General features: G+C 35.8%; 1 protein-coding gene across 2 annotated transcripts; it reads right to left on the bottom strand.

Moving 5' to 3' along the window:
- Positions 1-26,668: 26,668 nt before the first annotated feature.
- Mlc1 (Myosin light chain alkali) lies at positions 26,669-57,261 on the bottom strand. 2 transcript variants are annotated; one of them, XM_089106526.1, is made up of 7 exons: positions 57,141-57,261; positions 46,649-46,676; positions 38,306-38,446; positions 35,159-35,326; positions 33,471-33,557; positions 30,874-30,920; positions 26,669-26,950 (listed from the first exon to the last, which is right to left on the bottom strand). In XM_089106526.1, the coding sequence occupies exons 1-6, from the start codon at positions 57,141-57,143 to the stop codon at positions 30,877-30,879; spliced, it is 471 nt and encodes a 156-aa protein (XP_088962652.1). In that variant the 5' UTR covers positions 57,144-57,261; the 3' UTR covers positions 26,669-26,950; positions 30,874-30,876. The 2 variants fall into 2 exon arrangements, with proteins under 2 accessions (XP_088962652.1, XP_088962651.1); XM_089106525.1 differs by lacking the exon at positions 30,874-30,920.
- Positions 57,262-72,089: the final 14,828 nt, after the last annotated feature.

Raw genomic sequence — 72,089 nt, 5'->3', positions numbered from 1 at the left:
AGTTGTGACATTTTCAGTTGTGAAAAATATGCACTCTAGTTAAAGTAGTGGATTACTGACACTCTAAGTTTAAGCCACTCTAAGAAAGCTCCTGCCCCACCAACTCAATACACCACTGCTGTATATCCGATGCAAAACATCTAGTTCTTACTTCATGGCTGCGGGGCCTGTAGTGCGGGATCACTTTGACGACTTCTGGTTTAGTGCGGAACACATGTGGATGATGCTAAAGCAATAAGAAAAGGTGAACTGGAGCATATGAGAGCAAAAATTAAAAGATATATGCATTGAAAGTAACTTAACAGTGCTAACAGTCCCGGGAAGAAAACTATTTTTTCTATTTTTTGGGATTGTATCTTTTGTTTTTTTTTTATTTCCGCTAGGTTTTTTTGTTTGTTAGTTTTGTATCTAAACGATGATTTTGTGATGTTTTTTGTTATGGTGATAAAAGCTAGGCACAGGTTATAGCATAAGATGTGTTCGTGAGATCAAGTTACTTATTGTTGTATTTGAGACAGGACTTTGTTTAGTTTTTGTTTGTTTTCTCTTGTTTTGTTTGTGTTTAAATATGCTCTTTAGTGTTTGTGGAAAAATCAAAGAATAGAAATTATTTTAATTATGTTTACGGCCTTTAGAAGTTGTAATTTAAAGGTCCTGTTGCCACGGATTGCGATGAGAAAGTGTAGTTATTGCTTCTTTTGCTCAGCTCCCAGACTTTCCCAAAGGAATGGATGAAGAAGAAGTTGATTCAATTGGCGGAGAAATATAGTGACGATTTCGGGTTGCACAGTGTGGTGAATGATGATTGAGTATTAGAAAACTTGAAGTATTGTTTCCCATACATTCACAAGACCAGTGCAATGGGAAAAAGAAGGTTTTTGTACTTTTTTTTTTCATTACATTGCCATTGATTAAATTCGACTTCCAAATTTGTATCTGAGTTGCCTAACAAATTTCTTTTTCAGGTTTTGACTTTAGCTGAAACGTGGCTGACCCCAACCAATAATTCATTATTGGAGATACCTGATTGAATCTTTCTGTCGAAGCCTATTAGGGAAATGACTTTTGAAAGTTTTTCTATTGAATTATTGAATGGGAACTCTAGTATATTGATGTCACGATGTTATAAACCAGAGTAATTAACATTTAGAGAATTTCACGAATGTTTGTTGTCACTGATGGATCGATTCCCAATTAGTACAAGCTTATGTTTCCTTGCTAGAGATACTAATTTTGATTTAATGGGGTTTGACATTGGTGACCCGCAAGTTGCAAGTTTTGTGAGTAGCCTAAGGTCTTTTTGCTGTTTCTATCAATTAAAATATCTAAGCGTCTCGCTAGAACTAGATTATTCCATATGGAAAATGTTTTATTTCTAATCATCAAGCTGACGAATGCCCTGATGAAGACTGACTGATTGACTGGGTATAAAATGTTGGAACTGTTTCGGTGTTGTAAGATAGTTTGGGGTCCTCCTTCTATCATAAGCTCCTTCCTCCGTCCAATCCCAGAAAGAGAAATCTTGCTTGCGTTACCTGATAGCGGCGTCAGTAGAGAGGGAGGTGCTACTCCCATCCCTCACCCCTGCTGCCACCTACAACTTGTTTTGCACCCCAAATATGGGCATCGCCTCCCTAGGGAGAATGATTACGTAATCGGTCAATGACCTCTTTTTCCAAGGTCGATTTATTTGTTGTTTCTATGTGTAAGAACTCCGGGACGAAGGTTACACCTGCACATTGAATTCTAACGGGAACAATGTTTTTGATCTATGACTCGTGGGGGAGGTGAATTTCCGAGAACTTGATTGCGTAATCGTTCGTGAATGTCATGGTGTCCAGAAATAGTATTTGTTGTTGTTGCTCTAGGCGATGTTAAGAGTTTCCCGGAAACAGTTAGATCACGTGTTTCCTTCTCAGCCAATCAGCGAGTCGGATACATCCTCCTTCTCAGCCAATCAGAGACCTGCTTACATATGATTTCCCCGTTACATAACAATTCACCCTTGAGATTTCGTATATAACGGACATGCAATGTGATTAAATTATCAGAAAGTATTGTGACACAATGGATAGAACACATGAAATTATTGATGAACTTGAAGCCTTGGCAACTTCAATTTACCATGTAAGTTCTGTTTTCATTATTTTTATTTTCAAAATAAAATTGTTTTCCGTGGTCACCCTCTACTATATTCGATTAAACCCCCCCCCCCCACATACAATACAAACATCACTTTACAATCTTTATACTCACTACGAAAACATAAAATATATTCTTTTACCGTCAAAACCTAACCCCCTCCCCCATTCTTTTATAACCAAAATTCTTGCAAAAAAGAAATAATTTTCTTTGGACAAATTATAGACTTTCTCTATTGTGATATAACGTGTCTACTGACTTCCGTCAATGTTGTTATTAACCCGCTCTGGTTTTGACACAAGGCTCTCCGACACGAGGCATATAATTAGCTCTGACCCTTTTTCCTATGTGTTTACGAGCGCGGCAGCCAAAGTCAAAAGGAACTGTTTCTCCGTCAAAATTAAATACATAAAATATTTTCTTTTACCCTCAAAACCTAACCCCCCCCCCACCATTGTTTTACAATCAAATTCTCGCAAAAAGAAATAACATTTCGTTAAATTCCTTCCTTCTATATTTCCACCTCAATCCTCCCCCCCACCATTTTTTTACAATCAAATTCTCGCAAAAATAAATACCAGTTCGTTAAATACCATCCTTCAATATTTCCAGCTAAAGCGATCACTGACTTCTGTCAATTTTTAATGAAAATATCGCTCTGGTTTTGACATAATGCTCCAGCGGGATGCCTAAAATTAGCTGTCACCCTTTTTAAAGCACTTCCTGTAAAAGGTTTCTCAGATCAAAATGGGATGTTTTTCTCCTGTCAAATTAAAACGGTTTCATGCAGACAATTAAGCTAGGCCTATGCAACCTGTAAAGAAGTAGAGAAACAAGTTATTTTCGAATTAGGGTCTAACACTATGGGCCGCCCGCCCCCATTGGCGTAAAACCCCCAATTATATCAAAAAGGAATACCAATTGGATAAATTACGTCCCTCTAAATTTCCAGCTAACACCCCCCCCCCACCACTCTAATACAAACATCACTTTGCAATGAAAACGAAAATATATTCTTTTACCATCGAAAGCTAACCACCGCAAAAAGAAATACATTTTCTCGAATTTATTCTTTCTCTGTGACACCCGTCGCTATTAAGCCGCTAACTTGACAATACATTTCCGCAAGCATATAATTACTTTGTCACCCTTTTTCCAGTTTTGTTTACAAACGCGGTCAAGTCAATGGAACTATTCTTCTGTCAAATTAAATAGTTTTAAGCAAAAAGAGATTGCAGTATATTAACCTAGTATTTGTCAGAGAACCGGCGAAATCTCGTTATTTTCAAATTAAGATCTAACAATATATTTAGGACATTGGCGAAAGGGGGAGGGGGCCATGCCTCAATTCTATCGCCATCATTTTAAAATGAAAACAAACTGTTTCTTCGCATGAGAAGTAAGAGGGGTGATTCGTTGTGTAGATATGTATATCCTTTGACAAGAAAACTAATGTGTAAATATATGCGTTGCGTCTATAGGCATGTTTTTAATTTTTTTCAGGCTTTCTTTCGATAAAGTTTCTTTTATATTCCCGGGAGGGGAGCGTGAATCCAGGATTTTTTGCTGTGGAGGGGGTTAGCACTTTTAATAGTGACAAAATAGAAAAGATAATTGTTTCTTACCTTAATTGCTTCTTCATCATTTAGTGATTTTAGCTATAACATTTGAATAAAGGGTAGTAAGATATAGCTTTCGCTTGAATAAAACACATGATTAACTCAATGAGAGGGTAGACTTAGGGTGGGTTAATTTTCCTAAATTTAAGAGGGGAGAATATGGGTTTTTTGCTTTACTAAAATGCGATACTTTTCTAAACAAAATTGTAGTTAATAACTTTCTTTCTGTAAAAAAAAGGGGCAAATTATTTTGATACTAATTTTTCTCTTCTTTTTAAGTCCAATTATGAAGAATGCGTGCCCCCTCCTTCCAAGAAAGCCAGAGAGGGTGAGGCAGCCCCATCAGTGCCAGCCCCAATGCAGCCTGGCAGAAAGTTAAAGAGAGAGTGGGCGGCTTCTTATAATATGGTGAACCCTGCCGAAGCTATGCAAGATCGTGAAATAGCCGGCCCAGTCGCGCAAGAACATAGCGACGCCGCCCCGTCCACCCTCCAACACGCGATACCCGGGCCATCTGGCACCCAAGTGCAGCCGGGATATAAAAATGTAAGCATTTTTCCTACCTTTCTATTTCTTCCAATTTTTAGTCCTTTTCAATCCCAATATAAACTTATCTCTGTGAGATATTAACCCAATATTACATATCTAAATATAATTTTTTGCAAAGAAACCACTCTTTTCTAATCTTTACTATCGCTTTGATATCTCATAAGCGAATATTTTTAGGTAATTTCAATTAATAATCACTACTTTTGAAACTCAAAATGCTATTTTTTCTTATATTTGCTATTTTCTATGCATTCAGCCCCTATCCCATCGCTGCTACCTCATAAGCGAATATTTTTCATGGGATAATTTCTAGTCAATTAATGCTCACCATTTGAAACTCAAAATCCCCTATTTTTCACAATTGATTATCACAAAGTTTCAAGAGAAGGAACTGCGAGATTATTCCCATTTATCTATCTGTCACACATGGATCCCGTAATTTGTGCACGGATATTTTAAAATAGCCTTCAATCTTACAACGCCTTGCCAATATTTTAGTGATGGGGAAACATTGTTGACGATATACTGAGTTAATGGTTTACAGCATTTAAGTGTACTGTTTTCTCGTCTGTAGTTCAGGCCTGGAAATCGGAACACTAGCGCGGTGGCTTACAATAATTGTGAGCTAATGAGGAGTTCACCAAACCTGTAGAACGGAATTAGAGAGAAACTTGGACTTATGCAGTCTAACAATACGGTTTTTGGCGGACATTGTGTAAAGGAGGGCCGGGATGCATGTGGGGGGGCCGAGGACGCGAGGTGGGAAGCGCCGGGGGATGTGCCACGGGTCACGGGTGCGCCACGGGCCCGAGAAGCATCGCGGGAAGCGATGCGGGCCCCGAGAAGCGCCACGGGGATGCGCTGTGGCTCCGAAAAGCACTTCGATGGGTCTGGGGAGCGCCGGGGGGGGCAAGGTTAGGGAAGCACCGGGGGATGTGCCAAGGGTGATAGGAGCGCCACAGGGAAGCGCCAAGAGCCCGGGACGCGTTGAGAGACGTGCCGTGGGTCAGAGAAGCGACAAGGGCCGGAGAAGCCTTGCAGGACGCAATGTGGGGCCCGAGAAGCGCCACAGGGATGCGCCACGGGCCAGGGAAGCGTCACAGGGATGCGCCACGGGCCAGGGAAGCGTCACAGAGCTGCGCCACGGGCTAGGGAAGTGCCACAGAGAATGTGCCATGGGCCAGGGAAGCGCCACAGGATGCACCACGGGCCAGGGAAACGCCACGGGGAGCGCTGCGAGAAGCGCTGTGGGGAAGTGCCACGAAAAAAAAAAAAAAAAAAAAAAAAAATTGAACACACTGAAAATAAACGAACAAATTTTCGCTGTCTATGTCATATCTTAGATTATCTTCAGTTGAATTAACCAAATGTTATTAAGCAATAATAATCCAAATTTTAACAATAGGGATGATTTGAACACTTTGAAAATAAGCTATTTTTTCATTTATAGATTGGATTGGTCCCCTACTCTCCGTCCAGTGAAGAAGAGGAAGAACCAATTCTAACACCGCCAGTGGAGATTCAAGACAATGACTGGCACAGTATCATTGAAGTACCTAATAATATTGATGAGTTTTTTGCTGATTTTTTTAAAGTAGATAGTAGCACAGTTGAGCTGGTAGACTTGAGTCCGAACACTTTACAAATTTTAAATGATTTTACATGGAACCCTCCTCTCACTGATTACCCACTTCAAACAACTGAAGTGGAACAGAGTCCAAATATTGTTGAACAACTGGGGGAGGGGGTACATCTTTCCCCGATTTTCAATTATCCAACACAATATTAAATAATATAGTTGTTTTCACTGCAATGTTTGGGGATCCATTTAATACACTTATGGGGGGAAATTTTGTTTAGGACCCTGTAGAAAGTGTGCATGCAGATTTAGATAAAATTCGTGCACGACTGGAGAACCAAAATCAGGGGTGGGGGGTAGGGATTCAATTAAGGTCTCCATTGTTTTAAAGGTTTTTTATTTGAATGAGGGGAAAAGTGAGGTTTACTATCATTTTAGACATTGTGAGATGCGCGTAATGTATTCAAATTTAGAAAATTTTGAGGGAGTTTTTTTGTGAGTGGGTAGGACAAATTATAACGCATCTTGAGAACTATAATGAAAATGGGAGTGGCTCAGTAGTTTTATTTGTTTAAAATATAAGCGTTAATATATGTAAATTTAAGAAAGATTTTATTTTAAGCGGTGGGGCAGGTGGGGGATATGAAAGGGATACAGTTTTAAATTATAATCCTGATCTAGAGGGTTGTCGTGGTGTCCAGAAGATCTGTTTTGAAACAGGTCAAATGTGTTTTAAGTATGCTTTCCTCATATCAGCATTCGAGCCTCTAGATCGGGACGTTACTAAGAAGAATTTAGATCATTGGGCTGCACATGGGAAGGATGGGTCTGATTTCCCAGTTGTAGAATTTTCTTGCTTAGAGGGGAAATACCCAGTAACGCTACAATCCATTGATAATTTTGAAAAGACTAATGCTCATTTAAATATCGGCATTACTGTGGTACAATACAAAACTGAATTTAAAAATGGAGCTTGTTCAAAAAAGAAGGGGGTGGTATTCCCAGTCAGAAGCCCGTCAGTTGAGTTGGTCAGACATTGGGTTTGGTTGCTATACACACCACCTAGTCAACCGAATGCAATCGGTCATTTTAACCCTATCACTGACATTAGTAGAGTTCTGGGGGGTGGTAAGCATAGGGGGACCCGTTTCTACTGTCCAACATGCTTGTCACAATTCCGTAGTGATATGAAACTACGGGATCATATGAAGCATTGTAGACGGCATGGATACCAGACAGTGGAAACGGTTTCAGGGGATAGGTCCATTCTACGATTCAAAAATTTCCAAAACACCCTTCTCCAGTGCGACAAAATATCTTTAGACTGTGAAGCTAAGCTGGTGGAGATGAACGACCCCCAATTTCCAAACCGAGTCAAAGAACATCAGGCTATTGCAGTGTCCCATGCCCATGCACAAAGAGACAATTCTAATACCATGCACTTGTTAGAAGCAGTTGAGATATGTGAGAAGGGGCCCGAATTCAGGGAGATGGCGCTTAATCATCTGCGTTGCAAGGATACTTATGCTAGTTCTAGCGTGCTAAATACCAATTATAAAAGATGGCGGTCCTCAGGCGAGCGGACTACAGTTAAATAAAACAAAAGAGAGGTATTAGGTAAGGGAGAGTGTGCCGCGGGGAATAAGAGTGATAACTGCGACCGAGGGGGGAGGGGGAAAGTTAGAGCCCCTGTCCATTTAGGTCCGGAAAGCTCCGCGGGAGGTATAACTTGGCGAGTAGGACCACATCCAGCATGTCATTTAATTAGTAGCCAACAGTTTTTATCCCAGTTTTTATTTATAACTCCAAGTCTGATTTGAAATTTATTTTACCAGCACTGGCACGTATGCACAGGGAGGGAGGGGGAGTAGATTGTCCGTGGGTAAATAGTTCATTTATCTACAACATCATTCCCAAATCAGCTGAGAAGTTATTGCTTCTCGAACTGAAATGGCAATGGTAGTGGATAATGAGCGTATGTGCTGGAATAAAATCAGGTTTTTAGACTCCTTTAGTTTTTTCCCCAAGGCATTGAGTCAATTGATTCAAGTGCAAAAAGCGACAATTTTGATAGCTTTCCCTTGCTTAAACAGCACTTTCCAGACAGTGAAATGTATGACCTGTTGACCTGCAAAGGTATATACGCATACGATTATTATTGCTCTGATGCACGCTTAAGCGAGGAGAAACTACCTCCAATTGAAGCTTTTTACAATTCACTGACCAACAGTGAATGCACAGCCGAGGAGTATGAGTTTGCCAAGAAGGTGTGTTACTAGTGGGATTGTAATAATGGGTGGGAGTTTTGTAGAATGTACTTGTCCAGTGAAGTTCTAACTCTGTTGGATATAGTAAGTAAGAACACAGACCAGATCTATTCAGAGTTCGGGTTAAATATAGGCTATTATTTTTCCACACCCCATTTAGTAATGGATTTAATTTTAAAAATTAGCAGGGAGGAAAAAGGCTTAATCATCGATGCAGATCAGCACCTTTTTGTAGAGCGTTTAATGCGGGGAGGGTATGTTTTTCATGGGGACCGTGTCTTATCAACCGATCCGAGCGGACAAAGCACTGGTGCAAAGTCAAATGCAGTGTTCTTGGACATGAACTCAGTGTACCCCTCGGCAAGATCCAACTACTCTTTGCCTTGTGGAAACTATAAATGGCTAGAAAGTCCATTTGAGGTCCCTAACATTAACAGCGTCAAGGACAACGGTCGACAAGAATGGTTCTTTCAAATAGACAGTCACATTCCATTGGTGCTTCACGACTCAGTCAAAGATTTTTTCTTTCCTTTTATCAATCGGCCCGTGAGCAGGGACTCTCTGAGCCCCTACAATCGTTCATTGGTTGAGGATATGGGGATGCACTGGACTCCCTCTAAACAGAAACTGATTGCTGATTTGGACCCTAAGGAGAATATCGTTGTTCACCATGTGCTTTTGCACTGGATGGTGAGAAATGGTTTCAAAATCACCAAAACGCATAGGGTCCTGCAGTTCAATCAGCGACCCTACTTGAAAACGTTTATTGACACCTTTGTCGACAAACGCTCTAAGGCAAATTCAAAGGTGGAGAAGGAAATGTATAAGCTCATTCTAAAGTCAGCGTTTGGAAAAATGTGTGAAAGCGTTCGCAATAGATCTCGCTGCGACGTTGTGACTGACCCTCTAGAGTGGGCACGAATTATTGTCGACCCCAATTTTATATCATTGACGAGCATAGATATCTGCATGGTTCTGCTACACAGGAGAAAGTGAAATGTAGTACTGAACAAGAATATTGCAGGCGGCAGTTCAGTACTAGAAATTTCAAAAAAGCTCATGTTGTCGTTCTTTTACAATGTGTGCAAGGTGCAATGGCCACGGGAGGGGAGGTTCAAGTTTACTATGGTGATACAGATTCTCTGCTGTTAAAGGTAAATGGGAGTGATTTGGATTCATTGGCTGATTTGCAAGAGGGGGAACACATCAGCTCGCGGATGGATTTCACCAACTGGAATCCATCTCTCTACCCCGAGCTGGTGAAACGTCAAGCCCCCAACCAACTATTAAAATTAAAATCAGAGACGGGGAGTGAATTGATATCCCGGGGGGTGGTCCTGGGCCACAAAGTCTATTGCGTGGAAAATCATAGTGGGGAAGAAAAGAAGACGTTTAAAGGGGTGCCTACAGACTTTGTAAAGAGTAATTTTAACAGGAGTGTGTATAGAGAGTGTGTCGAAAGTAGCCTAGTGCCAAGAGCACAAGTGCTTGCAATTCGCTCTCTACAGTATAGAAATTATACTGTGAGAGTTGAAAAGAATGCAATGTCGTGTATATCCGACAATGTCTATGTGCTCGAGAATGGTGTGAGTGTCCTACCCCACGGCCACTACCGTATTTCGGATCGAGTTGAATGCATAGACTATCGCAATCAACTTGGTCTGGATAAATTAACCTAATCTGACTAACCTCCACCCCCAACCTGTTCATAAATTAACTAATCCCAATCTCACTAGCTTAACCCATCCACTAACCTGCAGTGACGATAACTATTCTTTTTCCACCGCCGCTCCCGGGGGGGAGGGGGGGACCCTTCCCGCGGCCGCCCAGGGGGGTGGGGGGGTCCCGCCCGTGGCCGGCCGGCCTTCGGCCCCGCGGTCCCGGGGGGTGGGGGTACCCACACCTTTAAATTCACCGTAATCAAGTTCAACTGTGCTGCTGCTAGTTCCCTGAGTGTGTATTTTCTGTTGTACAAAAAAGTGTTGTATAGAAAAGTGTTTAAGTTGGCAAAAAGTGTTGTACAGAAAAGTGTTGTTGATGATGGACAAAAAGTGTTTTTATTGTACATAAAGTGTTGTACATAAAAGTGTTTTTAAAGACAATAAGTTTTTATTTATAAAGTTATATCATTGCAGTTCATGTTGAACAAATAAAGTTTTCTTTTTGACCATAGAATTTTGTCAATTGTTCTTGTTGAACAAGTGTTATTATTTTTATCATTGTTCATGTTGACTGCAAATATTTGTTTTCATGCAGTGTTGAAATAAATGCTGCCATGAAATATTGTTTTTGTTGTTCTTGAATAGATAGATCTATGGGGAAATTACTACTTATTCATTGAGCACATATGATTTACAGTTAGTTGTAGTCTGACTGTTGTCCCCAGCATGTATCAATTTAAAACACCCTTCAGATCGTTTCTGTGTGGTCCCTCAATGTCGGGGAAAACAACGCTTTTAGCTAGAATAATTCAAAATTGCGATAAAATGTTTTTGGAAAAGCCAAAAAAAATCTATTATTGCTATAGTATTTGACATGAGTCCTATGATAAAATAAAAGCTCTTGTCACATCCATACCAATACAATTCATACGAGGAATTGATGTTTTCAATAGTATTTAATCGAACTCGTGGTTGATTATTGATGATTTGACTGAATCCATTGAACAGTTCTCACAGGAAATGTTACAACTGTTCACCGTTCGCTCCCATCATGAACACATTTCCGTTACTTTGGTTCTACACAATCTGTTTCATCAGAGCAAATGTATGCGAACCCTTGCATTGAATTGCACCGTCTATATTATCTATCGAGTCGTGGGTGATTCGATCACGCGCATAGAACTCAAAAAGCAGATATAACCCCGCACTCCAAAAATTATGTTGTCAGCATAAACACAGGCGATTAGCAATCCCAACGGTTACATTTTGTTGGATCTTAATCAGAGCACGCCCGAGGATCTACGTGTAGTCACCGACATTTTCAACAATGAAATTACAGTAAATCTTCCGGTGAACAGTAGAAAAGACTATTAGTCGCCATTATGACGCTGAAGAAACTACACGAACAACGGCATCTGTTTTCCGTTTTAAGCACTTCAAAACCATTGCTTAGGAAGGCTATACTCAAACATGGGGTTGACAGTGATTTCATTAATCTAATATCTGAACTTTGTTTAAATTTAACTGCGGGCATTATTCAACTGCCAGATGTTTTTAGACAACAGAAAACCCAACATGGTTCCCGTGTCCGCACCAGGTCTTGTAAAAAAAAGGTAAAAAAATTTAAAAGACAACGGCTCCTTCAAGAGGGCGGTAGCTTTTTCACACTTTTACTGCCAATAATTGCAGGACTTGTAAACAGTTTTCTCTAGAGGGAGAATGGCAAAATCATATAAATTGACACCATTTGAACTTGTCCTCTTGCCCATCGAACCTTTTGAAGACAATCTAAGCAAATTCATTAACGATGAGAATATTGCCGATGACAAAAAAACTGCTTTTACTTCAAGATGCATTGCGACGTGTGGACAAACATAAACCTTATCGTGAGAGACCCACCGTCGCCGATCTCTCTAAACAGGAAACATCTCAAGATTGTGCAGCAGCACTGCAATCAAAGGAGAAGGAATTGAATTCAATTGTATTGAAAATTGGAAACCTATTGCCAGTGACCTGTCGAGAACAGAGTAAAAGAGTATTATCGTATCTCGTGTTGGAAACTGGTGATCAAGTTCAAGTCGAAAGCACAGGGAAACGAATTATAATTCAGGGAAAAAGTTATAATCTAGTTGATTTAATTTGTGATATGGTGACGAATCGTAAAGGACTCTTATCTTTTGATGATAATCTATACACCTTTCTGTATGTGTCAAACTTTCCCAAAAGTCTTATTGGCAATAAGCAAATTCTAAAGAAACTAAGAGAATATAGTCCTCCAACAACACCTTTTAAAAAAGAAGAAGAAGATTCAATATTTGAAGATACTAGCAGCGTCACTGATTTTACAACACCTGTGGCTGCTAGTCAAAAGCGAGGACGAACTGATTCACCCACCAGTGTGCAAAAGGGGAGTGGACATTACACTACGTGTTTACGATCAAAATGGATGAAGTTCTGAAAGGTGTCTATGAAAATATTGGTGAGGCGGGAAGTTTAAGTTCTTCCAGAATACTTTATAAAGCTGTGCCTTGCACCACCACATTTAAATATGTAAATTATTCTGTGGAGAGTGAGTCGCTTTACACACAGCAGTAAACTCATGTTTTTCGTGATAAACACTGTCCACCAAGTAAAGCCTTTTCCCCTCTGAAGCTCATGCACCTGGATCTTTTAACATTATACACGCTTTAACGGCGTCACAATGCACCCTACAAATATATTCTAGTGGCAATCAGTATCTTTAGTTGCTATGCCTATGCCAGTCCACTACGAACAAAGAGAGGTGTTGAAGTTGCTAGGGCCATTGAAAGTATTCTTGAACAGGATTCGTATAGAAAAATTCAATCGGATCATGGCAGTGAATTTGTTAATCCCCATGTGCAAAAGGTTCTTTTGAAATATAATAAAACACTTTATCATAGTCACAGTCCGATAAAGGCTGCATTATCTGAAATATTAATAAGAACGATTCGTATATTAATTTCAAGATATTGCACATTGAAAAATACACCGGCTTTTATTCATGATTTAGATAAAATCATGCAGATATACAATCAACGACCCCATCGATCTCTGTCCAACTCTACTCCAACGGATGTTCACTACAGTGAAAATACATTTGATGCTTTTCTAAAGCAATACTCCAATAGTGAAAAAGAGAAAAAGAAGAAGAAATTCAATGTTGGTGATGCTGTTTGAATTAATAGAACCACCAATATTTTTGAAAAGGGAAATTATTTATGAAGCACCGAACTTTTTGAAGTGTCCAAAATTCTAGACAACCTTCCAATAACTTATCGACTGCGAGACACCAAAGATGATGAGATTCTCGGCGGTTTTTATGAATATGAATTGCAAAAAGTTAGAAACACTAGTGAAATTTATCAAATTGAAAAGATATTGAAGAGTCGTACACGTCATGGTAAGATACAGTTGCTTGTTCGCTGGCTAGGATACAACTCAGATTTTGATTCTTAGGTCAATGCTGAAAATATTAACAATGCCCAATGATTTTTATGTGACTTTCATGTCCAATGTTTCTGATCCTGTCTACAATGACCTGAATAAGTGATTTTTGGACGAAACTCTCCCCCACCATCAAATTCGACGACGGAAAGTATGAAGTGGCTCTTGTCGACTGTATTCTCAAAAAGACCTATGACATCCTGAGAAAGGATCGTAAATATGATATAAAAATTACACCCAATGATTGGCCGCCATCACCAGTCGATCAAGAAAGAATTAAAAAAATCAATTGGTTGGATTATCCGTACATTGACTTACCCTACGAGGAACTCACCTGTATGAATAATTTATGTCGTACTATCAATAAAAGAATTTCTTCTCGTAAGAAAGGAGCTTTTCATTTCATCTATTCAAAGGAGGAGGGCAATTTCTACATTAGTTCACCTACTGCCAGTGAAAATGTTATTCTCAATGACAATCTAAAGGACGTTCTTGGTTTTAAGCTCAATATAATCAACGGTAAAAGTGCTGGAAACACTAATTTCATTTTCGCTGATTACCCACCCGCCTTCTCCACAGACACCTGTATATTTCTCTATGCTTCATTTGTGGAAACATGTCGGGTTGGTAATTCAAATGTTCCCCTCCTACGAGTTCTTGAACGAAAAACCAATCAAGAACAAATTCACCACTACAATATAAAGCATCTTCAGTATATTCCCGTAAACACTTCCAATTTGGAACTCTGTCAGTTAACACTAAGAACTGAATTGGGTGATCCCATAGCAATTTCAAAAGGGTTGGCTGTGATTACATGTCATTTTCGACCCGTCGTTCAACAGCAAGATGTCTAATAAAAATGTGGTATTCAACTGTCCTGATATTGACTGCTATGTTAATACTCTTTGCCCAAGACAACTAGGCAATGGAATGGACTATTACAAGGGTCGCTTGTCAATGTCTGGCTATGGTCTTGGCAGTTGTTTTGCTAAGCTGTTTCGCTCTTCGTTACCACTGGCTAGAAAATATCTTGTACCGGCTGCGACAGATTTTGCATCCTCTACACTATACGATTGGGGCTCTGGCAAGGATTTTAAAAAAAGTGCTTCGGAAAATCTTAGGTCCAGTGCGCGAACCCTTGGCGAGAAATTAAAACAGAATGGTAAAGGCTCAAAAAGGTCAAAAAACAATGCATCCCTCATCAGTCTCTACTCAGGTCGGAAACGAAAGACATCCCTTTTGTCAAAGAAAAGAAGGAAAAAGCCAACACGTAGTGTAACCAGAAGTCCCAGGAAGAAAATTGTTAGATCGAAACTAGATTTCTTCTCTTAAGATGTCCTACCTACCACATAAGGATTCTCAACCTTCAATCACCGCCTCATTGAATCTATTCAATGCTGAAAATGTTGATGTGAGTGTCAAGCATGGATACTATAAACAATTTTATCCACAACAACCCCTCTCCGATAATCTCCACTTTCAAATTTATTCTAATGAAGACTACTTTATGGACATGTCTTCAAAATTTATAGATTTGCAAATGAAAGTATTGAAATCCGATAATGCAATGCCAATTCGGGCCGATGGAATATCCTATGAAAATTGTATACTACATAATTTATTTCGTCAAATTAGTGTCTACATCAACGGTACGCTGGTGAGCACAAGCAACAATCTCTCAAATTATACGAGCTATATGCAATTCATGCTGATGACACCCAAGTCATACAAGGAATTGAGAGGTGCCTCCAATGGATATGAATACATTACTAATACTGATAGTACAGATGCGCTTAAAAATGCTACAACGACTGAATTACATCTAGTCTGAAAAATATATCATGAAATATTTAATGTACCCCAAAGGCTGCTATCTAATGTTAAAGTGTACATAAAATTAACGCTTGCAACCTCTAAGGTCATTGTGAGAAAGGAACTTGTTGGCAATCCCGATGCGAGTCTCTCCCTCACCTCGGCAATACTTCATGTACGCAAACAACAGGTCAAGAGTTCTGTTGCTTTGGCCGTGGAAAAACTAAGAACCAATGGCAACAATATTAAACTACTTTTTCCTCATACAATCACCAATCAGCGTCATATTGCCACAGGCTCTCGTAGCTATACCGATTCATCCTTTATCAATGGTGAAATCCCCTCGAAACTGGCTTTGGCCTTTGTAAAAAGCGCCAGTGCAATAGGATCATGGACTGAATGCCCACATAAATTCGAGATGTTTGGACTTTCATCTCTTGTGTGCAAAGTAAACGGCATCCCACTCTACAATCTATCTTTTGATAAATCCTATAGAACATTGTACGAGTTGACCATGCAAACCCTAGATCACGACTCTCAACTATTTGAAAATGGTATAACCGAAGATATGTTTGCTAAAACACATGGTATCATTGTACTGGATTTGTCTGGTACACAGGATATGAGTATAGTACGTACGGGGAGTGTGCGTTTAGAGTGTACATTTGCCGATCCATTGGCTGAGAGTATTGCAATAATCTCCCTAAACCAATATGAAACCTATTGGGAAATCACTCCCGAAGGCAGTGTTCTACTAGACTTGGCGCCATGAACACCAGTCAAATAATCAATGTATTTAATATGGACCCCTACATGTCCCAGTACAAATCCTAATGTCTGCCCTCGGACTTTCTTGGAAAAATTCAACGTGTCAACAATACCTTGATTATTGTTAATAGCAGCCCGTCGACTGTGCTGACGGGTCATTGGCTGTGCATCTTTCAAACAATGAAGAATATTGAATTTTTTGATACTCTTTGCCAACCCTATAAACTCTAGACACCTCACCTCTGCACCTATATAGAGAGAAGCGGGAAAATTGTTATTAAAAATCGGAACAGGGTGCAGGATCTAACAACTAAAATCCTCGGCTCCCACGCGCTACTCTATTTTGTGTTCCGTTACCATGGATATACTTACAAGCAGTTTCTCCATATTTATAGTGACAATCCCCGTCTGAACGACTTTCTAGTGGAAAATATCCTCTCAGACCTATATAGTATTGATTTCAGTGCCCTAAGAGTAAAGTGCTTAAAAAATGTTTTTGAATTTGTTTATTAATAAAATGTATATATATACAACAATGTATTTAAATCTTCACTTTAGATTTCTTCATCTTCGATGTATAGGCAACTATCGTGAACCACTAATGCCGATAAATCATTTGGATTCACTGTATATTGATCTTGATTGAGTGCAATGTCAGGGTCACATTTTCTACAGAACAATGTAACTTCACTCTTGTCATATCTCTTTGTATAGTCAATTATACTATTTGCATTCATATTATGAAATTCAAGAGTTTCAATCTGTGTATTTGAAGCAATATCACAAACAGTGTTTTCAAATGGCGAATCACATTCCATCACAGCCAAATAAAAATCACTTGGTTTATAATCATAGTAGATGGTGTCATCACAACGATGACGTAGAAACCAGATTGTCTTGTTACCCCAACAGTTGAATAGTAGACAAGATTCCTCTTCCCAGAATAATTTAAATCCACGACGATACCAATCTCGTAGAAATAAACTAAAATCACGTTTGGGATTCTTTCCAATCATAGCGGGGTAAGTATTCTCCCACTGATCACATTTATCATAGTGACAATTGGAGCACAGGTGCCCTCTAGGATGAGAGTCACACAACTCGTCAAGACATTAATTACATCCTTTAATTTGTACTGCATAGCCTCTATTTAATTTAAAAGTATTAAATAATTTAAAATTTTAAATATATTAATAAATAATTTAAAATTTATCACTGTTATTCAACATTCCAATAGTGTAAAAGAAAATTGTAAATTTATATAAATTTTTTTTGTCTCATTTGTAAACTAACCCACAGCTAACACGAAACTGATCCTCTTCGTTCGATAAATTCAACGAGAGGGAAATGGGGGAGAGAGGAGTAGCTCTGTGACGTTACCTCTTTCGAATGATGGGGGAGCCATCTACATTGAATCCATTGGCAATATTTTCAAAAGTATATTCACAATATGATTCTGCCTCTTTTCAATTAATATATCAATAAATTGAGTATAAGCATTTGAATCACATTTTAAAAGTGTCATACAATAGTCCAATGGGGGATAATCACTCCTCATTATATTGTCAATCGTTCCCCGACAAGAGAATATCCTGCGTTTAAGAGATAACTCGAGAAAATCATCATCCAAAATCAAATGTTTTTCCATAAACACTAGATTTGATCTAATTCTCTCTTTCTCAAATTTATTCATTTTTCAATCCTTTCACTCCGACTGCTGACTCTAGACTGAACCTGATTCGTTAGGATACACGTGATCCTGTTTCCCGTTATCGGATCAATAAAATTCCCAATCGATTACGCAATCAAGTTCTCGGAAATCCACTCCCCACTCGATTACGTAATCAAGTTCTCAGAAATTCACTTCCCCCTCGAGTCCCAGATCCATAACACTGTTCCCGGTAGAATTCAATGCGCATGTGCAACCTTCGTTCCGGAGTTATTACACATAGAAACATCAAATAAATCGACCTTGGAAAAAGAGGTCATTGACCGATTACGCAATCTTTCTCCCTAGGGAGGCTATGCCCATATATGGGGTGCAAAAAAGTTGTAGGTGGCAGCAGGGGTGAGGGATGGGAGTAGCACCTCCCCCTCTACTGGCGTCAGGGTAAGTCTTTCACTGGTTGGCCTAACCAAAACAGTGATTGCAAACAGAGCTACAGGCTGGCCATGAGGAGTGTTGCCCCTCAAGGAAATTATAGTCTAGTAAACGACACAGCGTTTGCACTGGATTCTGACTGATGGATTAAATAAAACAACAACAAAAAATTAACTGAAAGTAAGGAGCGACGTTAAAACTTAAAACGAACAGAAATTATTCCGTATATGAAACGGGATGTCCCCTCCTAAACATCTCGCTCTTTAAGCTAAAGTTTTTTATTGTTTAAAAAAAATAGAGTTGAGAGAAAGTTAAACTTTAGCGTAAACAGCGAGGTGTTGAGGAGGGAACAGCCCCTTTCATATAAGGAATAATTTGTGTTCCTTTTAAGTTTCAACGTCGTTCCTTACTTTCAGTTAAAAAAAACTTTTTTTTTTTTAATTTAATTTTTGAACGTTTTTGAATTAATGCAGGTTTTGATTTTGACTCACCGTACATGTATAATTAAAACAAAATATGCATATTAATTTTACTTTTATTTGGTTAAATGGCTTTCTCGAAACTTGTTTAATTTTATTTACGAACGTTTTTATTACTACTACTACTACTAAACAACTCACCGCAGCACCAAGCCGCCTGAGGCCAACACAGCTACGCACGCTCCTCCTCCACCCCAATCTATTCAAAGCCTCCGTTTTTACACCCGCCCACAAAATTCTCATTTCCCTTAAATCTTTCTTTATGACGTCCTCCCACCCCAGACATGGACGGCCTGCTTTCCGTTTAGCACTAGACGGTTGGCCAAAAAGAACAATCTTCGGCAATCTGTCATCCTTCATCCGTACAACGTGCCCTAACCACCTCAACCTTTCTTTCATTATAGCCCTAGAAAGTGGTATTGAACCACATTTTTCATATAGCCTATTGCTTGAAATACAGTCAGTCAGCTGGGTACCCAGAACAATCCTTAAGCAATTTCTCTGGAAAACATCTAGCAAATCTTCATCCGCTTTTTGGAGTGTCCATGTTTCAAAACCATATTTGACCAGTATTATCACTGTAGCTTCTAATATTATAATCTTTGTTTGCAGATTTTTCTTCCTATTGTTCCAGACTTTTTTTAACTGTGAAAAAATATCCTGAGCCTTGACTATTCTATTTTTAACATCTTCACTGCTCCCACCATCTTTACTAATAATACTACCAAGGTAAGTGAAGCTGCCCACCTGATCAATCTTTTCGTTACCCAAAGTCACCTTTTCATCTTCACTTGTTCCTAGCCTTAGTAACTTAGTCTTCCTTACTTTAATTTTCAAACCAATTCTAGCACCCTGAACTCGCAAAACCTCTAAAACTTCATTCATTTTGCTCACACTTTCATCTAGGATACTTAAATCATCAGCATAATCCAAGTCCAGGAGACTTTTTCCTCCCCATTTGATTCCGTGGTCTCCCATTGCCTTTCCTGTGCTCCTTAAAACAAAGTCCATCAAAATAATCCATATAAAGGGGGATAGAACACAACCCTGCTTAACTCCTGATTTAATGCAAAACCAGCCGCTAACCTCATTTCCTACCTTAACCGACGCAATGTTATTCTCGTACATAGCACTAATCACTTTAATGTATTTGTCTGGTATACCATACAAGGATAAAACCTTTACTAAAGCTCTTCTATCAACAGAATCGAACGCTTGCTCATAATCTATAAAATTGAGGAACAAAGGTGTTTGAAAACTCAGGCCCTTCTCAATTATTAGCCTAAGAGTGAAAATTTCGTCGACACATCCTCTATCTTTTCTAAAACTTTTATCTAAAACAATTATCTTTTCTATCTTTTTTATTAGTAATAAATATACGTAACTTACGAATTAACTTACGTAACGAACTTCTATATTCATAGATTTTTAATACGTATATTAGGAGGTTTACCCCCTAGTCAATACCTTGCTCTTCAAGCTAAAGTTCGAATTTTGCTCCACTTCCTTAAGTATTGCCGCTTAATCCCAAATGTCGCTAATTGCTGCAAGGATAACTAAGAAAAGAACTAAAAAATCACTATCTTAATGTGAGATTATTCTGCTAGGGGATGAAACCACTCTAACGCGTAATAATAGTTGTTTTTTTTAGGTGTTAATATTGCTCCTCACTCTCAGTTGGGATACTTGTTTTTTTTATTTAATTTCTGATCTCTTTCTTTAATAATACTGGGAAATCCGATGCCCCCTTCTTGGCAATGTCCCTTCCCCCATTAAAACTTCCTTCATGGAAAGATCCTCCCATGTGACCCCCGACCCACCCCCTACCAACCAGAAAAAATCCCCCCTGAAAACGTCTGTATACTTCCCAATAACCAACACTATATATTAACATTGAGTAAAGTTCATAAATTTCAGCCCTCCCCCCGGGGACTTCGGGGGATTAAGTCATGTTAAAAGACATAGTTATCATATTTTTGACCACGCTGAACAAAATGGGTATCTCAAAATTTAGATCGGGTGACTTTGGGAAAAAATGAGCGTGGGTGGGGGCCTAGTTGCCCTTCATTTTTTTGGTCATTTAAAAAGGGCACTAGGACTTTTAATTTCCGTTCCAATGAACCCTCCCACGATATTCTAGGACCACTGGGTTGACACGATCACCCCTGGGAAAAAAAAACAAATAAACACGCATCCGTGATCCGTGATCAAATAAACACGCATTTTTTGTAGATGATGCTTGAAACCTCTACAGTAGGGTTCTCTGATACGCTGAAAAGGATTGTGTGATTTTCATTAAGGTTCTATAGCTTTTAGGGGGTCTGTCCCCCTTTTTTCTAAAATCAGCCAAATTTTCTCAGGCGTGTAACTTTTGATGGGTAAGACTAAACTTGATGAAACTTATATTTGAAATCAGCATTAAAATTTGATACTTTTGATGTATCTATTGGTACCAAATTTCATTTTTTTAGAGTTTCGGTTACCATTGAGCCGGGTCTCTCCTTACTTACAGTTCGTTACCACGAACTGTTTGATAAGTCTTCAGGGTTTTGTGTGTTTTGAAAGGATGTTTCGATCTATAAAACCTCTTCCCGGCTAGGCTATTTATTATTGGCTGTCTTCTATAATAGTATAATCAAACAGTTCGTGGTAACGAACTATGAGTAAGGAGCGACTCGGCTCAATAGTAACCGAAATTTTTAAAAACGGAATTTTATACAAATACATATACCAAAAGAATCAAATTTTTTTACAGATAAAATGTGTAAATTTAATTAAGTTTAGTCTTGTCCATCAAAGGTTACGAGCCTTAGAAAATTTGCCTAATTTTCAAAAAAAGGGAAGAAAACTCTAAAAATCATACAACATTAATTAAAATCACACTATCGGAAGGGTAACTACCTCCCGGGAAGTTATGATGTTGGTAGACTCCAGGATGAAAATTTGAGAGTAACTTTCCTGGAACAGTTGAATACTAAACTTGTGAGTTTAAAATTTGACATTGTGGAAGATGGTTGAAATAATTTTCGAAAAACAATTTGTGAAGTTGCTGAAGGTGTATTAGGGACGAAAGCTAGAACTGCAGCTAAGAATATTAGTGGAAAAGCTTTATATTTAATAGAAAGGAGAAAGGACTTGTACAAGAATTATCTGAGTGACGGATCGTATGAAAACAAAAGAAATGTAAAAAAAGTGGATAAAGAATTAAAATTTGAGCTAAGGAGATGTACAGTGGAGGCCATGGATAAAATTTCCGAGTATCTGGAAGATGCAGCTAGACGGCATAATAGCAAAATATGGTATTGGCACGTTAAAAAATTGAGAGGGGATAGTCAATCCGGACTTGGCCGAGTTAAAGATAGGAATGGGGTCGCAATTAGCGATAAGGAAAAAACTAAAGAGAGATGGGCCGAACATTTTGAGAATTTGCTTAATCGAGATAGAGTTGCAGGAATAAATATAGAGAAAAATGAAAAAGTTTGTTATACCTTGGATGTGAAGGAAGATTTGTTTTGTGAGGAGGAATTAGCAACAGTACTTAAAGGATTAAAGAATAATAAGGCTCCAGGTGCTGATAGGGTGGTAAATGAGTTTCTTAAATATGGTGGCTCTGAGGTTAGAAATAAGTTATTGAAGATTAAGAATATGATTTTTGAAAAAGAGGAAGTACCTAACGATTTTAGGAAAACCTTAATTAAGCCACTGTATAAGAAAGGTGATGAGAGTGAGTGTGGTAATTGTCGAGGCATAAGTCTGGTCTCTGTAGATAGCAAATTACTTAGTAACATGATACTTTTTAGACTGAGAGAGGCCGTAGACAAAGTTTTAAGAGAAGAGCAGTGCGGTTTTAGAAAAGGTAGAGGATGTGTTGACCAAATTTTCACTCTTAGGCTAATAATTGAGACGTGCCTGAGTTTTCAAACACCATTGGTCCTCAGTTTTATAGATTACGAGCAAGCGTTCGATTCTGCTGATAGAAGAGCTTTGGTAAAGGTTTTATTCTTGTATGGTATACCAGACAAATACATTAAAGTGATTAGTGCTATGCATGAGAACAACACCGCTTCGGTTAAGTTAGGAAGTGATGTTAGTGGCTGGTTTTGTATCGAATTAGGAATTAAACAGGCCTGTGTTTTATCCCTCTCTGTATGAATTATTTTGATGAAATTTGTCTTAAGGAACACAGAAATTACACTAAGAGGCCACGGACTCAAATAGGGAGGTAAAAGTGTCCTGGACTTGGATTATACTGATGATTTAAGTATCCTAGATGAAAGTGTGAGCCAAATGAATGAAGTTTTAGAGGTTTTGCGAGTTCAGGGTTCTAGAATTGGTTTGAAAATTAAAGTAAGGAAGACTAAGTCACTAAGGCTAGGAATAAGTGAAGATGAAAAGGTAACGTTGGGTAAGGAAAAGATTGATCAAGTGGGCAGCTTCACTTACTTTGGTAGTATTAGTAGTAAAGATGGTGGGAGCAGTGAAGATTCTAAAAGTAAATTAATAATGGCTCAGGGTGTTTTTTTCAAAGTTAAATAAAGTTTGGAAGACGAGGAAGATCAATTTGCAAACAATGATTAAATTATTGGAAGCTACGGTGATGAAACTGGTCAAAAATTGCTCTGGTGTATTGGCGCTCCGAAAAGCGGATGAAGACTTAATATATGTTTTCCAGAGAAATTGCTTAAGTATTGTTCTTGGTACCCGGCTGACTGACCGTATTTCAAACAATAGGCTATACGAAAAATGTGGTTCAATACCGCGCTCTAGGGCTATAAGGAAAGAAAGGTCGAGGTGGTTAGGGCACGTTGTGCGGATGAAGGATGACAGATTGCCGAAGATTCTTCTTTTCGGCCAACCATCTAGGGCTAAACGGAAAGCAGGTCGTCCCCGTCTGGAGTGGGAGGACGTCATAAAGAAAGATTTAAAGGAAATGGGAACTTCGTGGGTGGGTGTAAAAAGGGAGGCTTTGAATAGATTGGGAGGAGGAGGAGCGTGCGTAGCTGTGTTGGCCTCAGGCGGCCTGGTGCTGCGGTGAGTTGTTAGTAGTAGTAGTATCAGATTCAGCTTATCAGAAAACCCTACAGTAAGGGTTTCAAGCTCCTATCTGCAAAAATAAGGAATTTGTATTTTTTGCCAGAAGAGAGATCACGAATGAATGCTTATTTGTTTGTTTGTTTTTTGGGTAAAGTTCTACGAAATCATATTATTGAGATAGGAATAAAGTGAATACACCATTCGATGCCTTTTTTTATGCTGATTACGAATATAATAAGCATATCTATCGGAAATGAATTTCAGCCCCGCCCCCTATATAGGCTATACCTAACCTAACCTAACCCTGACTTGGCATATATAGGGGGGGGCTTAAAGTAATTTCCGATAGAAATTCTTATTATATTAATAATCAGCATTAAACAAGGCATTGAAAGGAGCATTCACTTTTGTCCTAACTCAATAATATGATTTCGTAGAACTTTACCAGGCATTGATTGGTGTATTCACTTTTGTCCTAACTCAATAATATGATTTCGTAGAATATTACCGTTTTTTTTTTTTTTTTTTCAGGGGTGATCGTATTAATTCAGTGGTGCTAGAATATCGGCAAAGGGCTCATTTGAACGGAAATTAAAAGTTCTAGTCCCCTTTTTCCGTGACCAAAAAGATTGGAGGGCAACTAGGCCATCACCAACGCCTCTTTTTTCTCAAAATCATCAGAGCAAAATTTTGAGATAGCCATTTTGTTCAGCCTAATTGAAAGGCCAAATAACTATGACTTCAGAGATCATGACCTCCCACAGCCCCTGGGGAAAGGTCTTTAAGTTAAAAAAAATTGCTCATTGTTTACGTATAATATTTGCTATTGGAAAGTATGAATACTTTTTTGGGGTGGGGAAGGGGGAATTTTCTGATAATGGGATTTTCCAGGGGGATAATGTTTTATGGAGAGGGAAGTTTCCAGGGGGTGTATTTTCCATAGGAAATTTTACACTGTGGGAATACGCCAGAATTTCTGTACGAAATTCTTCTTATGTTTTGCTTTCTCTTTGCCGCGTCAATTTTACGCGTGGAGATCTTAAGGGTAATTGTCCTGGGTAAATTTGTACCATGATTCAAGTGCCTAGAAATAAATCTATCGCGAGGAAGGATTTTTCCGTGGAGGTGTAGTCAGATTTTCTAGGATTATTTTAAAAAAATGATCAGGAATGAAATAAAAAAAAGTTTTTTCAATTGAAAGTACGGAGCAACATTAAAACTTAAAACGGACAGAAATTATTACGTATATGAGGGGGGTTGCTCCTCCTCGACATCTCGCTCTTTTTTATTGCTTCATTGACTAATAATATTCAAAGAACATCTATCTGTATAAGGTGCAACAAGGACTAGATATTGTATAATTTTTTTTTCTTTTCCTTTTTCCGTACATTTACTTACTACGAAGTGTTAATAAATGTTGTCAACTTATTTTTTTTTTCCTTGTTTCTTCGTGGTGTTTAGTATTTTGCTTGTTTTTATCAGTTTTTGATATTTTATGCTGTATTCTGTAGACTAGATAGTGAAATGCTCTGAACGGAATTAATCACTGAATAAAATTATTCATTCAAGGTGCAACAAGATTGCAATTGATTATCATAAGCCAATTCTTTTATTGTTTTGACGACCTGTATGAGTGTATGCAGCTGAAGCTGATGGCTATTCAATACGAAAGATCTCAATTGATCAATATCTTGGTATTATTTTGGATAAATCACTCTCATTTAAGGGCCATATTGATTAAGTCTCAAATATATTCGCTAGAAATGTTGGCATAATTCAAAAACTTAAATATTTTCCCGAAGTATATAATCTTCAAAGTATATTTTAATTGAATCCAACCTTATATTTTGCATCGTAGTTTAATATGGCTGTGGAATTTCTCCTAAATCCTTTACCCAATATCTTATAAAACATTGTTATTACAGTACTTACTAGCCCTTCCGAATCGTATTGTGAGGCTTACTTTAAGTTAGAAAATACTTCCGGCGGCTGTTCTTCGTGATTTTTTTTTTTTTTAGCCTGTGATTTCATGCATAATTGCGTTAGTGGTAAGTCCGCTTCTTTTCTAAGTTTGTAAGTTTTCTATGTGTGTGAAGTTCTTTCCAATGGAACAAGTCGACGAATAAAATTTATGTTAGCTATTTGGATACATCTAGGCCGTGGTTTTTCCTGGTATTCAGAGGGGAAAATTAGAGGAGTGGAAGTTTTTTTTTGTCAATAATTGATATTAGATGAATGAAATAAAAATAAAAAACAAGCTTGATGTAAACATCGGCTGGATTTATATACTGGAAAAAATATATTATATTTTATACAATATAAATATAGTATTTACATACTGGCAAAAATTTATTATATTATAAGACATAAAAATAGTATAAACTGGCCCTATGCTGGCTCAAAAATCAAGTATATCTTAACATCTTAAGTTAGCTGAACTAGGATTCGTCAAATCGGAGTTTCTGCTGATAATAGGCTACTGTATGCGCCCTTGTACATTTAAGAACATTAGTATTACATACTAATGGGGAACATCAACATTTTCTTCAAAGGAAATGGGCGGGTGCGCAAAAATGTTTCCGGGGGTGGATATTGGATAAAATATTTGTTGCTTTTGCAAGAATAGCCTTATATGTTTTTCCAAATCTTGTGAAACTCTAGACTTTTTCCATAGTATGGAATTTCTGGAGGGAAGATGATGTGGAACCTTCTTCTTTATCCTTCTAAATCCACGCATAGTTTCTACGTACTGTCTCTACTTGAAGAACGATATGGCTATATAAGGGTTTTCCTGCCAACCGTGTGAGAACTCTCGTGTATGACAATCCAGGGAAAAGTACGTAAAAATATGAAATAATCGCAATGCAAGGTCATATCCAGGGGGGGGCTATAGGGTTTGAACACCATTGCACCCACCCACCCCACCCCAAGTTTTTACCTAACTCGCAAAAAAGTACCAAAAACGTATATAACAGATTTTGATGTGTTTTTTTAAGTTTTTTTTTTAACCACCCAAAAACAAAAAAATCTTGGATGTACCCTTATCAGGATGGTTTCAAGTAAAGTTTCCTTTCTTGACTAAAAACCATCTCTTGAAAAAATTTGGATTCTATACCCCTGTGTTTCTGAGCTGCGTATGCTTATATACTTAGTCAAGAATCCGTGACTAGCAAGACAGCTAAGACAACGAAATATACTAATTTATTTTATTTTTAATCGTCTGATCTCGACTTACCAAACGCAATTAAACACAAATAAACTCCCAACCCAAGGTTTTATTCCCAAAACATATAACACTTAAAGATCCTCACGTTCGTTTAATAATCATGACACTTTCATTTCCCATACACTCACACATTCACTCAAAATGACGGCCAATGAAGTATACCCACAATCACTTCATCACTGGTAAAGCAGTTCCAACTATTTAAGCTTCATCAGGGAAAGGTCCAGCAATGAGTTTTTGCAAGAAAGCTGTTAAAAAAAGAATAGGTTAAAAATGTTGAGCATATTATAGTTCATAGGTTAAAAGAAGCAATCAGTTCGCGCAGATTAGCCTACCTAATGGCTATCTAAAAAAAGCTTCCTTCGTCGGAACTAATCTGTAGAAAAATAGTTCCAGAAATATATATTTACATGTACTTTTTTTATAGAATATTTTTTAGTGCCATTGTAAATACTGATATACAACACGGTTTGGTGCTATATATCGTCAGTCGGGTATTAAGATGTCGTATCTACATAATTGTAAATTTTCGATGAGTAAAGAAAACCTCACAAGTTTTTTATTTCCCCTCCGATAACCGTAAAACAAACTGATTGATAGGTAAAATAAATGCATATCAATTCGTTTTTGTTTTATGGTTATCGGATGGGAAACTAAAAAATTGTGAGGTTTTTTTTGCTCTTCTGAAAATCTGCAATTATGGAGACACGACCTTTTGATACCCGACTCTGATCCCAGCTACTGAAGGGCCGATAAAAGGACCTTTGGAGTCAAGAATTGTCATTAATTTATGACAAGATCGTAAGGAGCTCGGTCCTTCGGCTTTTGCAAATGAATGTCTTCATATACAGTAAATGGATCACGGAGTTCGGATCCGAGTTTTACTTATGTTTCTAATTTATTTTACAAGTGATTGATGAACCCATATTCTTATGGTGTTAATTAAATCATATATAAAAAAAAAAATATAATGTTTGTTCCATTAATTTGGCCCCCATATTCCTACCTTTTTAAGATTTCATCAATCTGGCTTCTGAATGAATTATTTTTAAACCAATTTCTTGCATATTCTGACTTGACATAAACATATTGTTTTCGTGCTAGACAGTAGCTCAGCCATATATTTCCTTTAGAGCTGGGCCAAAACATCATTACACACGAAGGATTAGGCAAATCATGAATAATAAATATTTCTGCTTAGTAGGAGCATAGGCCCCGCTTTTAACGTAAGTCAGCACTATTGATGAAATATTTGACTATTGCTCGGAGAACTATGAAGCTTTCAGAGAACTATGTTGCTACTCATCTTTTCAGCCACTGTTCAATATAAATACAATATAATTTTAAAATACACAAAAGCAGACCAACTTAGCAATAATATGGCCTAAAAATGCGTCTTGGAACTAACATCACAACATTGCAGTAATAATTGTTAAGATAGCAACAGCATAAGCTATAAAATTTATAAGGACGAAATTTTAACTCACCTTTTTAATTTGTAATCGCTATTCCTAACACTGAACACAGAAATACTTTTAGGCGCATATAAGCAGTGTATTTTAGTAGTTTTAAATATTAATAATTTGCAATTAGGAAAATTAATATAGCAAAAAAGTAAATAAAATGCATGGTGTAATTTGCATCACAACATTGCTATGCAATAACTGTGAGAAGGCGACAAGCGTTGAAATCTCCAAGAACGAAATTTTAACTGCACCCTTTTCAATCGCAAACACCATTCCTTAAGTCAACTCAGAAGTATTTTTAAATGCACATAAGCAGCATAATGTAGTAGTTTTAAATAGTAATTATTAGTATTAATGTGAAATTGCTTTAGCTAAAAATAATACACAAGAAAACTTATTAACACCACAAAAACGCTGTAATAATAGTTACATAGTAGTGGCAGAAGTAGTTAAAGTTAATAATGACAGCTAAAAGAAAATAGCAAAGTCTTAGATAAAGAAAATAAAAATTAGTAATTATGTTTGATAATATACGTAGAGAAAAGGCAAAGGCTTTTTTAGTAGAATATTATATTGGAAACAAATCCATTTTCCACTTTAACTTAACTTCCATAGGCAGAATTCAAGTTTGTGCCATAATCAAGTGGTTGAAATGCAGATTTTTCAAAGATTAAAAAAAAATGAAAAAATTGTAATATCTCGAATTTGTATTTCTGCTTCTTTTAAATTATGATTATGGATTATAAAAACTATGTTTTTTAGTTCCAAACTTGTTTTTTCTTTTATTCTTTGATAAATGTAAGACTGGAATCTCTCGTCGGAATGCAAATTGGATTTGGGCTGTTTTGTAATATATTACTTCTTAGCCTCACCAAAAGTTGCTACATTATTCAATCTTGGTAGCAAATACTAGACTTCACATGAAAAACATCATTAAAAATAAATTCGCAACAAGACAGCTCAGATCCCATAAAGTTTTAAATTTGCCAGAAAAACAAACATAAAGGCTTGTGACACTACCTTTAAGGGTTAATAAAAAATTTATGATAATTCTGAAGAATGGAAAATTTTCAACCAGATCTTTCGAAGTTCTTCCCTGGGGAAGAGAGGGGGTGGGGTGTATCATTTTTGGATTTGAACGAAAAAGTAATTTGTAAGTAAAACTTTTTTTTGAAATTAGACCGTTGGCCATTGTGCTTAAGCAAAAATTAAAGACCGATTTAAGAAAGCCTCGAATCAATTGTTTGAAACACCCTGAGACACAACAAAGTGCTTCCAAAAGTTTTGTTTTTCATGTTTAGCTATTCTTCCCTTCTAAGTAAGATTAAAGCTTAAAGTAATTAATGGAATCAGAAGGGTTCTAGATTTATCCTCTACTGCTCTTGAAATATTAATGGAAAGTTGTCTTCTTTCTTTAGCTTACGTAAACAGTTCAACAAGGTTGGCCGTCAGACATTTAAGTTGAAAAAAAGAACTGAAGAAAAGAATATATATATATATATATATATATATATATATATATATATATATATATATATATATATATATATATATATATATATATTGAGAATTTATAGAATTCTCAATATATATATAATCGATATTGAGAATTTACCGATCCCAAAGCACTGGTCATTATATCCGTGATTTGGTTTTGCTTCTCATGGATCCCTTATGAAAGCTCAAATTCCCAGCAATCGCTTTTTGTAAAACATAAGCATGTTTGAGGTAAGAGCGCAAGATTTTTTCTAAGAGGAGTGAAATTTTGCAGGTGCCACGGCAATGTTTTTTTTTAATAAGCTAATTGCATGAAAAGTACAGCAAAATATGGAGAATATTCCAAAAATGCCGAAATTGGGGGAGGGGGTCGAGGTTCAAAAACATCCTTACCCTTGCATAAGTAGTCTGCCTTTTTCCGCTTACAAGATTTACGCCAGATTTTAACGTTATTAACTAAACAATGTTTGTGATGGACAACCACTCGCTGGGCATGGATTGTTTTTTTGACGGCTAAATTCAGGGGGGAGGGGGATTCTTTTATAAACTGCAATTGGCAATTTGTAGTGTTCAAAGATTTAGGGCTTTGGTTCCAAATAAAGTAAACGCAGTAGGTTTTATACTTAAATGGGGGTAAATGGTATTAGGTATTTTTTATGCATTTTTGAGGTTATAACCTGGTGTTTATTAATTTGAACGCATGAAATTAAATGCAATTTCTCCATAATTAAAACTTAGATTTTATATATTCTAGGCTTTGAATGGAGCGGTTAGTAAATAAGAAGTTCGTCTAAGAACTAAAATCAGATACTTTAAAGCAGAGTCTCTTAAAGTCAGAGCCAAAAGCAAATTTAAACCTTTCAGTTGCAATTAACTCCATTTTGACGAAGCAAAATTAAGATGATCTGAAACTACCATCTTAGTTATATAGGCATTTCTATCTTTTATAAATAACAGTATGCTAACAGGTGAGTCGGGATTCTTCGTGGAAAAGTGAAGAATTCTAAGCAAATTCAACAATACTTTCTGTCGTGAAAAATAACACCCCAATCACATTATTACTCTCAACTCTTGCATAGCTTTTTTAACCTTTGTGTCTGCCATAAGACCTATCAGAAGTCAATATGGATTATTTCTTAGCGACAACACTGCCTCTAGTTTGAAAGCAAAAAGCAAAAGTAAAAATCCATGCCAGATTTAGAACTTACTTATTAGGCATCAGGATATGGTCCTGCTAGCAGCCTCTTCAAGAAGGCTGAGCGAAACAAAATATTATGGTTAAAAGGGTATCAAAATAATACTGTTTGACATAAAAGGGTAGAAAAATACTATGGGTAGAAAGAGAGTCACAGAAATAAACAGGACTTGAAAATTTCCCTTAAATTCCATATAGTTTTATATTCATTCTACTTACCTCCCATTTAATTAAATTTACGACACATAGATATCATCACCTCCCCCAGTGATTAGTCATAAGCCCGCCTACGAAAACCCGTGAACATGGCGTAATGGGGATCTAAGATGCCTCAATGGATGTCTCTTTGGAAAAGGGACTGCATCCTACCACATATTCCACAATACGTTGAAATAGCCATGATGTATACGGAATCACAAAATAAGTATTGCGAATTAACCCTAGAAGGGTAAACATTCGTAAACTGTACAACACCAAAACACGTTTTTGTGGTTACCATGGAAATGGATGCATTGCGAGGACCCATCCCCCGTATATATTAACATTACGATTAGCCAGTTAGTGTGCCGTCTCCGAGGTTTTATTATCTGAACTGGATCGGGAGATATTAAGCGTGAGTAGTAAAAATTACGAAAACTTACCATCTATGTAACTTTTACACCTGTTCTGAAAAACTGATTTTTTTTTTTTTTTTATTAAAACTGTGTAATTACTAAACTTCTTCAAACTATGAGGTGATATCAATTATCTAACGTTATTTACAAGCTTCGTAACAAATTTCGTCAGGAATAGCATATGAAAATCCTGAATTTGGTTATTTTCTGATTTAACCGATTTATTCCAATATCTTGGGAACAAATAGAAGTGGCAAGTTTAACAACAGGTTTACATCAATTCCATTTGCAGCAGAACTACTGAAAAAACTGTATCGACTGACGACAGTTGAGACTGTACGAAAAAACAAGACGGATATTCCGAAAGAGCTGCTTATGAGCAAAAGGAGAATAGGAGGAAGCTCAATCTTCAGTTTCAATCAGAACCTGACTCTAATCTCATGGCTTGCTAAGCTATCAAAAATGGTTCTGATTCTGTCAACTTGCCATGAGGGTACCAGTATCATATAATCGCATATAATCCAGAAGATGAAGATCATTGAATACTAAAATAACGCCAAAGGTAGTATTGAAACATTTGAACAACTGTGTAGTTGAAGGTCAACCACTCGGAAGACCAACAGGTACATTTGCATGTTTTATGAGCTGATGAACATCAAGTGAATCAAAAGTTATGTCATCTACTCCTTAACTATCTCCAAATCTGGTAGAACACCATATTCACTAAAGTCTTTCTTGAATGTTCTGTTCAAAGCACAGTTCATATATTATCCAGTATGATCATTCTCTATCTCACCCATTATAAAAACCCGGACCGGGGTGCGAGTGCTCCGGAGAACGTTTTTGCAGATATAAACATAGGCGAAGTCAGATTAGCGGGAATCCAGGTTAGTCTGTTTCCGACTGTTTCCATCAAAGTGCATTGAAACAAACGGAAATAAAGCTAATGCAGAAACAAGCTAATGCAGAAATAAGTGGGAGGAGCTTTTTGTTCACGAAGACCAGAAATGATCTGCGATAAGCTTACTGGTATATTCTGTCTACTGTGGTTCAAAGAGTTGACCCAACTGAATATTGACACTCGTTTAGACACCTCAACTTTTCAGCACTCGATCAGACTCTATAGCAGTCAACGTAGGTGACAGGTGAAATACGTTTACTAACGCCTGTGGAAGGGAAAAGAACGAACTGTAGTCTTTGCCGAGCGTGCATTCGTCGAAGGACTACCAATTTTTGCAACCACTGCAAAAAGCCATTCTGCGGAGAACACCATGTGAAGTCATGCATACCACGTAACTCCAATAAATGTGCTATTTAAGACGTTATTTGTAAATGTGTTTTTGATAACTCCCACTTACTTTTAAAATATGCTTTAATGATGAGTTTTAGAAGTCAATGTTTCTTGAAATAGTAAATTTTACAGAAGTTTACCATCTAGGTAACTTTTCGGGAAGCTTACCTTTGTATGGTTAATAATAGTAAAACTAGTCATAAATGTGTCTTCGAGGCTTAATAAGGGGGGGGGGGAAGAAAAAGTGTAAACGAAAGTTAAAATACCTACGAAAACCAAAAAAAAAGATATAAAAAAAATCCCCAAGTTATAGTGAAGAGTAAAATCCAAAAAGAAATAAAAAATATTATTCAAACAGTAGGCCACGGGAAAAGTGACAAGAAAAAAATAGTACTTTATTGCGAATTTTGTGAGAACTGAATACTGCCAGTGTTATATATATATATATATATATATATATATATATATATATATATATATATATATATATATATATATATATATATATATATATTTTTATATATATATATATATATGTTTATATATATATATATATATATATATATATATATATATATATATATATATATATATATATATATATATATATATATATATATATATATATATATATATATATATATATATATATATATATATATATATATATATATATATATATATAACTAGGATAGATATACTTACGAGTGTATGGGATATTTCCGTCATCATCTTCAGGATCCATGCAATCCTTGAAGATAGATTCAACTTGTGCGTCTTCTAATTTCTCACCTAAAATAGAATAAAATTCAAGCTCTCGCTGTAAGTTAACTAAGCCAAAATTCTATATGTCGGGTAATGACCCCACTATGGCACTTTGCTGATAAAAACTAAGTCAGAAGTCAAAGGGCAGGAACAAAGTTTTTCATGAATACAGAGTTTCAACGAAGTCGATAAACAATTAACTGATTTTAAAAACACCCTCTTATTGCGATGAGTAAAGACCAATTTTGAGAAAGCATTCTTATCCATCTTGCTTACCATGCTTTGTAGAAAAATATTTAAAATTATATGAAACTAATTTCTTGCTGCAAAATAAAGATAAAATATATTTTAAAAATACATCATAAGTAGGTGAACAGCTGTTGTCTCCAGTACCATCTGCGGTTACATTAAATATATATATATATATATATATATATATATATATATATATATATATATATATATATATATATATATATATATATATATATATATATATATATATATATATATATATATATATATATATATATATATATATATATATTATAAGTTTTCTTCTTTGCTAGTTTACTTCACATAGCAATAAAATGGTGTAGAAAACAATAAGAAATCAGTTAAAATTACTATTATGTTTTCTATACGAACATAGTTTACTTCATTAAATAGAGGGCCCTTTGCATTTAGCGATAGCAGCTTTTTGAGGTTTAGTATTTACTCTTTGGTTTTCTATGTTGAATTAATGGCAAATTTTTATATAATCTCCAGTCGTCTAAAACTTCCCGTAGCATTCAATGCAACAAAATCCCTATGTAGTCTGACACCCCCGCCGGACAATTTTGATATAACAAATTAGCCAAACTGAGCCAAACGGTTTCATAGAGACAAATTCATACATTTTCATTTTATCACTACAAAAATTAATCCAATTTAGGTGTAAAGAGACCGTTAGTTGTTTTCTTATCAAGTCTAATGTTGTCACCACCTTAGAGAGAATTTTTTTTACTAAAACAGCAATTACAGTAGTAATCTTATTGATAGTTATATTCAGTCATGGATAATGGAGAGATTTTCCAATAGGCTTTAGTTTAATTAGACCGTGCTACCTTTACATTAAAATAAAATGTCGAAAAAAGAAGATTCCGAAACTTTACGAAAGTACCTCAATTCAGACATTGAAGGAATTAAATAATTAGTTTACCAGGTTAATTATTAATTACCACACAAACCTACTGATTTCAGGAAAAGTGATCTTAGTTTTCTTTGTTCAAGTAATTTTTACTGAGCTATTACTCATCAAAGTTTATTCTAAAAGTGCCCCGGCGTCCGAAGATTCAAACGTACTAAGTTATGTTTCAAACGTGTAAGTTATGTTAAGATACGTTTTGACTAGTAAATTCTTATTTCCGAAATTTTCCAATTAAGGGCTCGAATCAAGAGCTGCCAAATAGACTTTTATTAATAATTGTATTCAATGTTATTCAAAAATTATTGGGAACATTGTGGCTAGTTTTGGGGTCACTTTGAGGGACTTCCCACTCCTAAAGTATATGTACAGTTGTGTGCGGTACAAACATGTGTATAGATTCGCCAACAGAGGGCTGCTTCTGCATATGATAATATCATACCTAGGGCAAGAAGAATGTGATTCAATTCAGCCAGCAGCATGGTGCCATTTTCGGATTTGTCGTAGAGTTTCATGCACTCAATAAAATCTTCTAGAGTACCGTGATCTTTTTCTTTCTTAACTTGGCTGAAAATTGGAAGGAATTCCTCAACCTTGAGTTTCTTCTCATCTGTAATACAGAAGATTCTAGTCAGTTTTCAAGCGCAGAAATAAATAAATATAATATAAAAAAACGAATAAGATCACACAAATAAAATATTTTAAAACCATACAAACGTTTTTTAGACGCGTGAGCACTTTACTGAGCAGCCGTGATTCAGTGACCAACTGTCTAGAATCCATATAATCATTTACTCCATGACGGATACAAATAATGATAAGCCTTTCACCTTGAGGCTTAATAGTCTTTCGCTTTTTAAATCTGTATTGAATATGTCGCTATGGAATTAATTGGAGACAAATAGGAAAATGGATGTCGAAAGAACAGAGCTTTAAAACGTCAATTACCAGTAAAGGTCATCTAGATTACAAGAAATGTCATAAATCTGGATGCTAACTTTTCATGTTAGCAATAAGGTCATACATGCACAAATGTTTATAGGTGAGCAGATTTTTAATGAGTATGACAATAAAAATATCAAATAATTTAGCAATAAAGAGAATGTGAGAGAATGAAATTGGAATTATCCCAAACCAGTTAAAAACAAAGTAAATGCAATTGTTTTGATACAATTTTCTACAAACTGTCCATGGTGCAAAAGAAGCCACACAAAGAAACGGTTTTCCATTTCACATGATGTTTAGAACCAGCTTGTGTTGATGTTCTAAATGGAAAACTCATCAGTTGTAAAAGTATTTTCACAATTGTGCGTCACCATAATAAGCAGTATATTGATGCATATTTTTTTATCTTTACATAGCTTTTATTTTATGCTTATTCAAACTGCGCACTTATATTTGATTTTGCATTCCAGTTTAGCTCATAGATGGTACATTTTGTTGTCTGTTTCTTTCTTTCGTTTTTCCTCTCTCTCATTAATTTTTTTGTCTCGGAATTCCTTGATTTATTTTTATCGAAATATTCTTATGTGAGTCTAATTTCTCAATAAATTAGTTCAAACTACAAACTTGAACGCTAAACATTTTTAATGTTTTACAAACAAGTAATTTAAAGACGATATAGGGCCTGTTGTTTTTTACTTTTTTTTATATTCCAATCTAATCTACGTGTAATAAAATCTGCCCCTACCCCCCTAATGTGCAAATATATACCCTGTATTGGTAGGCCTATATAGAGGTGAGGGTAAAATTAATTTCCGACAAAAATGATCATTATATTTGGAAAGAGCACAAAAAAGGCATTGAGTGGTATATTCACTTTATTCGTAAGTCAATAATATGATTTGGTAGAAATTTTAACCAAATTTATAAAAATTGATAAAGTTTAAACTTTACCCCCACCTCCCTAATGTGCAAATATATACCCTGAATTGGTATATAGGGGTGGGGGGGGAATTCATTTCCGACAAGAATGATTATTATATTTGGAAAGAACATAAAAAAAGGCATTTAGTGGTATATTCACTTTATTCGTAAGTAAATAATATGATTTGGTAAAAATTTTAACCAAATTAATAAAAATTGAAAAGTTTAAACTTTACCCCCACCCCCCTAATGTGCAAATATATACCCTGAATTGGTATATAGGGGTGGGGGTAAAATTCATTTGCGACAAGAATGATTATTATATTTGGAAAGAACATAAAAAAAGGCATTGAGTGGTATATTCACTTTATTCGTGTCAATAATATGATTTGGTCAAAATTTACCGTAATTACCGTAATTAGGGCTATTATATTTTCATAGGGGGTAAACCCAAAATTTTCAATATAATTTTCCCTTTTTTTCTTTTTTTGTCCTTGCTTTTCATATCGTTATCAAACTTTACAGTGAAATTCAGGAAAATTAAGAACCTTAAGATACCTTTTAAAAGTGCCTTTTATAGAGTAATAAGCCTAATAGAAGAGCTGGTGTTGGTTCATATTTTCGGTTTGTTTTAAAGTTTGACTATTCATTTTAATTTCTGTTAGCATGTATTTTTGTACGTTTTCAGTATGAGTTATTATAGGTTTAATGTCGCTCTTTACGTTTTATTGAAAATGTTTTTGCAAATGTTTTTTACGATTAATTTTGTGATAAAATTTCCTGTACCTAACATTGTACTCACATGGTGGTAAGACGGCTAACTTTATTCGCTTTAATATTGTAAACAAAACACTGACAGGGTAAAAACAGAACATTACGATTTACAGGAATGCTGTTGTTTATGTTAAAAGTAAAGATCGCCATCTAGTGGTTACCAAACTTGATGTAAAGCTGACATTTAGGAAGAATAACTACTTACCAGGTAATTATGATGTTGACAGAATTCAGAATGAGAATTTGAGAGGAATATTGCAAGAGCAGCTGGATATTGGAGACCTTAGAGCAGATTGGAGAGCTTGGAGACTGATAATTAAGAAGAATGATTAAAAAAAACAGTTGGTGAAGCAGAAGAACATGTCTTAGAGAAGAAAATGAAAAAAAGCTGCTAGGAATGTTAGTGAAAAGGCTACAAACTTCGTAAAAGAGAAAAAGATTTTTCACTAAAATGTTCTTAGTGATAGGTCTTACGAGAATAAGAGTCTCAGACGAAAAAGTTTGGAACAATATGAAAATGAGTCTGGAATAAGATTGACATTAGGATGCTGAAGCCATGATAATGACTGGGGACCCCAGTCTGGGGTCCAGTATAGTTCCGAAACACGAGAGCTTTCAAAGGTCGAGGAAAACATTCTTACGTTTTCATGGGAATTGTCTATGATAGAAAATTCTCATTGCAACATTAAGAATATCTATGTTTATGTCTAGGGACAACTTTTGGTACTCGTTTGGGTGTCCTTATATCAAACAATAAGCTGTGCATAAATTGTGAGTTGATCCCTATTTTGTGGGCTATAATGACAGAATGGTTATTATGATTCAATTATGTTTTCCAGTTGAAGCAGGAGAGGTTGCCAGAAACATTACTTTCTGATAACCCTTCTAAGGCCAAAATAAAACCAAGACATCCTCAAGTAGGTTAGTAGAAGAACAGAAAAACACTTACTCTTCTTTTTAGTCCCGCCAAGCTTTTCAATCTGAGCCAATGTTGGATTCAGGTTGAGCGCCCTCAAACAGTCTCCAAGATAGAAAGCATCAACTGTCTCGTTTCCATCAAAATCGTAAATAGAGAAGGCAAATTTTGCCCCTGAAATACAATTGTTCATAATAATTTTAAAAGAATAACCTGTTGGTTCTAGAAATATGCCACTCGAAAAAATAACATCCTCTGGTCAATGCTCGCTTCAAACAGCAGGCCATTCGTGATAATTATCTGGTTCAATAATTACAGTTATTTATAAAACATTAATTAACGGCAAGTACAAAACAAAATTTCTTGAGTGCAAGCGGAACTTTAAAAATGAAATTTTAAGCGATAAAAATATCAATAGAATTTAGTTTGTATGCTCATTTCAAATTTTCAAATATTTTCTCAGAGTAACCAGTTTAAGAAAACTTACTGAATCTTAGAAAAGGTGAAAGCAAATGGCCTATTTTCACGAGGATACCATATGAACCCATGTTCACCTCCTATCACCATGGAAACTACGCTTTATTGCACAAAAAGGTGAATTTCTCCATCCAGTTCTACTCTGGTCTAAGGAAGATTTGAATTACAGTGCTTCGTCAAGTTCAACAAGAGATGGATGATTGGAGAATGGAATCAAAAACATGATTTCGTTGTAAAAAGCCAGTGCAATTACACAAGTGTGCATGGATGTCCGAATTTCATCCAACTCTCATCTACTTGAAAGTACCCTTAGTCGGTGTGTCAAATGTCAATTCCTAGTCAGCGTCAGTGTATCTCAAAGCCAGACACAAAACATGTCAACCCTATCTAAAATCTTTTGTCTTCCCTGAGAAAAATTAAGATGCATTTTTATTTGTCTTTCGCTTTCCCCAGCGTCAATCGTATCGAAAAACTGATCATAAAGTATTGGAAGATGATTTATTTGAATGGAGAGATTGAGTTCTAGTGCCGTGTTTCAAGTAACGGGATTATCCCAATGCAAGTTGCCGTTTTCAGTTTAATTCAACCAGTAATTACAGACAAAAATCTTTAGAGAACAATTCTGAATAGTCAATTCGTTCAAAAATATTGAAAACCATTTACTTTCAGAGGATATTCAGGTGCTACCTAGTTCTTTCCATTTCTAAGAATATTATCACTGTTACATCTGATATTTTTATATGTCACATCTAACATTTGTATACTTCTGAGATAATTGCCGGAAATTGTTCACTAATGTGTCAAACAGTTCGTGGTAACGAACTGTTAGTAAGGAGCGACCCGGCTCAATAGTAACCGAAACTCTAAAAACCGGAATTTTGATAATTCCGGTTTTTAGAGTTTGGATAAGATTGAAACATAAGAAACATCAATTGGATAAGATTTTTATGCTGATTTCAAATATATAAGTTTCATTAAGTTTAGTTTTACCCGTCAAAATCTACGCGACTGAGAAAGTTTGCCTTATTTTCGAAAAAAGAGGAAAACACCCCCAAAAAGTCACAGAACTTTAATGAAAATCACACCATCGGATTCAGCGTATCAGAAATCCCTACTGCGGAAGTTTCAAGCTCCTATCTGCAAAAGTTTGGAATTTTGTATTTTTTGTCAGAAGAAAGATCACGGATGAGCGTTTGTTTTTTTTTTCTTTTTCTTTCCCCAGAGGTCATCGTATCGATCCAGCAGTCCTAGAATATCGTAAGAGGGCGCATTTGAACGGAAATTAAAAGTTCTAGTGCTCTTTTTAAGTGGCCAAAAAAATTAGAGGGCAAATCGGCCCCCTCCCATGCTCATTTTTTTCCCAAAGTCACCCAATCAAAATTTTGTGATATCCATTTTGTTCACCATAGTCGAAAATCTCATAAATATGTCTTTGAGGATGACTTAATCCCCCACAGTTCCCGGGGGGAGGGCTGGAAGTTATGAACTTTGCCCATTGTTTAGATATAGTATTGGTTAGTGGGAAGTATAAAGACGTTTCAGGAGGGATTTTTTTCTGATGGGGGGGGGGGGGGTTGGAGAGGGGGTTACCTGGGAGGATCTTTCCATGGAGGATTTTTCCATGGGGGAAGGGACATTTCTATGAAGGGGGCGCCGGATTTCCCAGCATTATTTTAAAAACGATCAGAAATTAAATAAAAAAACTAGTTTTTTCAACTGAAAGTAAGGAGCAACACTAAAACTTAAAACAAACAGAAATTTTTACGCATATGAGGGGGTTCGTCCCCTAGTCAATACCTCGCCCTTTTCGCTAAAGTTTTTTTTAGTAGTTTCAAAAGAGCTATATATTCTAATTAACCGGCCTTTGTGATTCAGGGGTTTGTGATTCGAACACAATTCGAACTTAAGCGTAAAGAGGAAGGTATCGACTAGGGGACAAACTCCCTATTAAACGTAATAAAACATACGAATATAGAAGTTCGTTACGTAAGTTAATTCGTAAGTTACGTCAGAACAAAATTTCAAGAAAGCCATTTAGCCAAAAAAGTAAAATTAATTCACAAATTTCGTTTTAATTATCTATTTACGGTGAGCCAAAATCAAAACCTGCATTAATTCAAAAGCGTTCAGAAATTGAATAAAAAAAAATAGTTTATTTTAACTCAAAGTAAGGAGAGACATTAAAACTTAAAACGAACAGAAATTATTCCCTATATGAAAGGGGCTGTCCCCTCCTCAATACCTCGCTCTTTACGCTAAACTTTTAATCTGCCATACAACTTTATTTTTTAAAATAATAGAAAACTTTAGCGTAAAGAGTAAGGTATTGAGCAGGGGACAGCCCATTTCATATACAGAGTAATTTCTGTTCGCTTTAATTTTCAATGTCGCTCCTTACTTTCAGTTAAAAAAAACTTGTTTTTTTATTTAATTCTCAAAGGATCAGACAGGCAAGATGTGTTCAATCCCACTTTGATCCTCCTGATGTACTTTTAACCGGTTGATCCTTCCTTTGAGCACTGCTTACCAAATTGAGTTTGGTAATTATCTCAGAGGTGTGAAGACAGCCTCTAGGCGTTACAGAAACTAGGCACGGCTCAGAAAGCAACGTGACAGTGAGTGTGACCTATACGCGTGACAATGATAATATATGCAGTCTATATAAAGTAAAGGATATAGCAAACAATAATTTAAAATTTTCTTATGGTTGACTTCATTTGAATTATAAAAATAAAATTATAAGAGGGTGGCTACTGCTCCCTCTCATCGCGTTGATTTTAGTGATAAAAAGTTAGTTTCTAGTATATAGCAATGGCTGCTGAGGAGAAATGATCAACCACCATATTACCATTAGAGTCTCCTCGGTTAAAATATTAGTTTGAGTTTACTACTTTCATGCGAAAACACTATCTTTTTGTAGCAGTGATCTAAGAAGAAATAGTCAGCCGAAGAAAATAGTCGTAAAAACTTGGTTTACTTTCAACAAAAATACCATAAGAAACTATTTTTTTTTCAAATGAAAGTAAAAACTTGTCGTCGAGACTTGAGTCAAACAGAAATTAAACACGTTGACTCGAGACAAGCACTAGTCAATCGTATATATGGAAGGAGCTCCTACTCCCACTAATCCCCCCTCTATCTACCCCTTTTTTACGTTAGGTTCTAGCTAATAATTTCCAGAGTTTTATTTAGAATGTAACGTTACAGGTAATTAGTAATTGCTGTTTTTTACGTGGATGTTTGTTTTATTCTTTTCTATGTCTCTTAAACGTAAAATCCTCAAAAATTTTGCACCCCCTCCCCTATGGGGTGATGGTAACAATCTTCAAGTAGTGTCCCTGAGTAAAGGATGCCCTGATAATAACTATCCACAAATAGGGGCTTACTACTACTAATGTCAAAAAGTCAAGTGATCTTAATAAAAATCGCTTCATCAGATTCCGCATGTCAGAGAATCATACTGTAGAGGTTAGGCTACAAGCTGAATAGTCAATTCGTTCAAAAATATTGAAATATATACAAAAATGTGCAATTTTGCTGTTTTGCCAGAAGAAAGATCACGGATGTGTTTTTTCAGGAGTTACCTGTTTTATTATTTTTTCTATTATTTTTAGCCCTGACCAATATACATAAGCTTTGGACTTGGCTAATGCATAATCTATTAAATTGACCCTATTCTTCTAAATTCATGTATTGTTTATTTAGAATATAAACAGGTTTACATTTCTGTGTCTTAAGCAGTAAAATATTTTCACCGATATTTTGGCATTTGGTGCTGGCATCGATAAGAACTGGAACGTTTCCGAAAATAAATTTAGCTTGACACTTGGGCTAAGAGGAAGAAGAATCGAATCCAAATAAAGTCATGAACTTTTACTTGGATCAGAGATCAGATTCAGCACAAAAAATGTAAAATATTGAATCGAGGTGTTAAACAAACTAAATAGTCTTAGAAGCTAACTTTACAATTTACCACATGTCGACGGATGATTGACCTAACGTGTCTTAATTTCGGCCGTGTTATTTTACCGATTTCTTTTATCTTAAGGCTCCAAGAATGAATGCTGTAACACAAGAGCAATGTGATAAAGCAATGTTCTAATGCAAAGGCGATGCATAAGAAGTGTAATACCACTTTCCCTTGAGCCAAACGTTCTTTACAAGGTTGCTCCTCCTGGGGCAACTATGAAAGGGTAAATTACCGGAAGCTATAGTGGTTTCAACGGTAGTCGGTAAAATAAGAAAAACTAAGTGAGAAGTTTTATTCTCGAAGAATTGTCAAATAAAACTTAAACTTTGGCAAAAAGAAGCTACAAGTTGAGCGGAGGGAAAGTCCATCCCACTCGCGTTCAGGATAATCTTTATCTATTTTAAGTTTTCAATTCGCTCTTTCCTTTTATTTGATAAAACTGAGGTTTATAACATTATTTTAAAGTAGATACTTCCGTAATTCTTGTGACTTCTTTTTCTTTGTTCCTCGACAAACTTGCATAAAGTCAAGTGAAAATAGTAAAAAGTAAGTGGAACTCCGACCATATCTCCGTTTGTAGTTTTGCCTCCTCATTTCTGCCCCCTTCCCTTACCGACTGATTTCTGGAGCTATGAATGAAAATAGTAAATAACAGTAGTTCGGTGTAACATTTGTTATGTTACATTATTATGTTTGCCATATTCGGCTATATACCAATACTATTTTGATTGGTGACACCTAATAAATTAGTCAGATTGCTTGTTTTTCTTCTTTTCCACACCCTGTATATTTCATCAGATTCGTTCCCTGATAAACACCGCTCAAAGAAATTTTTAAAACTAGCTTTTGTTCCTCACAGTATAGTTGTGATATAGGGGGAGGGGTTTAATGAAGAAAAGGTCCTTGCTGTTGATCTTTTTAGCAGTGAAATAGCCGCAAATTTTGAGTTGGTATGTAATTGTATTAACCCCAGTGGGATTCAAATAATTCTCCCTCTTCCTTAGGTGTGCTCCTGGGTTCTTCTTAATAAGCTTCGCGTGTTTCGATTCTAAGTAGTATATCAATCAAGCTCTTTCCAAAGAGTCAAGTTACTCCATATGGTTCAGATCCAAGGAGTCTATTTCAAAGAGGTAAATTAAAATTGAGCACTGTTAGATTGCTGTGTGTGACGACCTCCAGTGACCTTCGATCCACTTGAATTATCATGTCTTATACACCTTTAAGATCTTCACTAGAAGGAGTCAACATATTCTTTTGATGGAACAGTCATCTCAGGGAGGCGGCATATGGTAAATAGGGATTGAAAACTTACTTAATTTGTTGCATCCTTCACGTGACAGATAAGTACTCGCAAATAGAAGCACTCTGGACGAGCTACATAGTTTACGTTGTGAATTCGACCAATGCCACTCAATTGACTGATTCTTGGTTCCCTTGATCATGTTTTACCATTCTATTTAATGTTTTTGGGTATTTCCCAATAATATTAAAAAAAATTATTTGTTTTCATTTGTTTCAACGCCTGATTATGTCGAAAATACACTTCTAACATTGAGCCTTGTTGTTTAATATCTACCAAATCTTCTTGGGCTTGGCTGATATCTTGTCTTCGGTATAGTCTAGGTAAATGACCATTCCAACTTTGAAAGGCATGGTCCTTTCTTTTAATATAGTGACCAAATAATTTCCAGCATGCTTCGGCTAGTGTAATGTAGCGTCCCTCCACCTGTGTCAGCTTTATTGTAAACCAAACACGCCTGATTTTCAGCAGTCTTTTTTCAAGCGCCATCATTCCCTCTGTAGATGTATTTGTATAAATACTTTATTTAAATTTATCGCCAATCTTTTTCCAAGCGCAATAATACCCTCTGTGCTGTACATGTATTTGTATAAATACTTTACCGGACCTATCCTGCCAACTTATTCAACATTGGTGTGACATTGAATTTTTTTCAGTAAATAAGCCTTATATATGGCGACATGACGATTATCACGTTTAATCGGTGATTATTGGATTTTCTTTGATAAACAGCAAGATCATGTGAAATTTCTTCTTTATTCCTTTCGTCCAGTTATGAGTCACAACGACGGCAATACTTTGGTTTCTTATCTTCCTTTAGACATGTAACTGAAATCTATTGCATGGAAAACTGAAGTGGCACTTCAATTTTCCATTTCTATTCAGTTCAGTTTCCAATTTCATTTGTGTTGATTTTAAATAAAAAGTGAAACAAAATAACATAAAAGAAACGGCTGTGTCACAGAATTGTCGTTGAGACCCATAAACAAAAATTTATCATTTTCATGCAGAACGGCTCTCACTTCACTGCTACAACAACCACTACTCTGTTCTATTAATCATTGAACTGGCATTTAGGTTTAACTCCTCGTACGGATTGTGAATGATCCACTTTATACTAATTCTCTTAATAAGGGATCATCGGCACTTGGAATTTCAGCTAAAATTGCATCATCAGTTTCAACTAGGTTATTGATTCGATCACCAGGACTCAGAATCAATAGTATGATCGATGAATTCAATTGTGTGAACGTATGTTGCCACTTTTACAAATATCTTTCGCTTATCCAAATCATTGATTATTTCATCAATTTTTTTTCATAATTTGAGCAATGAGATCGGGATGTTCTTGAGTGGACTGCTCTATAATAAATTCATTATTATCATATATAATATGTGCTGCTTCAGTAATTACTGGCCACCATAGTTATGAAGAAAGGGGTCCCAAAACCGGCTATTAATAGCAATGGCATCGTCAAAACATTTAGCATAGTAGTGTGTTGATCCGGTGACTGATGACGGTAGTATTACTTGTTCACCAACAACTACATTCTGTTTCGCAGCTGAGTCGTTGCTAAGTCATGTGAGACCTATGTAGTTTTGGCCATATAAGATATTGCTGATAAGATATTGTTCACTAAGTCGTTCACCAAAATGTAACACATTAAAACCTATCGGATGCACTTCAGGTGTTACAGCTTGCAGAGAAAAGCTTTCTTGTGTTCATGTCGAAAAGCGATAGGATACTGAACTAATTCAATCTAAGTTAGATATGGACTTCTTGCATATGGCATACGAAATGATATATACACGGTCTATCCTAAAACGCCAGCTGGTTAAAATAACAGGCAGGTAAAGGGCTCCATACGATAGGCCGGTATTTTTTAAACTGACAAAATTTTTGCCACGTTGTTTTACAATCATTTTATTTGACGGAAAACTATGGCCAGCATTGACAGTAAGAACTGCACATAATTCATTACATGCAGAAGGGTTGAAACGCCTATAACCCACGCCAACTGATATGGTAGTTAGCTGCATGCTTTGAGGTTTATGTGCCAGTGAAGCAGCATGTTGATTTTCATCATTCTCTACTTCTTGCATTTTCATATAACCTTTGGTATAATTGTTTGTGTCTCACAATATTTATTCCAACAGAACCATATTAGGTTTGCAATGCACTCCAGATATTTTGTTTCTCTTTTCTTCTTCTCCGCTTTTTCTGTTTCCTTGTTAGCTGGCTTTTGTTGATTGTGGTTTGTGTGTTTGGATAAGGGATCCGGAAGTGGGCATGAAATATCCGGCTGTATTTATTTGTTTTTGCTCAGAGCCATAATAAGAATTTGCTGTTGTTCCTCGAATTTTTTTTTTTCATTTTATTAATAGCAAGATCAATTTACTTTTACAGTCTGTATGTATGAAAAAGGCGCTTCAAGGAAGTATGAAACAATCTAAAAAAAAACAACTGAGTTTATAGTTTATTTTACATTTATTTATTAGGAGTGGAGTATTGACAATACTTTTTTGATATTCAATATATAAATGAGCTATTTAAGCTAGAAATCTATTCTTAAGGTGTAAAAACGATTCTTAAGCGTTTAACTATGTCTATGAAGTGAAAAGAACTTACTTTCGACGTCACGAGCGCTTAGGTCAGCCTGAAAAAGAAAAGAACATTAAACAAGTATATATATTCAAGGGGAGCATACTTGAGTAGAGGGAATTTAATGAAAGAACTTCAAGAATATATACTTTAATTCTTGTAAAATCAAACTGAGTCACATTAAAAAAAATTATAATGAAGTTAGAATAGATTTAAGATGTAGACTGTTATAATATTTTGTTGGAAAAATGGAACAATCACAGGAATGATCAAGGCGACTTTTATAAAACCCATATTGAGCCAAAGAATCTCATTTTTTATTTCCACTGAATGTTTTGCCTTTAAATAGAATTTCTAAGCTTCTTATGTCTAAATATGTTCCATAGAAAACTGTTATGCGACTTGAAAGACATGATGTATCTTTTTATTATTCTATCACTCACTTCAAGTGAACCACTCAACTACTCAATAAGCGCTTGATTACAGGTCAGTCGCTTTGGGGGGGGGGCTGATAGAAACATGGAGAATGGGTTAATTTCATAAGAACATACTATTTAAAATACGAGTCAAGATGTGGGAAACACATGTGAGTTCTAGGTTGTTCTGTAAAATTAATGGTTTTGTTTTTAATACACTTTATAAAAAATGGCCAGAAACTGAACAAGATCATAGAATAAGAATCTATGAGTTAAACTGCTATCGTTATTTCTATAAAGTTAAAACAAATACAGTAAAAAAAAAACATCTGTACCGATTATTTCGCCACAAAAAAGCTGTTTGATTTCTTTTGCAGGATAATACATGCCATTTATATTACAACTTTATTCAACAAATCGCCTTGTAAATCGCGCAGTCTGATTTGACAATTTAACGTTAGTTATGTGTAACTTGTGTGCAAAATTGTTTTAAGTTCCAAGGCCCATCTTCGTACAAGAGGGTCGTAGACCAGGACTTCGACTCAACTTGGTCTTTAAACCCATGTTTATTTTCCCCTGGTTGCGTACTAGGTTTCACCTTTGAGTGGCAATTTTTAGAAACATAATGTTAAATTTCTTGCTTATATTGCTCAAACGGAATTACTGCCCACTAGTTTTCTTCTTCTTCTTGTATATAAGACTGGTGTTTTTGATGATAAAATAAAGAAAGGTTGCAGACACAGCAGACGGATGGAACGACTCTGAAAACAGTCTGTGAAAAAAACAGAAGATGAGTTAGGGAGGAAAATTTAAAAAGCAGGTAGGATTATTAGCAAAACGCTTTAAGCCAGGTAGAAGACAGAAGGGTTTTGAATAAGAGTTTTCTGGGATTGTTCATTTTCTTAATGATTATCTGAAATTTACTTTAAATTAGTGGAATTTATATCATATGTTCAGGAGGATGCGAATTTTTTTGAGGATTATTGTAGCTACCCAATAACGCAAGGCCCAGCGAGAGTAAAATATGTTGAAATTTGATGTATTTAAAAAATAGTGTTATATTTTTTATTTTTTGTTATTTATGTAAATGTAGTGAAAATTGTTTTAAAGTGTTTTAAGAAAATTCAAAGTATTTTAAAGTAAAAAAATCTATATGAATTGTAAATTTGTATTTAATGTTATATGTTATAGGCCCAATGAACGGCAGCAGCCCTTTGCCGTCGTGGGGAGCTAGAATGAGACTTTTGAAATTGTTGTATGGTGAATTAATGGAGACAGAATCGTATGAATGGGGAAATTGTTAAAAAAAAATGTTTTAAGGAAAAACGTGGATAAAATGTACTAGGAGAGAAAAAATTATGTATCTGAGGAATTATAAAAGTGGAAAGCTATGGAATGTCGAGTTAGAGGTAAGATAGATAGGTAGTAAAGTGAAGGAAATAATAGTCAAACGGGGATAAATTAGATAACAAATAAGCATGGAGTCTTAGATAAAAAAAGGAGAAAGAGACAGGATTGATTTTTATTTTATTTTCAGGAGTACGAAAAAAAAAACAATAACCAGTTTCATTCTATCCCTCACATGAAGTATCAGCAGCCCATCATCAAGGAAACGGAAAAGAAGAGGAAACCAAGAAAGGAGGACCAAATACCGCTGGATAAAAGAAAGAAAAGAAGAAGAATTTCAAATATGCGTTTGAAAAGGATTTTGTAGATTTTCAATAGTATAGCTTTAAAAAAAAAAAAAAAAAGCAAAACATTTTAAATCAGGTAGAAGAGAGAAGGGATTGGAATAAAAGGCTTCCGAGATTAGTCTTTCGAGAATAAGAGGACAGTGAGGGAAACAGAGAAGTTGTTGAAGTATATGATGTGTGAAATAATGGAATGCTAGTAAGATGTGTAAGAAGTAAGAAAGTGAAAAAAGTAATAAGTCTGCAATTGTCCCAGCTAAAAGCAGGAACGGAGCCTCAGCTAGTGTTACAGAAAACGTTAAGGAGAGACGGAGATAAAGTTTTAACAAAACATAAACAACGACCAAGTTGCATGAAATGATATAGAAAATAATGAGAAAATTCTAGACCATTTGAAAATGAAGGAAAAAAAAATTTCACGGAAGCTGTGAAGAGAATGGGGTGCAGGAGGATAGCACGCAGCTTCATTGACTTCAGCTGACTTAATGCTGCAAAAGATTACTATTAGCAATAATCTAAGTAATACTAATGGTAGTGGACATACATTTTAAAAATATCTATAATTTAATTTTGTCTTTTAATAATGCAGAGAAAAGAAGACACCATCCCTTGAAGGGAGTTTTGTGAAAACAGTATACTTATCCCTCATTGTAACGACGGATGACAGCCAGTTGTCAAACAGTTCGTGGTAACAAACTGTAAGTAAGGAGCGACCCAACTCAATAGTAACCGAAACTCTAGAAAACGGAATTTTGATACCAATAGATACATCAAAAGAATTGGATTGTTATGCTGATTTCAAATATATAAATTTTATTAAGTTTATTCTTACCCAGCAAATGTTACGAGCCTCAGGAAGTTTTTCTAATTTTCGAAAAAAGGGAGAAACACCCCCTAAAAGTCAATTGATCTTAATGAAATCACACCATCAGATTCATCGTATCAGAGAATCCTAATGTACAGTTTTCAAGCTCCTATGCAAAAATTTGGAATTTTGTATTTTTTGCCAGAAGAAAAATCGCGGATGCATGTTTATTTGTTGTTTTTTTTTTCCTAGGGGTGATCGTACCGACCCAATGGCCCTGGAATGTTAGAAGGGGGCTTATTTGAATGGAAATTAAAAGTTCTATTGCTATTTTTAAGTGACTGAAAAGATTGGAGGGCAACTAGGCCCCCTCTCCCACCTCTTTTTTCCCAAAATCGGCTGATCAAAGTTTTGAGATATCCATTTTGTTCATCATAGTTGAAAGGCCTAATAACTATGTCTTTGGGTATAAAATGCCCACCCCCCACAGCCCCAGGGGAAAGATCTTGAAGTTATAAAATTTGTCCATTGTTTACGCATAGTATTTTGTTATTGGGATGCGTGCATACATTTTCGGGTGGGAGGACAAATTTTCTGCTGTTTTTTTTTCCACAGGGGAATTTTTCATAGATAGGGAAATTTCCAGAGAGTGAACTTGGGAGTGAACTAGGGAGTCAGGGGAAATTATACACTGCGGGAATTTGCAAGAATTCTAATACAAAATTATTTTTATATGTCTTGCTTTCTCTTTTCTGTCTCAATTTTACGCGCGGAGTGGTTAAGAGTAATTATCTGGGGTAAATTTTAACCATTGAATTGTTTAGAGGATATTTCCGTGTGGAAGGGGTTTCTCTGTGGAGGTGGAGCCAGATTTCCTGGTAATATTGAAAAAACGATCAAAAATCAAATAAGAAAACAAGTATATTCAACTGAAAGTAAGGAGTAACATTAAAACTTTAAACCAACAGAATTTTTTACGTATATGAAGGGGATTGCACCCTCCTCAACACCTCGCTCTTTAGGCTGAAGTTTGAATTTAGTACCAATTCTTTAAGAATGACTCATGGAACACAAGGGCCGTTTAATTAGAACAAAAAGAAGCTTTATTAGAAACACTAAAAAACTTTAGCGTAAAGAGTGAGGTGTTGAGGAGGGGTCAACCCCTTCAAATACGTAATAATTTCTATTCGTTTTAAGTTTTAATGTTGCTCCTTACTTTCAGTTGAAAAAACTTGTTTTTTTAATTTAATTACATAAAAACCAAGCGTGCACAGCAAGCCCTGTTTATGTGCAAAGCCCATCAAGTTTTGTTAAATTGGTTATATTTTTCTTTTACTTTCTTTTGATCTTTCTCTTTTATCGCTTAATCTGTTCCATATGATTATTCAATCTGCCCATGAAGGAGAAAAAAAATTATTCCACATAAAATAAGAAATGATCATGTTTGTCGCATGGTTCTTTTCTCATTTGTTTCTCTTAAGCTTACTCAGTGTTTTAAATGAGCTTACTGACTTTGTATGTTCCATAACGAGCCAAGAGCATTAGGGTGCCTTACAGGTTCTGCATACATCATTTTTGGTGACAGAACAAGAAAATCTTGGGAATAAAGTCAGGGTAAGAATAAAAAGCTTGACTATTGAATACTCAGTGTTTTTATCAAATGACTTACCTGTTAGGAGGGATTGCAATAAAATTAAATTTCTGCAGCTGAAGGAAAGAAAAACCTGTTGATAGATTTTTAGGATTTTACATAGGTTTAATACAACATACTCTTATTGATCGTTTCATAAAGGTGGGCTGAGTGTCAAGGCCCTCCTAGCTTAATGTTGGTTTATTACGACTTTCTTTATCCAGCATATCAATATCATAAAGCGTAAAAAAGCCAAATGCGAGGGGAATTTTGAAGGCTTTGAGCCTTTCTTTAACTAAAAATAAAAATTAGCTATTATATTTTTTAAACACCGATGTTTCAATTGTAGCCATGATAGTTTATAAAATCGAGAAATCGATGCGGGAGAGGAGCTTCCTTCCTCAGGCCCCCCTTCCATCTGGGCGACCCTTCTGATTATTATTCATTAGCGTTGATACAACTTAATTTGTATCATTTACTAATCGATGATTTCAAAAAATTATCATAGAGGGAATATGGCTTAAAGAGGAGTTATACGGGGTTTTTCATACTCATCATTTTCATGCCGTTTCAGTTATCAATGTCGTAATGCTTGTACTGCCAGTTTCAATTCAATGAGTCGTGGACATTAATCTTTGGTTTCAGATGCTCAGAAACCATTTATGACAATTTGTATATCTTGTGGTATCATATATATATATATATATATATATATATATATATATATATATATATATATATATATATATATATATATATATATATATATATATATATATATATATACATATATATATATATATAATAAGGGTTTTTATTTAAATCAAACAATTAAATAAATCAACCACTAGAAGCAAACTTGTTTAGGCTATACGCCCTTCAAAAATAAACCCTGATATATACATCGCTATCAACAATGTAAAACAATAAAGAAATAAAAAAGAAAACAGAAAAAAAAAGCACGGCACAACCTCCTCCAACTTGAGTGCATAACCTAAAATAAAAAACCAAACTATAACTAATTATCACCGTTCTCTCACTACCACCCTCACACAACCACCATAAAAAATAACCAAAATACAACTGAGAGACCACTCAAGAGAAAGTCGCTACGATAAATTATCAAACAGTTCGTGGTAACGAACTGTAAGTAAGGAGCGACGCGGCTGAATGGTAACCGAAACCCTAGAAAATGGGATTTTGATACCAATAGATACATCAAAGGAATCCGATTTTAATGCTGATTTGAAATATATAAGTCTCATCAAGTTTAGTCCTACCCATTAAAAGTTACGCGCCTGAGAAAATTTGGCTGATTTTCGAAAAAAGGGGGAAAGACCCCCTGAAAGTTGTAGAACCTTAATGAAAATCCCACCATCATATTCAGCGTATCAGAGAACCCTACCGTAGAGGTTTCAAGCTCCTATCTACGAAAATGTGGAATTTTGCAGTTTTTGCCAGATCACGGATGCGTGTTTATGTGTTTTTTTGTTTTTGTTTTTTTTTTCCAGGGGTGATCGTATCGACCCAGTGGTCCTAGAATGTCGTGGGAGGTCTCATTCAAACTGAAAATAAAAGTTCTACTGCCCTTTTTAAGTGACCAAGAAAATGGAGGGCAACTGGGCCCCCTCCCACGCCATTTTTTCCCAAAGTCACCAGATCAAAATTTTGAGACAGCCATTTTGTTCAGCATGGTGGAAAATATGATAAATATGTCTTTTAGGATGACTTAATCCCCTGAAGTCTCCGGGGGGAGGGTTGAAAGTTATGAACTTTACCCAATGTTAACATATAGTATTGGTTATTGGCACGTATACAGACGTTTTCAGGGGGGATTTTTTCTGGTAGTGGGGGGGGGGGTTATGTGGGAGGATCTTTAAAAAGGAGATCAGAAATTAAATAAAAAAAAACAAGTTTTTCAACTGCAAGTAAGGAGCAACATCAAAACTTAAAACGAACAGAAAATATTAAGTATATGATTGGGTTCACCCCCTAGTCAATACCTCGCTCTTTAAGCCAAATATTTTTTAGTACTTTCATAAGAGCTTTTTATTCTAATTAACTGCCTTTGTGATTAAGGGGTCATTTTAAAGAATTGGAACAAAATTCGACATTTAGCTTAAAGAGCAAGGTATTGGCTAGGAGGCGAACCCCTTAACATACGTATTAAAAATATATGAATATAGAAGTTTGTTACATAAGTTAATTCGTTACATAAGTTACGTATATTTATTACTAATAAAAACGTTCTTAAATAAAATTAAACAAGTTTCGAGAAAGCCATTTAACCAAATAAAAGTAAAATTAATATGCAAATTTTGTTTTGATTATTCATGTACGGTGAGCCAAAATTAAAACCTGCATGCATTCAAAAACGTTCAAAAAATAAATTAAAAAAATAAGTTTTTTTTTTGATGAAAGTAAGGAACGACGTTAAAACTTAAAACGAACAGAAATTATTCCGTATATGAAAGGGGCTGTCCCCTCCTCAACGCCTCGCTCTTTACGCTAAAGTTTGACTTTCTCACAACTCTATTTTTTTATACAATAAAAAACTTTTTTTCAAAGGAAATTCAAAGGGTTAGTGCCCTTTTTAAAGTCAAAAGTGATTGGAGGGCACCTAACCCCCCTCCACGCCCACCTTTTCCCCAAACACATCCAATCAAAATTTTGAGATAGCAATTTTGTACAAGGTAGTTGAAATTCTGGAAATTAGGTCTTTGACGATGGAGGGCGATTGGATGAAAGTTATTGGAGGCCACCTAACCCCCCTCTCACGCCCACCTTTTCCCAAACACATCCAATCAAAATTTTGAGATAGCCATTTTGTTGAACGTAGCTGAATGTTCTGGAAATTAGGTCTTTGACGATGGCAAACCCACCCCCCACATCCTCAGGACAAGGGTTGTAAGTTATGCCCTGGGGGAATATAATGTTTTTTAGAAAGCGTTGATGTAGAAACTTCAAAAAGGGATCATTAGATTGGAAGTTGAAATGGCTAGTGCCCTTTTTAATAGTCGAAAGTAATCGAAGGTCAACTAACACCCCGTTCACGCTCACCATTTACCCAAACACATCCAATAAAAATTTGAGATTGCCATTTTGTTCAAAGTAGTTCAAAGATCCGGAAATTATATCTTTGAGGATGACACTTCTCTCACAGCCCTCAGGGTAAGGGCTGTAAGCTATGTCCTGGGGGCAAATAAAGTTTTGGTTGAAAGCTTTGTCGTAGAAACTTGAAAAATGGCTCATTCGATTTGAAATTCAAAGAGCTAGTGCCCTTTTTAATAGTCGAAAGTGATTTGAGGGCAACTAACCCAACTCTCACGCCCACCTTTTCCCTAAACACATCCAATCAAAATTTTGAGTTAGAAATTTTGTTCAACGTAGTTAAAAATTTTAGAAATATAGTCTTTGAGGATGTTAACCCCCTCAGAGCCCTCGGGGCAAGGGTTGAAAGGTATGCCCTGGGGGCATGTCAGGTTTTATAGGTAGTGATGTTGAAGAAACTTCAAAAAGGGCTCATTTGATTGGAAATATGTAGGGCTTGAAAGTTATGCCCTGGAGGCATATCAGGTTTTTATTGAAATCTTTGTCGTAGAAACTTGAAAAAGGGCTCATTCGATTTGAATTTCAAAGGGATAGTACCCTTTTTAATAGTCAAAAGTGATTGGAGGGCATCTAACACATCTCTCAAACCCCAGCATTTCCCCAAACACATCCAATCAAAATTTTGAAATGGTCATTTTGTTCGACGTAGTTAAAAAGTCCGGAAATTATGTTTTTGAGGATGACATTCCCCCAAAGCCTCAGAGAGTTATAAGTTATGCCCTGGGGGCATATAAGGTTTTTTTTATAGAAATCGTTGTTGTAGAAAATCCAAAAATGGAAATCTGAAATTGCTATGTGCCCATTTTAATAGTCGAAATTGATTGGAGGGCAAGTAATCGCCCTCTCACGCCCACCATTTCCCAAAACACATCCATTTTGATGAGTGGATCAACTAGTGCATTTTGATAAGTAGGGCTCAAAACCCCTATGCCTTCCCAAGGCCAAAACATAATTTGCACTTTACTGAAAAAAAAAATACAAATGAATGTGCATTGTCAGTTTAATATACATATGCTGATATTTAGAAATCAAAATGGAAATATTATTTGATTTATTAAAATTTAATATTATTTGATCTATTAAAATTTAATATTATTTAATTTATTAAAGTTGAATAATGTTAATAAAGTGCAAATTATGTTCTGGCCTTGGGATGGCATAGGGTTTTGAGCCATACTCATAATAATTTCCGCTCGTTTTGAGTTTGATTCAGTTATTTATTGTAATTTCTGTACGTTTTCGGTTTCATTTATTTATCGATGCTTATTTGTGGTAGTTTCACGCTTGGTAGATTTTTTGATTTTATCTTTGCTCTTTTTTGGTTTACTGGGGTTCTTTACTTTTCTTAGAAAAACTTATTTTGTGGAAACAGTTTTTTGTAGTTAATTCTTAAACAAAGGAGCTATGGAAGACAAATTTTGGAAAAAAAAACACTATTTTTACCTCTGGAAGATAAGTAAAAAATCTTCCTCAGCCTTTTGACATGCTCAAGTTTTATATCAAAACTTTACTAGGGTCATCACCGTGGCTTGCAATATCTTTGTGCACAGGCTTATCATGCAATCGTTTGCTCCGAACTTTTTTCAACTTGGCTCCTCGGCTACTCTTCTATTTTTTGTTTTTAATTCATCCACCATCACTACTATTAATACCGCCCATGTCCAGTTAACTTATCCACTTTATAAATTTTATCATTACTTAATATTAACCTTTCAACCTCATTTATGCATAGTTTAAGTGGTCTTCTTGACATAAATTTTCAAACCTATTCTTAAGCTTTGGACTATCAAAACCTCCAAAAATTTCTTTACTTCGCCAAAATTTTTATCTAGGAGGCTCAGATCATCTAGACCATGTTCTCAAATAGTCTTTGTAGTTTATTAGGACACACTCTGTCAAAACAAATTCTGTAAATAGGAATAGGACACCACCCTGCTTAAATCCTTATTCCACGCCAAACCAACTACAAACCACCCTTTCTACCTTAGGAACTTAACTACAGCTATTCTATCAGCTGTGTCAAATACCTGTTCGTAATCTATAAAACTGAGGACAAAAGAGGCCTGATGATTCGAAGAATTTTTAATTATTAACCTAAGAGCGAAAACTTGGGCAACACATCCTCTCCCACTTCCTAAGACCACACAGTTCTTCTTTTAAAGATTGATTTGTAGCTTCTATTTGTCTAAGAAGTATCATCACGGTAAATATTAGGCTTCCTATACAAATCACGCTTAAACCTCAATAATACCACACTCACTCTTATCATCTATCGTATACAGAGGTTTAACTAAAGCTTTCCTAAAATCACTAGGTACACCCTTATTTCAAAAATAACATTTACAATTCAGAATAAATTTATTTCTGGTACTAGAAAATATAGTTTGAACATAAAAGCGAAGTTTGGATTTTGCAGCAATTTGACCAATTTCGTATTCTGTGTTATTCTAAAATCTGGTGTGTGCTTGATTCCCTTAGAATCAAACCTGCATGTCAGTATTGGCTAATGCATATCAAATATGAATTGAATTTTACTGATTTATATAGCCTATATTTAAGAGCCTAGGCTATACATGGACACTAAGCTAGAAACTAGTAATTTCATAGGTTTAAAATTTAAGTAGTATAGCCTACTTCTTGAAACTTTCATTTTAGGCTTGGGCAATAATATAGAAGTAAAAAAAACTTAAATAGATACATTTTCGGCATTCCCTAAGGAAATAATAAAATGTTAGCACGGCGTTGTCACATTGGCAAACCTTAATCGCGCTATTGTGTTCCATCCAGCTTTAGTGGGACTCGTATTTATGTTCCACATTTTAAATTACAACACTTAATCATTAAAAAAATCGACAAAAACATCTACCATGGCGGGAAAATATCCTGGTCGAAATCTGAAGAGAAACTGTTAGACCTCGGAGTGACAAGAGCTATTTCCTAGACCCTGGAACTAAAGTCAAATGAAACCTAAGGTGGGTGCCAAAAATACGAGAGAATGCGAAGCTCTAACTGGGGATCTGTGCCATATCGAATAACAAAAATAGGATATCATCTTGGCACCTGGCCGCATTAGCATAAATGCAATTTTTCTCGATGATTAATCACAATGCAATATGTATTATCTTGTGGGCTCATAGCAGGGATACGATCTGAGGGAGACAGGAAACACTGAGCCTCCCCAGGTTCTTAATATTCGGCTGCAAATCCTTTGAAAATGGATGTCTAATAAAGACTTAGACAATTTTTGGTATTAGTCTGCTAATTTCAGGAATGAATGTTGAATATTTCTCTCTGCCATAATAGCCATTTGGGTCAGAACAACAGTCCGTATAGTCTCATCGTCATAAGAGTCAAAATACACAAAATTATATTAAAAAGCATTAATTTGGATAAAGAGAAGGGTTTGTACAGTCCTGTTCCAGAACAAAACTCTTGTATTTTATTAATAGTTTTTATTGGTTTTATTCTTACGAGAGGGTGCCAGATTTTCCTTCAAATTATCATAAATTACACTGTGGTGGGCAGCTCATACTTAGAATACCTGAATATGCATTACAGCACGAGATCCCTTGGTGTTTAGGTGAGTGTAAGGGGTGGATTTATCAAGAGAATTAATTTTAAAAGCTTAATTAAAAGCTTTCCACAAAATAAGTTTTTTTTTAAAGTAAAGAACTCCATTAAACCAAAAATGAACAAATAAAGAATCAAATAGTCTACCAAGCATACAACTACCACAAATCAGTATCAATAAATAATTGAAACCCAAAACGAACAGAAACTACAATAAATAACCGAGTCAAACTCACAAACGAGCAGAAATTAACATGAATAGGGTTCAAAACCCTAGGATTTCTAAAAGCCAGAATATAATTTGTACTTTACTGAAACAAATTCAAATGAATTTGCATTGTCAGTTTAACATACACATGCTGATATTTATTCCGTAAAATTTTAATTAATTTTTGTTTTCTTAAAGTTATAAAAGTGATAACATTTAAAAGATTTTTTTCAGTAAAGCGCAAATTATATTCTGGCTTTTACCATTCCCAAAAATTTATATCTATGATCTTTCATAGTCTGGATACACTTACACTCTTTTGATTTAGTGAAATATTAAGAGCGGCCGAAAGTTTGAGCTTAATACCCTCAGTCGTTCTTGGTATATTGCTGAGATGTCTTATTGGCACCCAGCGTACAAACAGTGCGTTTTGATTTAATTTCAAAACAACATTTAGTTTTAAAGCATAATGGGCAAATTACATAGCTGGGGGGGGGGGGTTGACCTACCTAATAACCGTAGAGATATAGTTACTAGACCATTCAGCTATGCTGAGGAAAGTGAGTATCTTAAAATTTGGTTGGAAGTGTTTGCAAATTTTGAGCTAAAGAGGAAGGTTGAGTGCCTTCCAATTCGTTTTTACTCTTAAGAGGGTACTAGAACTTCTAATTTTCGATAAATTAGCGCCTTTAAAATATCAATGATATTACTAGCTATGATAGAGCATCGCTGCCTTTCTCCTTATATGCCCTTTACTGCTTATATGCCCTTTTAATACCTGCATACATATAGTTTTTTCGTTTAATTGAAACTCCCCCTAAAAGTTCCTTATACACAGAGTGTCTTCTAGCTTGTTTAAAATCCGCAGCCTAAGAAGATATGAAGGTGACATTTTCAGAATCTATTTCTGTTGTATGAATGACAACCTACCATCCATATGCAGGTTGTCAAAAGGGTATATCAGCAATATCTTAGAAACAATTTTGTGCGTGAAATTAAAACTTACATCGCTTGTTGTGGGGGATGTTGAACTAACCAAAAGACAGTATTTGCATCCTTTATACCACTGCTTCTACTCCTACTACTATTACTACTGCTAACATTATTATTACTGCCACTGCTGCTACTAAAGTTAAGACTACTACTATTAACTGTGCTCCTACTGCTACTACTATAACTACTTGTGCTACTGCTAATACTAATAAACCTAAGGGTATTAAGGCGAAAATTTTGGGTAATATTGTAACTGTATTGAAATAAATCGAAACACACTATGCCCACATAGGTTGTCAAGAGGCCGTATCAGGAATACTTCAGGGCCGGTTGATGTATTTTTCTGTGATACATTCGTATATTGCGTACTTTTCGTCTGTATGGATTGGTACTTGTCCCTCAATACTTCGCCCAACACGTGTTTGGGCAAAAATGATCTAATGGCAGAATAATGCCATTAGATCATTTTGCGGAATAGGGAACCGGGATTCGCTCAGGTCATTGTATTGTATAATTAATATAATACCTGCTGCTGGATTGCGTGGTTTTTATACACTGGTTTTTGTGTATAATTAAATAAAAAAAAGCAAGTTTTTTAAACTGAAAGTAAGGAGCGACATTAAAACTTTAAACGAACAGAAATTATTCCGTATATGAAAGAGGTTGTCCCCTCCTCAACGCCTCGCTCTTTACGCTAAAGTTTTTTATTGTTTTAATAAATATAGTTGTGAGACTGAGTCAAACTTTAGCGTAAAGAGCGAGGCGTTGAGGAGGGGACAGCCCCTTTCATACACGTAATAATTTCTGTTCGTGTTAAGTTTTAATATCGCTCCTTACTTTCAGTTTAAAAAACTGTTTTTTTTTAAATTTAATTCTGATCGTTTTATAGTTAACGCAGCTTTTATTTTGGCACACCGTTATTGAATAAGTAAACAAAATTTGAATAAAAATTTTACTCTTCTTTTGCTAAATGGCTGTCTCCTAATTAGGTTCTGACGTAATTTACAAATTAACTTACGTAACGAACTTCTATATTCGTATATTTTTCTTCTGGCAAAAAATACGTTGCAGATATAGTTGCAGATTTTTGCAGATATGAGCATGAAACCTATGTAATAGAGTTTTGTGATACGCTGAATCTGACGGTGGGATGTTCATTAAAATGCTTTCACTTGTAGGGGATGTTTCCTCCCTCTTTAAAAAATCAGGTAAATTTTTTCAAGCTCGTAGCCTTTGATGAGTAATACTAAACTTAATAAAATTTATATATTTAGAATCAGCATTATAAGCCCATTCTTTTGATAAATTTATTGACATCACAATTCCGTTTTTAAAAGTTTCGATTACTATTGAGCCGTACCGCTTGTTTTTTTATTACGTATATGTTATTACGTATATGATGGGGTTCTCCCCTTAGTCAATACCACGCTCTTTACGTTAAAAGTTAAAAAATTTTAATTCACAAACCTCTGAATCACAAAGGCCGTTTAATTAGAATAGATAGCTCTTTTGAAAGCACTAAAAAAAACTGTAGCGTAAAGAGCGAGGTATTGACTTGGAGGAGAACCCCCTCATATACGTAATAATTTCTGTTCGTTTTAAGTTCTAATGTTGCTTCTTATTTTCAGTGCAAAAAACTTGTTTTTTTTTAATTTAATTTCTGATCGTTTTTTAAATAATGCTTGGAAATCCGGCACACCCTTCATAGAGATGTCCCTTACCCCAAAGAAACATCCTCCACGGAAAGATTCTCCCGAGTAACCCCGGCCTCCAGCCCCCCCCCCCCCACCAGAAAAAAAATCCTTCCTGAAAATGTCTGTATGCTTCCCAATAACCAATACAATATGTAAGCAATGGGCAAAGTTCATATCTTTGAGCTCTTCCCCTGGGAACTGTGGGGGATTAAGTCATCCTAAAAGGATGACTTAATAGGGAAGTTTTTAAAAGGAAGTTTTTTAGTTAATGCAGCTTTTATTTGCATAAAAATTTTACTTTTCTTTTGCTAAATGAATGTCTTTACAAATTAACTTACGTAACTAACTTCTATATTCGTATATTTTTCTTCTGGCAAAAATTCAAAGTTGCAGATTTTTGCAGATATGAGCTTGAAACCTATGTAATAGGGTTTTCTGATACGCTGAATCTGACGTTGTGATTTTCATTAAAATTCTTCCTCTTGTAGGGGATGTTTCCCCCTCTTTAAAAAATCGAGTAAATTTCCTCAGGCTTGTTGCCTTTGATGAGTAATACTAAACTTAATAAAATTTATATATTTAGAATCAGCATTATAAACACATTCTTTTGATACATTTATTGACATCAAAATTCCGTTTTTAAAAGTTTCGATTACTATTGAGCCGTATCGCTTGTTTTTTTATTGTTTTTTTTATTACGTATATGTTATTACGTATATGAGGGGGTTCTGCCCTTAGTCAATACCACGCTCTTTACGTTAAAAGTTAAAAAAAAATTTGATTCACAAACCTCTGAATCACAAAGACCGTTTAATTAGAATAGATAGCTCTTCTGAAAACACTAAAAAAAAAAGAACTGTAGCGTAAAGAGCGAGGTATTGAATTGGGGGCGAACCCCCTCATATACGTAATAATTTCTGTTCGTTTTAAGTTCTAATGTTGCTTCTTACATTTCAGTTGCAAAAAACTTGTTTTTTTTTTAATTTAATTTCTGATCGTTTTTTAAATAATGCTTGGAAATCCGGCACCCCCTTCATAGAGATGTCCCTTACCACAAGGAAACATCCTCCACGGAAATATTCTCCCCAGTACCCCCCTCCTCCCGCCCCCCACCCCCCCCGAAAAAAAATCCTTCCGGAAAATTTCTGTATGCTTCCCAATAACCAATACAAAATGTAAGCAATGGGCAAAGTTCATATCTTTGAGCTCTTCCCCTGGGAACTGTGGGGGATTAAGTCATCCTAAAAGACATATTTATTAGATTTTTGACTATGCTGAACAAAATTGATATCTGAAGATTTTGTTTGGGTGACTTTGAGAAAAAAATTAGCGTTGGAGGGGGCCTAGTTGCCCTCCATTTATTGGAGGGTAGGCATCGTGATCTTTCTTCGAACAAAAAATGCAAATTTCCACCTTTTTGCAGATAGGAGCGTGAAACTTCTTTAACAGGGTTCTCTGATAAGCTGAATGTGATGGTGTAATTTTCGTTAAAGTTAATTAAAATGCAAAATTCCACATTTTTGCAGATAGGAGTTTGAAGCATCTTTAATAATGTTCGTTGATAAGCTGAATCCGATGGTATGAATTTCGTTAAAGTTAATTAAAAAAATTTGCAGTGAAAACAAAATTTTATTGTTAAAAAAAAATTGAGTTGTGAGAAAGTCAAACTTTAGCGTAAAGAGAGAGGCGTCGAGGAGGGGACAACCCCTTTCATATACTGAATAATTTCTGTTCGTTTTAAGTTTTAACGTCGTTCCTTACTTTCAGTTAAAAAAACTAGTTTTTTTTTCATTTGTGAACGTTTTTTAATTAATGCAGGTTTTGATTTTGGCTCACCGTGCATGAATAATTAAAACGAAATTTGCATATAAGTTTTACTTTTTTGGGTTAAACGGCTTTCACCAAAGTTGTTGAATTTTATTTACGAACGTTTTTATTAGTAATAAATATATGTAACTTACGAATTAACTTACGTAATGAATTTCTATATTCATATATTTTAATACGTATATTAGTGGGTTTGCCCCCTAGTCAATACCTTGCTCTTTAAGCTAAAGTTCGAACTTTGTTCCAATTCTTTAAAATGACCTCTTAATCACAAAGGCCGTTAATTAGAATAAATAGCTCATATGAAAGTACTAAAAAATCTTTGGCTTAAAGAGCGAGGCATTGACTAGAGGGTGAACCAAATCATGTAGCTAATTTTTTTTTGTTCGTTTTAAGTTTTTATGTTGCTCCATACCTTCAGTTGAAAAACTTTTTTCCTTTTACTTAATTTCAGATTTTTTTTTTTAAATTAATGATGGGATATCTGACGACCCCGTCATAGAAATATACATTCTCACAAGACAACTTCTGTCATGAAATTATCCTCCCCTCGAGCTACCGACCCACCCCCCCCCCCCCCCCTACCAGAAAAAATTCCCCCTGAAAACTTATGTATACTTCCCAATAACCAATACTATATGTTAACATTGGGTAAAGTTCATACCTTTCAGCCCTCCCCCTGGGGGCTTCAAGGGATTAAGTCATCCTAAAAGACAGCTATAATATTTTCGACCATGCTGAACAAAATGGCTATCTCAAAATTTTGATCGGGTGACTTTGGGAAAAAAATGAGCGTGGGAGGGGGCCTGGTTGCCCTCCATTTTTTTGGGCACTTAAAAAGGGCACTAGAACTTTTAATTTCCGTTCCAATGAGCCCTCCCACGATATTCTAGGACCACTGGGTCGATACGATCACCCCAGGAAAAAAACAAAAAAAAAAACAAATGAACACGCATCCGTGATCTTTCTTCTTGCAAAAAATGGAAAATCCACATTTTTGTAGATAGGAGCTTAAAACCTCTACAGTAGGGTTCTCTGATACGCTGAATATGATGGTGTGATTTCCATTAAGGTTGTATAACTTTTAGGGGGTCTTTCCCCCTTTTTTAAAAAATTAGCCAAATTTTCTCAGGTGTACAACTGTTGATGGGTAAGACTAAACTTGATGAAGCTTATATATTTGAAATCAGAATTAAAATATGATTCTTTCTATGTATCTATTGGTATCAAAATTCCGTTCTTTAGAGTTTTGGTTACCATTGAGCCGGGTCGCTCCTTACCACGAACTGTTTGATATAAGTATTGTTATGAGTGCCTTCCAGAGTATTTTACAGGGAATTTTCAGGAAAGCTCCAACGTTCATTGTCATGAAACTCGGAAAAATTGACAATAACTGTTTTTTTTGTTTGTTTTTTTTTGCTTCGGGATCATGATATTATGCTGTTTTATTGTGTATGAATTATTTATGTATGTTTTGTTTTCGGCACACGGTTTCACCTTTCTGCTTATTATAGATTATAATTGTTGTTTTTTTGTTTCTTTTTGTTTGTTTTTATTTTATTTTTTTCTAATATTTCTATTTTCTTCTTTTTTTCTTTTTTTTTTAGTAGCGCATCCTCGCAAGCCACGCTTTTGGAGTGCTACCAATTAATTTTGTCTCTGTTTTTTTTTTTTATATAATAAATTGCTATTACTAATACTAAAAAAAAATTTCATCGTGTGTTGAAGGGGATATTGAAAAAGAATGTGTTATTTGCATACTGCTACTAATGCTACTACTGCTGCTACAACTGTTGCTACGCTTAATTACTGAACCTTTCAACAATACTGAAAAAAAATTGATATTTCAAAACTTTGTTTGGATGTTTGTTTGATGTTTGACTCTTAAAAACGGCACTATAACTTCCAATTTAAAATCAAATGAGACGCATCTGAATTTAACGCGACCATCCATTCCATATAAACCTTATATGTCCCAAGGGCATAACTTAAAGCCACTGCCCCAGGGCTCTGGGGGTTGTGACAACCCTATAGGCATCCTTATGTGTTGTTTTGAACTATTCTAAACAAAATTGTCATAGCATTATTTTGATCAGATACATTTGGTGAAAAGAGGGGTAGTTGGGTGAGAGGGGGGGGGGCAATTGACCTCTATCACTATTGACTCTTAAAAGAGACCTAGAAATTCCAATTTCAACAAATTGAGCCACCTCAAAAGTTTATACAACGATCCCTTCGATAAGAATCTTAAATACCTCAGATGCATATCCTGCAACCCTCGCTCTCAGGCTCTGGAGGTTTGTATCAACCTCAAAAGCCTTGTTATATAATATTTGGACTGTTTTGAATAAAAGGACAGGCTCAAAATATCTATTGAATACATCTTGGGAAAAACGACGTGTTTGTGTGTGTGGGGGGGGGGAGGAGTAGCTGAACTCTAGTCACTTTGACTCTTAAAAAGAGAACTAGAACTTCTGATTATCAATCCAATGAATCCCGTCCGAAGCATATACAACCCTTTCTATGAGAATCTTATATGTCCCCAGGGACATATAACTTACAACCATTTCCTTGAGAGATGTAGGGGGAGGGATGTTGTCCTCCTCACAGACATAATTTCTGAAACCTTCAACTATGATGAACAAAACTATTATCTCCAAATTTACATTGGAGGTGTTAAGGGAAATAATGAGAATGGAAGGGGAATGGCTGCTCTCAAATAACTTTCACTTTTAAAAAGGGCTCCATAACTTCCAATTTTAAATCAAATAAGCCGCATCTGAAGTTTATACGACCGCCCATTCCATAAAAAACTTATATACCCACATGGCATAACTTACAACCCTATCCTCAGGGCTGTGATGGGTTGTTTCACCCCTAGAGATATTATTACATGTTCTTTGAACTATTTTTAACAAAATCACTATGCCATAGTTTCAATTAGTCGCGTTTGGTGAAAAGAAGGGTTATCGGGGATGGGGAAGGCTAAATGCCCTCCATCACTTTTGACGCTTAAAAAGGAACTAGAATTTCTAATTTCCAACCAAATGAGCCTCTTCTAAAGTTAAACAACCCTCCCTTCCATAAAAACCTTAAATGCCCCGCGGTATAACTTACAACCCTTGCCCCTAGACTCTGGTGGTTTGTATCAGCCCCAAAAGCCTTGTTATATGATTTTTGGACTATTTTGAATAAAATGACTGTCTCGAAAATTTTTATTTGATGTATTTTGGGCAAACATGACGTTTTTTTTGGGGGGGGGGGTAACTGCCTTATCATCACTTTGACTCTTAAAAATGAACAAAAGAAATTCAGATTTTTAATCCAATGAGTCTCCTTCTAAGTATATACAACCACCCTTTCTATAAAAACCTTATATGCCCCGGGGGCATAACTTACAACCCTTGCCCTGAGAGATGTGAGGGCGGGGTGTCTTCCTAAAAGACATAATATCCAGACTTTTCAACTACAATGAAAAAAATTTTAATCTCCAAATTTTGATTGGATGTCTTTAGGAAAATGATGAGCATGGGGGGGGGGTTGCTCTTAAATCAATTTGACTCATAAAAAGGGCACTATAACTTTCAATTTCAAATCAAATGATCCCAATCTGAAATTTATGCGACCGCTCATTCTATAAGAACCTAATATGACCCCAGGTCGTGACTTACAACCCTATCCCCAGGGCACTGGGGGTCGCGTCAACCCTAGAGGCATTGTTTTAGTTCTTTGGACCATTTTGAGCAAAATCGCTATCTCACAATTTTAATCAGATTCGTTTGGTGAAGAGGGGTTGTCGGAAGGGGAGAGGTTAGCTGCCCTCCTATCGTTTTTAACTCTTAAAAGAGATCTAGAAGTTCCAATTTTTTACCAAGTGAGCCTCCTCTAAGGTTTATACAACCATCCCTTCCATGAAATTTTTAGCTAAATGAGCCACCTCTGAGGTTTATACAGCCATCCCTTCCATAAAAACCCCCTGGGCATAACTTAAACCCTTGCCCCTAGGCTCTGGGGTTCTTTTCAACCCCAAAAGCCTTATTATATGATATTTAGACTGTTTTGAATAAAAGGCGATCTCACAATTTCAATCAGATATCCTACATTTCGGGACAATACAACGTGTGTGTGTGTTTGGGGGGGGGTAGCTGCCCTCCGATCACTTTGACTCTGAAGAAAAGCACTAAAACTTCTTATTACCAACCAATTAGCCCCCTCCGAAATTTATATGACCACGCTTTCTATAAGAAAAAAAACCTTATATACCCCCAGGGCATACCTTACGACCCTTGCTGTGAAGGTTAGGGGGATTTTTAATCCTCAAAGACATAATTTCTGGACCTTTCAAATACGTTGAACAAAATGGCTATTTAAAAATGTTGGTTGTAAGTGTTTTGGGAAATGGAGGGCGTGGGAGGGGGTTAGCTGCTCTCTAATCACTTTCGACTATTGAAAAGGGCACTAACCCTTTCAATTTCCAATCGAATCAACCTTTTTTGAAGTTTCTACTATAACGCTTTCTGTAAAAACCTTATCTGCCCAAGGGCATAACTTACAACCCTTGTTCTGAGGGCTGTGTGTCACCCTTAAAGACATAGTTTTCAGACCTCTCAACTACGTTAACGAAAATGGTTATATCAAAATATAGATCGGAAGTGTTTGGGGAAATGATGGGCGTGGGGAGGGGGGCATTCGCCCTCTGATCACCTTTGACTAAATAAAGGCATTAGCCCTCTCAATTTCCAATCAAATGAGCCCTACAGGAAGTTTCTACGACAACAATTTCTATAAAAAAAAAAACACATATACCCCCAGGGCATAAATTACAAACTTTGCTCTTGAGGACCGTGGGGGGGGGGAGGGCTCTCGTCCTCAAAGGTTTAATTTCCAGATTTTTCAACTACGTTTAACAAAATGGCTATCTCAAAATTTTGAATGGATGTTTTTGGGAAAATGGTGGGCTTGGGAGTTGCCCTCTAATCACTTTCGACTGTTAAAAAGGGCACTAGTCCTCTCAATTTCCAATTGAATGAGTCCTTTTTGAAGTTTCAACGATAAACCTTCTATAAAAGCCTTCTATGCCCCCAGGGCATTACTTAAAACCCTTGCCCTGAGGGCGGTGGGGGGGGTGGTTCAAACTCAAACAAATAATTTCCAAATCTTTCAACTATGTTGAACAAAATAGCTATATTAAAACTTAGATTGAATGTATTTGGGGCAATAGTGAGTGTGGGAGGGGGTTAGTTGCCCTCCAACTACTCGTGACTATAAAAAGGGCACTAGCCCTTTCAATTTCTAATCGAATGAACCCTTTTTGAAGTTTCTATGACAACTCCTTCGATACGAAGGGCCATGGTCTAAACAAAAACAAATAATAATAAATAAATAATATGTTGTGCCAACATCGTTCTTTAATTAGGCAGCGCTATTGCGCTGTCTATGATTTTTGCCAAGAAAGAGGCGACGAGATAGAGTCTAGAGGATGGAGTGTCCCAGGGAGGACAAGCAAGGAAACAGGGGTCTGAGGGAGTAGACGATCTGTGAAAAGAAAGCCCAAATTAGGTTGTATTCCTTTGAGATATATTAATGGAATTGATATGGGGGTGGGGGTTTTCCGAGGATGATCACGGATGGGCATTCATGTGTTTTTCTCCTCAGAACATTATCGAACCAATGGTTCTAGAACATCAAGAAAGAGCTTATTCAAACAAAAATTGAAGATTCTAGAAGGTGCAATTTTCTGCCATTTTGTGGTGCAAAACAAAAATTTTAGTCCAAGGAGGGTCTAAAATCTATCAAGTGAAGAATCTGAGATAGCCAATTGGTTTGAGATCATTGAAAAAGTATTTATTTAGCCTCTCAGTTTCAGAAGCCGTAACCCTGCGTAGTGGCGCAATCTTTCCAAAATATGTATGAATTCCTTAAAAAATAGACAGTTAATATCGACAGTTATTTTAAAGCTTCACTTAACTATGCTGTTATATGGTTAAACAAAGGCTAATGTGGAGGAAGGCTAGTGAAATTTTGTGTAGATAGAGAAGGGAGTATAAAAATCTCAATTTTCAATCAAATGAGCCCCCTTCAAAGTTTATACGACCCCCTTTGATAATAAACCTTACATGCCCCCGGGTCATAACTTTCAATATGTGCCACTGGGCCCTGGGGAGGGGGTTGTTGACACTGGAGTTTTGTTATCTGATCTCTGAACAAAATGGTTACCCCAAAATTTTGATCAGATGTACTTGAGGAAAAGAGGGCTTGGGGGTTAGTTGCGCTCCGATCACTTTTGACTCTTAAAAATGGCACTAGGACTTCCGACTTCCGATTGAATGAGCCCCCTCCGAATTTTATACGACCACCCCATCCATATAAAGTGTCTCTGGGAAAAAAATAGTAAATAATAATAATAAAAAATTAAAGTCTTATGGCCTTTACTATAGGCAACGCTGTAGCGTTGCTTCTGATTTCTGTCCGTATTCGGTTTCTTATATTCATTGATTGTAAGTCCTGGTCATTTTCAGTTTGAATTATTATAGGGCTTTATTTCTGATCGTTTTAAGCCATAATATGGCTCTTTAATATTCTTTGAAAGACTTATTTTCAGGAAGTTTTGTTTTAACTAATAATATCAAAAAACACGTTGATATGCTTAGCAGCATAGAATACGTGGAGAGGTTCATCATGATTGCCGATGGAAACTTCCCAGGGGTTTGTATATAAGTGCTACCAGAAGCTTTGTTCTTACCAAGAATTATATCGGGATACTTCTCATTTACTGTTTATATACACTTTTAATGTCTTCTTGCTTCTCATGGAGTGAAATTGGTCCCCTGTCGATGTCCATGGAAGACATTCTATAAAAAAAAGGTGGGCTTGAGGAAAACCGTGGAAATTAGGAACCGTGGAAAACCGTGGAAATGAAGACCCTGTTATTCATCTTTTATTTTTCAAACTTCTTTTTGAGAATTTTTTGAAAAGATATATTTTCGTGGATGACTATCATTCTTGAAGAATTGTCATACAAATATGAAACTTAAATGTAAGAAACTGGTGTTGAAGGTTGGAGTGGTAGCCAGACCATGAGCGCTGGCAGGGGGGACAGGGGGAGGGCATGCCCCCTTGGAAATGTGGGACTATAAAGTAATTATAAGGAAACCAAAGGAAAGAGAGCAGGATAGGGGAAAGCCATGGAAAAAAGTGTGTCGCCCCATTGTTGGCTGCCTGCCATTAGATTTTTACCCTTAGTAAGGAAAATATAAGTTTTAATCTGTGACTGAGTGACCCCTTAGCAGTTTTCCACAAATATTTTTTCTATATGCTTTGGTTGGAGTAACAAAAAATAATTCTTCATAGTAATGAATGGTAATTAAATAACGATCCTTGTCAATAACAAAAGTATAAGAGTCTAACTATTGATAACATTAAATCAAAGAATCAGCTTTTTATGGTGATCCTAAATATGTATTTATTTATTTGTTTATTAGTGCAGTTATGAGTACACAAAAAAGTGTGTATAATTATAACAAACACAAGGAAAACAACTTAATAAGGTTCAGTTTTTGTAAAGATATGCTGTCAACTTTTGCTTGCATTGCAAGAGCACCCATGAACTGATATATGAAGCTACTATATTCAGAAATGTTTCCCCCTGAACGGAATGCTGGGAATTTCTGTACTTTCCCCCTGAACAGATACGTTTTTTGTGTTTTATCATTATTTATTTATTTTTTTCCAGGAGTTTCACAGTTAGGAATTATAAAGGTGTCAAATATATTCATTTTTGGTATTCAAAATTAAAATTTTAAATATTGAATAACAACTGTTTATTAAATTTCCTTAATCTTAGTTTTAATGTTTTATTTTGAACAAATTACTTTGATAATGCACTACTTTTTATAGACACTGAGTCTAAAGGCATTAAATATTTTGGTGTTTGATAGCCAAGCTCAAACTGTTGATATTGTTAGTCCAATGCTTCAGCATTGTTCAACAGAACTGACTGCTGGGAGTTTATATCTTAGTTTTGGAAGGTAGGCTATAGTTTTGTATATTTTTTGTAATTACTTACTTTTTTCATTTTTATATACTTTTACTTTAGTTGACATACTTTTTCTATTGCCTTTAGAAAAATGTTTTTCTCTAAGCTTCATTAAATAAAGAAAACAAGTTTTTTCAACTGAAAGTAAGGAGCAACATAAAACTTAAAACGAATAGTAATTATTACGTGTATGAGGGGGTTGCCTCCTCCTCAACAACTCGCTCTTCACGCTATAGTTTTTCGGCCCTTTAAAAAAGTTACTTATTGTTCTAATTAAACGACCATTGTCTTTCAGTACTTTTTAAAGAATTGGGACAAATTTAAACTTGAGTGTAGAGAGCGAGGTGCTGAAGAGGGGGTAACCCCCTGCATATACGTAATAATTTCTGCTTGTTTTAAGTTTAAAGATGCTCTTTATTTTCAGTTGAAAAAAATACATCTTTTTTATATCTAATTTCTGATCGTTTTTTAAATGATGCCAGGATATCTGGGTCCACCTCCACGGAAAAATCTCCTTTCCCACAGAAATATCCTCTTGGCAATTCAATCCTGGCAAAATTTACCTCGAAAAGTTACCCTTAACATCTCCACGCGTAAAATTGAATCGGTAAAGAGAAAACAAGACGCATAAAGAAATTTCGTATAGGAATTCTGTCAAATTCACCCAGTGTAAGATATCCCTTGAAAATTTCACCCTCCCCCCCGGAAAATTCCCTCTCCGTGGAAATTTTCCCTGTACAAAATACCCCCAGCAGAAAATTCGTCCTCCCCTTCCCACCCAAAAAATGTGTGCATACTTCCCAATAACAAATAATATACGTAAGCAATGGGCAAATTTTATAACATAAAAAGAAAAGACAGCCCCTCCCCACCCAAAAAATGTATGCATACTTCCGAATAACAAATACTATATGTCAACAATGGGTAAATTTTAAAACTTAAAAAGAAACAGCCCCTTTCATATAAAAAGTAATCTGTTCAAATAAGTTTCAAATCTATTCCTTGCTTTCAGTTGAAAAACACCTTTTTTACATATAATTTCTGACTGTTTTCCAATTCATACCCATGCCTAACCGAGATATAATTTGAGGTACTGGTCCCTTAAATCCCTGGTTAATAACTTTTAAAATTTGCAAATCCATAATTGAATGTGGATTAGTACCGTCCTACGTTTAAATTTGCAATTTCAATTTTGGATAACATTTTACTACACTTAAAAAACTGGCAATAAATAGTAATTTTTGTAAAAAGTCCTTTTTTAATATTACTACTGAAGAATTTTGGTTGGATGAAAAGGAGTATTATTGTTTGTATGGATGGAAATTCTGTGAGACTTTTGATCTTCTACATAACCAAAGCCATCACAGCCTTTACAATAGTGTTTTCTTATCGATAAATACACTTTATACATTTGTTTAAAGACATTGAAGTACTTCGTATAAATAGAGAAAGAAAAATATAACCATATAAAATTGCTGAAAACCAAAT

This window comes from Artemia sp. Qi Xiang Cuo, chromosome 21 (assembly GCF_049724085.1).
Source record: "Artemia sp. Qi Xiang Cuo chromosome 21, ASM4972408v1, whole genome shotgun sequence".
NCBI lineage: Eukaryota > Metazoa > Arthropoda > Branchiopoda > Anostraca > Artemiidae > Artemia > Artemia sp. Qi Xiang Cuo.
This window is presented reverse-complemented; position numbering and strand designations above follow the sequence as displayed.

Coding starts and splice junctions, on each gene's coding strand:
- Mlc1 (XM_089106525.1), bottom strand. Junction 38,447..46,648: donor AAGCGCTCGTGACGTCGAAA/GTAAGTTCTTTT, acceptor ATTGTATTTCAG/GGGCAAAATTTGCCTTCTCT. Junction 33,558..35,158: donor TCACATTCTTCTTGCCCTAG/GTATGATATTAT, acceptor ATTCTATTTTAG/GTGAGAAATTAGAAGACGCA.